At 36.2% G+C, this 70,638-nt stretch overlaps 7 protein-coding genes across 22 annotated transcripts in view; 4 read left to right on the forward strand and 3 right to left on the reverse strand.

Moving 5' to 3' along the window:
- Positions 1 to 2,076: 2,076 nt before the first annotated feature.
- On the forward strand, positions 2,077 to 23,638 carry LOC120631261. Its single transcript, XM_039900746.1, has 19 exons — positions 2,077 to 2,231; positions 2,853 to 2,959; positions 3,216 to 3,455; positions 4,265 to 4,427; positions 4,742 to 4,880; positions 6,159 to 6,371; positions 6,770 to 6,971; positions 7,855 to 8,029; positions 9,653 to 9,838; positions 13,073 to 13,232; positions 13,997 to 14,120; positions 15,342 to 15,467; positions 16,595 to 16,746; positions 18,780 to 18,868; positions 19,545 to 19,673; positions 22,107 to 22,244; positions 22,847 to 22,920; positions 22,998 to 23,081; positions 23,436 to 23,638. Exons 1-19 carry the CDS (start codon positions 2,093 to 2,095, stop codon positions 23,622 to 23,624), a joined length of 2,829 nt encoding a protein of 942 aa, XP_039756680.1. The 5' UTR covers positions 2,077 to 2,092; the 3' UTR covers positions 23,625 to 23,638.
- LOC120631118 (26S proteasome non-ATPase regulatory subunit 14) lies at positions 23,634 to 25,882 on the reverse strand. Its single transcript, XM_039900559.1, has 4 exons — positions 25,694 to 25,882; positions 25,414 to 25,608; positions 24,877 to 25,033; positions 23,634 to 24,388 (listed from the first exon to the last, which is right to left on the reverse strand). The coding sequence occupies exons 2-4, from the start codon at positions 25,589 to 25,591 to the stop codon at positions 23,788 to 23,790; spliced, it is 936 nt and encodes a 311-aa protein (XP_039756493.1). The 5' UTR covers positions 25,592 to 25,608; positions 25,694 to 25,882; the 3' UTR covers positions 23,634 to 23,787.
- Positions 25,883 to 27,170: 1,288 nt separating this feature from the next.
- On the forward strand, positions 27,171 to 27,793 carry LOC120630842 (COX assembly mitochondrial protein homolog). The gene is made up of 2 exons (XM_039900140.1): positions 27,171 to 27,371; positions 27,439 to 27,793. Exons 1-2 carry the CDS (start codon positions 27,317 to 27,319, stop codon positions 27,735 to 27,737), a joined length of 354 nt encoding a protein of 117 aa, XP_039756074.1. The 5' UTR covers positions 27,171 to 27,316; the 3' UTR covers positions 27,738 to 27,793.
- Positions 27,785 to 30,581, reverse strand: LOC120630841 (tRNA-splicing endonuclease subunit Sen2). Its single transcript, XM_039900139.1, has 4 exons — positions 30,200 to 30,581; positions 29,167 to 30,006; positions 28,426 to 28,550; positions 27,785 to 27,922 (listed from the first exon to the last, which is right to left on the reverse strand). The coding sequence occupies exons 2-4, from the start codon at positions 29,930 to 29,932 to the stop codon at positions 27,803 to 27,805; spliced, it is 1,011 nt and encodes a 336-aa protein (XP_039756073.1). The 5' UTR covers positions 29,933 to 30,006; positions 30,200 to 30,581; the 3' UTR covers positions 27,785 to 27,802.
- Positions 30,025 to 42,525, forward strand: LOC120630839 (V-type proton ATPase subunit H). Of its 4 annotated transcripts, XM_039900135.1 has the most exons (12): positions 30,025 to 30,152; positions 30,951 to 30,974; positions 31,288 to 31,369; positions 31,444 to 31,624; positions 32,783 to 32,992; positions 35,413 to 35,616; positions 36,790 to 36,924; positions 37,713 to 37,898; positions 38,360 to 38,547; positions 39,410 to 39,598; positions 40,333 to 40,446; positions 41,967 to 42,525. In XM_039900135.1, the coding sequence occupies exons 1-12, from the start codon at positions 30,107 to 30,109 to the stop codon at positions 42,043 to 42,045; spliced, it is 1,638 nt and encodes a 545-aa protein (XP_039756069.1). In that variant the 5' UTR covers positions 30,025 to 30,106; the 3' UTR covers positions 42,046 to 42,525. The 4 variants fall into 4 exon arrangements, with proteins under 4 accessions (XP_039756069.1, XP_039756071.1, XP_039756070.1 ...); XM_039900137.1 differs by lacking the exon at positions 35,413 to 35,616 and having other exon boundaries at positions 30,028 to 30,152; XM_039900136.1 differs by lacking the exons at positions 30,025 to 30,152; positions 30,951 to 30,974 and adding an exon at positions 31,007 to 31,201.
- Positions 42,526 to 43,309: 784 nt separating this feature from the next.
- LOC120631153 (actin-related protein 5) lies at positions 43,310 to 54,047 on the forward strand. Its single transcript, XM_039900606.1, has 12 exons — positions 43,310 to 43,521; positions 43,595 to 43,760; positions 44,078 to 44,244; positions 44,852 to 45,043; positions 46,143 to 46,373; positions 47,154 to 47,275; positions 48,408 to 48,488; positions 49,732 to 49,893; positions 50,752 to 50,915; positions 52,743 to 52,880; positions 53,077 to 53,231; positions 53,699 to 54,047. The coding sequence occupies exons 1-12, from the start codon at positions 43,416 to 43,418 to the stop codon at positions 54,001 to 54,003; spliced, it is 1,989 nt and encodes a 662-aa protein (XP_039756540.1). The 5' UTR covers positions 43,310 to 43,415; the 3' UTR covers positions 54,004 to 54,047.
- An 869-nt stretch (positions 54,048 to 54,916) lies between these two features.
- LOC120631305 (zinc finger protein 2 homolog) overlaps positions 54,917 to 70,638 on the reverse strand; it is a 26,507-nt gene continuing 10,785 nt past the window's right edge. For 2 of the 13 annotated variants that reach the window (XM_039900794.1, XM_039900792.1), the window contains exons 8-21: positions 69,412 to 69,522; positions 68,921 to 69,031; positions 68,680 to 68,790; positions 68,133 to 68,216; positions 67,385 to 67,468; positions 66,952 to 67,122; positions 66,701 to 66,871; positions 66,365 to 66,535; positions 65,312 to 65,381; positions 64,527 to 64,688; positions 63,334 to 63,462; positions 62,183 to 62,292; positions 60,976 to 61,050; positions 54,917 to 60,477 (exon numbers count right to left, since the gene is read on the reverse strand). In XM_039900794.1, coding sequence (XP_039756728.1) covers positions 60,986 to 61,050; positions 62,183 to 62,292; positions 63,334 to 63,462; positions 64,527 to 64,688; positions 65,312 to 65,381; positions 66,365 to 66,535; positions 66,701 to 66,871; positions 66,952 to 67,122; positions 67,385 to 67,468; positions 68,133 to 68,216; positions 68,680 to 68,790; positions 68,921 to 69,031; positions 69,412 to 69,522 — 1,550 coding nt within the window. In that variant the 3' untranslated portion in view covers positions 54,917 to 60,477; positions 60,976 to 60,985. The remainder of the gene's footprint in view (positions 60,478 to 60,975; positions 61,051 to 62,182; positions 62,293 to 63,333; positions 63,463 to 64,526; positions 64,689 to 65,311; positions 65,382 to 66,364; positions 66,536 to 66,700; positions 66,872 to 66,951; positions 67,123 to 67,384; positions 67,469 to 68,132; positions 68,217 to 68,679; positions 68,791 to 68,920; positions 69,032 to 69,411; positions 69,523 to 70,638) is intronic. The other 11 variants (XM_039900795.1, XM_039900799.1, XM_039900798.1 and 8 more) reach the window with 11 other exon arrangements.

The following is a 70,638-nucleotide window of genomic DNA, read 5'->3' on the forward strand; positions in this document are numbered from 1 at the left end:
GTATTAAAATGGCGGTTGTATGATTTCCAAAGAGATCGAAACATACTGGACAAATTTAAGACAAATGGATGTTTTTGTATAAATGTACATTACCGTATGTTTAGAAAAAGTGAGCCGCCATTGTGATTTCGGGTTTAGGTTGGTGGAATTTACCTTTTTGAAATAAGACATGTACGTCAATTGTACTAGAGAGAAAATAATATCAAAGTTATTTTAATTGTATAGACGCCGCGATACATAATAGATCCGTTAAATCATACACACGCTCGCAATGTGTCGTGTTAATAGGTTTGTTGATAATTATTTTTGAGCTACCCTTGCATCGATACCCCGTAGTATAAACGCCTGTACGCAGGTATTCTCAGTTTAAGTTGTGTAATCCTAACACAGTTAGTTAAAGCTATATAGTGGTTTCAGATATTTTAGAAAAACTAATTAACGATAAAACTAAATTATGCCAGCCGATTGGCGCAGTTTGCAGCGACCCTGCTTTCTGAGTCCAAGCCCGTGGGTTAGATTCCCACTACTGGAAAATGTTTGTGTGATGAGCATGAATGTTTTTCAGTGTCTGGGTGTTTATATGTATATTCTAAGTATTTATGTATATTATTTATAAAAAATATTAATCAGTCATCTTAGTACCAATAACACAAGCTACGCTTAAATTGGGGCTAGATGGCGATGTGTGGATTGTCGTAGAATATTTATTTATTATTTATTTTATCTTATATTTATTTTTTTGTTTTTACGGACAGAGTAATATATGATATTTTGTAGGTTTGGATTTATACCGATGCGGTGTTGTACAGAGTTGAGGCCTCTTCCAAAGTGACACGAAACAACTGAAATCAACCCATTCAAATAACTAAATTCAGCACTTATGTTTACATTACTATCAGTAAAATTAAGATTCTTTATTATTAGCAGGTACTCGTCAAATGTACTTTTTATATCAAAATACATCGTTGTTGCTTAAAAATATTGTAAGCATTGATTTATTATCATCATCCTTATCATAATAATCATCACCATCCTAGTAGTGTGCTACTACTACTGGGCACAAACCGGTCTCATAGGATAGGTATTTTAAGAAGCTATGCTGCTCGCTTAAGCTCATCTATCTCCACTGAAACTACCACGCTGCCTCAATGCTGATTGGTTAGCTTAAACTATTATTATCAGATTTTAAATTACTTCTAGTTATATTTTAATATTATTTATCGAAAGGTTAAGTCCATGACTTACGACGACTTTCAAAGAAAGATTACTTGTACGGAATATATATTATATTGTAGTAGTTATTCTTACTTCGTCGCAAGTTTACTTAAGCAAGGAAATAGCAGCGTGTGACATTTAATATATCACGTATGAAAGTGTTGGCTCGATGTTAAAGTAAGCTGTGGGTATTTATTTACAATTCGTGTCACGACTTTCTATACCTAAGTAAAGTTATCATATTACAAAAACAGAATAGAAAGAGGCTAGAAACATTTCGTAGCATATTGTAGCTAACAACTAGATAAAAACAAAGTTGCCAGTACCTACCCCTTCGAAAACTTTAGGCCACCATATTTTTGACGTTAGTGTAATTATATTCGGTCTTTCAACAAAAAAAAGTGGAGTCCATTATCAAATCATAGACCAGTCTAGGGTTATAATGACGGCACCTCTATCGTAGTGTTGGTCCTCATTGGTCAGTTTGGCAGTTTGTGTATGTTTAAGTGTGTGTGTGTGTTTCATTTAATGCGCTTATAAAAACTAATATAGACTTTTATTATTTGTTTCAAAATAAAAGTAATTAACAGTAAATATACTAAAAACTATTTACAACATACACAGTAATAAACAGTACATATACCAAAAACTATAACCATAATAAAATTAATAGATATTAAAAAAAATTGTCTTTGTCAGAAATAATTACCGAATTTGTCGTTCATAACGTCAAGATCAATCAATAAAATCATAAATCTGTCATAAACACGAAAGGAAAACGACAGTGAATTAATATCTGAAAAACATGGACGAAAATGAAACCAAAACGAAAGAGATTCGAATAGATTTCGACGAGGAAACTGAAGATTCAAATCTCATGCCCAAGCCGAGGAAATCCTTTGGTGTCTCGAACTCTATTTTCGGACCGCTGCGGTTTGGCAGTGTTCTGCAGACCTGGACCGACATATCAAGGATTAATTATGTATCTGCTTTGTCTTTCTCGGATTTTAAAAAAGGTGCTTTTAATTAAATATTTCTTATACTAATATTTTATAAATCTTATGATTATTTTATCTAACATAGATTAAAAAGTATACGTCACGGTTTTTCATGGGCGGCTTCTTTCTTTCCGATCATTTTCCTCATAAGCAACCTTGGATATCTTTACTGATTTTTTGAATACAACTTTTTTGTGATTGTCATGATTACGTGCTCCTGCTCCTTTTAAACTTCCACGCGGACTTCTAGAAAGATCTCGTATTAAGTAAGTATTAATTTGGTCCGCATTAACCCAAAATCTGTTTCTTTTAAATTTAACTTACCTGCGTGTGTAATGACAGTAAGTTAATATGCAAACCTATTTTTAGCTGCAAGCGAACTGCTAAACTGCAGTTTCGTTGTAATTGACATTGCTCATGGATACTGCCGATTGTGTGTATTTGATTGGCAATTAGAGGGCTTTCAGTCCTGAGTTACATCCATTAAGAACTTATTAGAATTACATCCAAACAAATTTCCCAATAGCAGAACTGGCTGATTTCAACCGGCTATCTTAACCAGAAATCATGCGTGAAAACATATCTTCTAAAATATAAATACTAAAATAATATATAAAACAATTCTTATTAAACTTACAGAGTCCACTCTTGCAAGTTTGAGTATGTTGCCAAAGAATTTTACAAATTTCGATTTTGATACTGGTACGTTAGAAAGCAAAAATTTTGACAGCACGATTTCTGAAAGGGTAAGTATCTTCCAGTTTTTTTCCCTGTTAGCCAAGAGCAAGTTTAGTTCATTGAAACTTTCTAACTTGGCAAACATCCTTATCGTTTCTTTAGTGTTTTTAATTTTTAAATGAAGTCGTTCTTTATATTTGACGAATCATGTTGCTTCTACTGACATCTAATAAAGATGTTAAGCTCAACTTCGTGCTGAATAACGATTACTTTAATAAAGATAAATGAATGGCAAGAAATCTCGATACTCGTGGTTAATTTCAGTTTCTGGTAAATGTTACGTCACTTTTGAATGAAGACCAATTATGGGGATGTTTTTACAACTTTCCGTACCTGTACGAAGATGCATACTCTCCAATCGTTCGTATCAAAAAGATAGAAGATGTTCCGGAGCTCGAAGCGGGAATACTCAGGAGAGACATGGTCACTGCATGCCTTAGTTATTTAAAAAGAACGCCTATTTTGGGAGACTACGTTTACATCAAACTAAATCTGTCATCGAAGGTAACATGCCTTTGTTTATTTTTTAATTTTGAAGTCTGGCATACTACAAACAATCTTGTTACCGACAAACAAATAATCTTAATACCGTTTGGTTACGGCAGATCATAATACACTTGTCACCAACCCTCCTCTTTCTGCGGGTGTCTTACGAGACGAGTAAGGGAATATAAGGAAGAATGGGCAGCAGCTTCTAGTAATACCATCTACTTTGATCACAAGCAAATGGGCAAACCCTCCCATATGCAAAAGGCCTTTAGTCCAGCAATGGTTTGTTATGGGCTGTTGACGATGATGATGAATCTTTTTACACGGGACTTAAAGTACATAAGAGCCCGTGAACGCGTAGATATGCCACCAGGCGGATAACGAACGAACAACGTTCCGAAAACATTTCTCAGTTATACATAAATCAAAATGATTTTGGAACTTTTCCTTTGTATACGAGTTCCGTGTTCTGGGCCCTAAATAAGGAGTATAAAAGTACCGGCGTGCTTTGCGGCTGAGGAAGTATATCTTGAGAGTAAAGCATTTCTCGAGAAAGGTTATACTTTCTTGAAACATTATTATCTATTATGTTATGAGTAAGATTATACAAGAGGCTATTTAACATTCCGAACCATAGGAGCCGAGCAAGTGAAATAAAAGTTTGTGTATTATATAGAAAAAACGGTGTATAAGTAAAATAAACTTATTGAAAATGTACACACTTGTAATTGTACCCACTAATCCTAATCGAGAACCTCTATAGTGTCTACACAGAAGTTATCATAACATTTTAATAACTTATTTTATTCATCTTTTTATTTCAGTATTTGACAAATATAGATGTATTGCAACATTATAAATACTTAGTATATTTAGACCTCTCCTCAAATTTATTGAATGATCTTAGCGTCCTCTCAAAACTGCTATATTTACAATATTTGTCTGTGAATTATAACAGACTAAAAACTGTTCTAGATTACAAAACACGTAAGTTATTCATTATTATTCTCATAGAAAAATCACCTTTTTTCATTCGGTTAAAAATAAACAAGTACATTTTCACAGTTTTTGTATAGTTATTTTTTTTTCTTTGCGACACTCTTATATTGACACCCTATTCACAAACAACGAATCAACTTCGGTAGCTCATTATGTACTTCCAAGTGAAACCTACAATGTGCGTTCGAAGACAATAAGGCAATAAGTGGTCGAAGACCCTTTGAGACTTCAAAGTAATACGTGCATGTGAACACGGGTGCGAACATCTCAGTAAGATTAAAAACATAAAATTACTCTTACAGCGCAATGGTTTCTAACTGAAGTACACTACAGATATAACTCAGTGTTAGCAATTCGTGACCTGAGCGCTCTATGGTCTATTACTGTACTGGATTTGTCGCACAATAATATAAAAGAGATAAGTGGACTACAAAGTTTAAGGTAAAATAATTTGGCAGTAATGTATCTTTGATCTTAAAATAATACACAGAATATGTTTGAGGAAAATTTACTATAAAAAAATTCAAAATTCATTTATTTCAAGAAGGCCTATTTTATAAGCATGTTTGAACAAATTAGTGATTTTGTAGTGACTCTACCACCGGTTCGGAAGGCAGCTTCTCCCGAGAAAAACCGGCAAGAAACTCGGCAGATTATTCTTTATTAACATCATTTCACAGTGCAATAAGCATTAATATTTTAAGAAACAAGATTTGCCTTGCCGGAGTTCGCACGCTCGAATTCATAGATAGGTAACATATACCTTTGGAATTGAATGATCCGGGAACGAAAATATTCGTTCTTATTTGCTGAGAGTTCCATAATCCATTTCGACATAAAGTTTCCATCGAGGTGCTATTGACTGTAGAGTCTACATTGACGGTCAAATCCTGTGAAACCAGGTATGCGTTTTACCACGTCAGATTGAACATTTTAATTGCACAGCGAGCTTGAATCCTGAAGTATACTATAATGTATAAATAGATAGATAGATTTATTGCTTAAAAAATGTTCACAGAAATTGTTGGGGAAAACAATAAACAATTAACTAAGTATAGTAATACTATAAAATGTTAAATATATTTAACTGATGGATTCTATAACAGCTCATCATTTGTTACCGAATTGCAGTCTAGTTTGAATTACTGGGGCCCATCTTAAAGTCAAGTCGCCTAATAATGTTTCACTCCAATAGGGCTATAGAAGCCAGTTTTAATACGTACATATATTTTTTTACATTTAAGTGATATGATGGGGGTCTATATTCTTAAAATTAAAGAACCTATGGTACAAGGGTTCCACACCCGCCCAGTTTTAGGTAAGAAGAAACCCACAAAAAGCCGGGTTTTACGTGTACTTACGCTTTCAAAAGATCCTTACCATAACATAGGTAAGTTTACTTTTAGGAGAGCAACCTTTTTGAAATTAAATGAAATATTTATTTTTCTAAAAATGGGTAGTTATTGGTGTTTAGGATATAAAGTTCTAAAATATTCTGGTGATCATGCAAAATTTTAATTTTAAATTATTTTAGTAATAATCTGAATTACTATAAATTATACAAAATAATGTTCAGAGAGTTATAGTGTCATATTTAATCATTGTATTGAATGACAGATGTACCCATATAATTCGTCGAGAGGTCATAACATCTCACTGCCTTTAACACAAATTATTTTCGTAAAAATATTATACTTATTATTTTTTTTGCTCCATTAGGTATTTGCGTCATCTCGACCTCTCGTTCAATCATATCCAACGATTGGAAAATCTGAATCACCTTCGTCTATTGTGGTTGGACGTCTCCTATAATAACTTATCGAGCTTCGAGTTTGGAACTGATACAGGCCTTTGGACATTGTTACATCTCGAATATCTTAATTTAAATGAGAACAACCTTATGTCCATGAAAATATTTTCAGGGTGTACAAGGTAGGTGCTACTTCATTATTTCTCTAACTTATAACGTAACCTAATAATCTACACTTACGTTTTAAATGTGAAAGTGTGTACGTTTGTTTGTTACCCTTAGTCTGCAATTTGGACGACCTCCCTGGCGCAGCGGTCAGCGCTGTGGATTTAAGAGGGAGGTTCCGGGACCTCCCACTTCTGGGTAATTTATAAGGCTAGTTACCGACCGAGAAGCACCGCTAAGCGATTTAGCGTTACGGTACGATGTTGCGTGGAAACCGACTATAGGTTTAATATAACTGCCATACCCTAACATTAGCATCTGAAACTGAATCATCACTTAGCAGCAGGTGAGATTGTAGTCACGGGCTAACTTGTAGTGGAATAAAAAAATATATATCTATGACATTTATATATAGAATACGAGAATTGCATGTAAAGAATAACCGGCTTAGTATGCTGATGGAACTAGCGGTATATATGCGGAAGTTGAGACGGCTAATGCTTTTGGACCTACGCTCCAACCCAGTATGCAATGTCCCGGGGTATAAGGACGTCGTTATTAATACTTTTCCCTCTTTGCTCAACATGGACGCTAGGGATTTGGATCCCGTTGAAAAGGTAATACGCCCAACTACGGTACAATATTCTTATCTACTACTATCTTAAATATTATAAAAAGCTTTTTAAAAGTATATTTCTTATAGTCATCATCAAATCAACCCATTACCGGCAAACTACAGTGAACGGGTCTCCACCAACAATGAAAAGGGTTCTAGGCCGTAGTCCACCACGCTGGCTCAGTGCGGATTGGTGCAGAGTGCCCAGAGCTGATTTGTTATAATAAAAAGCTTATTTATTTTACTCGGGCCAAGATTACAATTCCGCTTTGAAATATCAACAACGAATTCAGTTTAAAGAGATTTTACAGTACATTTGTAGAAATATTTCCAAATCACCAATGAAGCTTCTTGCTACTTGCTTCGAAATAATAATATCTCTACATACATTTAATCTGTTCTTTTTAATACAAAATGTTATAACATCAGCAATTCGCAATTCGCGATACGACTATAATAGAAATTTCTTCACAGTTAAAAATGCTAAAACGCTTTTTAAGTTAGTATGTAGTTTGGAAGCATGTATTTTGTGATTCTCATTATACCAACTATATACTAACTTAAAAAGTGTTGCTAAAACACACAATCTTTATTATTATGTACCAGTTCAGTTTACTTTAGAGATTGGTGGATCAAAGCATATTTTGGAGAATCAAAGGCGTGCGTGTATTTGTGGATCGTGGAAAGTGTATCCTAGAAAGTTTAGTTCCTTTCTGTTTATTATAATGTCTTAAAATACTATCGGGGCCTAAGCTGCTGACCGATTATTCTTTACTAATATTTTTATATAAACTCCGCAGCTTTAAGAAAAATATCAACATCACAATCAATTTTGGCAACTGGGTTCCTCTGATAACGATTATAAGTTTAGCCTTGGTTTACAGCGAACTTCGATGATGTACATGTCACCTGACGTGCTGATGTTCTCTAGAAGACGTCTTCTCCGCTTGCTCTACATCCAGCAGTTGACGAGGTCCAAGGTCTCGCCCTACGTACCCCCGGCCGATATTACTGATGTTCCAATCATTGTACTTGTCGGCTATGAAGCTATTGGTAAAGGTAAAAATACCTGGTAGTGCTTTTAAGTCATATTATTCTGAGTAGCGGAAGCCAATAACTTTAAGGTAGCGCAAGAAGCGGTCATAGCCTACGGGGGTAACCGAAACCACTATATTATCTCGCGATCGGACTTTGAAGCTCGCCATTCCCATTACCAAGGGACAGAAGCCAAAAGTCCAGTCTGAGGTACTCGACAGGGTGCCATCATCATCTCCATCTATCAATCAAAGGCGTAAGTTTTAAGCCCCATGAGCCTGTTATATAATGGTAACCACGCCTATCATATAGGAACACAGAAATGCTGCTTGGGGCCGAAATAAGCATTGCTCATGTACTTTCCCGTTCGAGCTTTGTCACAAAAAAATACTACTACCATTACATAAGTTTTATATTATTTAATTGACAGTCTCTCAATAGTTATCTACGTTTTCAACACGGAGTGATTTATAACAATTGCGAAAACTTAATTTAACATTAACTAACATTGAATCAAAATCAAATAACAAAGCAAACCGTTAGTTCGTATTAGTTCACGCTTGATCAAAACCATTCCGCGGTTCTTGTATCATAACAAGAACTAGGTAAATGGAATTAGGTACCTACGGAATTAGGTAAATGGTAGCACCAATAAGGTTCCTGCCGCCAATTATAAAAACAAGAGAGCTAAAGAGTTTTAAGAGCCAAAAGCTATTAGCAGCACCCTGTTACAGCAGAAAATTAAACAATTTCATGCACAAAACAGTTGTTTTAATTTGGCAATATGCCGAATAGTAACTGAAACTTTTAACATGTTGTTTGAGGTACAATGAAACATCTACTAAATATACGACAAATAATATAAAGGGTTTTTTTTCTCTACGGAACTCTTGGTATTTGAATGCAATCCGGAGTTTTACAGTTTTTTTTACTTACCGCTAAAAATCTCAGATTTTCAAAAATCGGGAAGTTATTGTTTTTTATCAGATCTCGACGTTTGAAGGTCACAGGAAGCTTCCCTGACTATCCCCGCGCGGTTGTCACTATGTCTGTATGTATGTGTTTGTGTGTGTCTGTGTGTATGTTTGTGTGTGTAAGTATGTGAATCGCTTATAACTTTTAAACGACTTAACCGATCGGAACCAACCAAACGGCGTTCTAAAGTGTTCTCTCAAACTTAGATTTCCTGAGAATTTGAACCGATTCGGACCGATGGATTTTAAGAAATTTTGAAAATCTTAAAAAAAAATAAGAAAAAAAAACATTTTTGAAATTGTTTTTTTTTTGAATAACTTTTAAACAGCTCGATCGATCAACTTCAAAAACTAATCCGCCCTTAAGCTTGAAAAACCACGTCGATCACCGCCAATCCGGTCAAAATCGGTTGATACATTCGAGAGATATCGTGAAAGAAAGAAAACCGAAAATAGTGTTTTATCCAACTTCTATCAGACATAGAGCATACAAAAGCTATTTCTTCGAGCTCTGAGAGCTCAAAAAACACACAAACTGTATTTTTAAGCTCGAAGAGCACAAAAACGTCATAAGTGCAATTTCAAGCGTTTCATACCGTTTCAAGGTATGAAATTGGCGGGAAGTTGCAGGGGTGGCCTTCAGGGTCAACCGTTTTCCTATTTTTTTTCCCAGGAAGCCTAGCCCGTCGCCTCGCAGTTGAATGCAGCTCAAGAATAGATCTTGCGTTGCAGCACACAACAGCCTTATACCATTACGCAAATCATTACAAAGTTATAACGAGGCGAAACTTTGACGACATGCTTCTCGCGGGCGACTTCCTCACTTATAGCGAAATGGATGGCGAATCATATGGACTGAGTAAAATTAAATATAATATAATATATAATAAGGCCGCTGGAAACAAGCGTGATGATGATACAAATATAATGGAGCGGTGATAGCCAAGTGGTTAGGACTTCGGCTTCACTCTCAGAGGGCGAGTTCAAATCCCAGCATGAACCTTTCACTTTTCTGAGTTATGTGCGTTTTAAGTAATTAAAATATCACTTGCTTCAACGGTGAAGGAAAACATCGTGAGGGAACCGGTATGCCTGAAAATTCTCCATAATGTTCTACAAGGAATGTAGAGTCCACCAATCCACACTGGGCCAGATGGACTACCGCCTAACCCCTTCTCATTGTGGAAGGAGACCCATGCCCTGTAGTTGGCCGTTAACGAGTTGATATGATGAAGATGATACTAATATCGATACTAATATACAGAGAAACATTTGTTGATTGTAATAGGCTCCAAAACTACTGGACCGATTTTAACCTGTTTTCAAACCAAAGTAAGCTAGATCATCAAGAAGTAACGTAGGCTATCAATTAAAAAAAATGAGATCCTTATGTAAATAATAATAAGCAATAAACCTAAATTAGCAAAACTTAGGTCATAAAATTCATTATTTTACGTGCGCTGAGAACGTACTAGTAACTATTATGTATTAACCGTTGTTAATACATAATAGTTACTAGTATGTACTACATAATTAAAGTTCTTATTATAGCCTTCCAAAAATCCCCGGATAAACCATGGGAGTTTGTGAAAAATCTCAATTATATCCGCAGACGAAGTCGCGGGCCACTGTCGGTTACATAAACAATTACAATTAACTATAATAAACTGTGGGCAGTAGGTATTTCGCCACAAGTAGGTATAAAAATAGCAAGCGAGAACAAACAGGGTTAAGGGTTGTTATTTTAAGAGCCGAAGAGTCAGGCCAAATCTTAAACTAGAGACGGCGAAGTGACGTCATCTAAATTTGGCTATTCACTGGCCACTCAAAGGATCACAGCGCTCGACACTGCGCTACAAAGGTTTGGCTATTTTTTTTAAGTAAACATAAAATGAGAATATCTTAAGACCAGATTTTCAAATTTCATGTTAACTTAGAAGAAATAGCCAAATTAAGATGACTTTACTTCGCCGTCTCCGCCGTCCGTGGTACGACCCCCTGCAGAGGTAATATAGGAATTTATAATTATTTATATTATTATTTTTTGCCACCCAGCAATTTAGCGTTCTCATACGATGCCGCATATAAACCGATTACGAAAATGGTTTTAATATAACTGCCGTATACCAAACAGTATAGCCCACTGCCATGTTAGCCTACATATTTACTTACCTCCAGGTTAGATTGCAAATGAGATAAACAAATGAACATTAATAATGGATGAAAATAATCAATCCACCCGTGGCCAATAAGCAAATGTTTTTTTTTTGTATTTTGAGAAAAACTGTCGTTCCATGAAAATAACTTAATACATATATATAATAACAATCTTATAACATAGACTAAACGTTGCCGAAAACGTACATTTAATTTACAATAGTAGAAAATTTTAAAAGCATTGAGCAGAGCAGTAAGGCAAGTGGTGGGAAAAAAAGAATAGGTACATGATTATTAAAAACAGCAAGGAAGAAAAATTTATAGTTGAATATAAAGATATATCAAAAGTATAAAAATACATTTAAAGTATATTTAGTAGATCTACACCAAACTAAATATCTGAGGTCATAATCAATCTAAATTAGTGGTGGCAAAAAAAGAAGCAGTTAATTTTGCACAGAAAAAAAAACCTTTTTTAATTACGCTTCTTCTATTCAAATATTATTTTGTAAAATGATTATTAATGGTGCATGCTATAGTACAGTACGAAGCAGACACGCTTGGTGAATAATTTACATATCCTAAGATAAATTCTTGTACCATGACTTTCTAAGATAGAAAAAGAAAAAATCACATAAGTATCGCAGGTACTTCACTACCTCCTTCCCTAGCGTTATTAAGGCTCTACGCAGACGTAGACACTTTACTTAAACAATGAATTTTTCAGTTTTAACATCATCTTCATCAACTTATCATCAGTCAACTGAAGGGCGTAGAGCTCTTCTCTCATAGGAGAGAAGTATTTAGAGCACAGACCTATCAACACTTCCCAATGCGGCCACTGAAGCACCTTGGGACCCGGACGTCTATTAGTTAAAGTTCTAAGTTATATGCGAGATATTTTTATTTCTTTCTTTCATGGATCTCCTCATATCTGTGAAGATACTCCACAGACCTACAGCACAGACCTATCAACACTTCCCAATGCGGCCACTGAAGCACCTTGGGACCCGGACGTCTATTAGTTAAAGTTCTAAGTTATATGCGAGATATTTTTATTTCTTTCTTTCATGGATCTCCTCATATCTGTGAAGATACTCCGTCATCGAACTTTCCGATCGCTGTATAACTCTTGAGTCTTCTTATGAAACCGATTCCCACTATCAGTCTATGATCAATGTGAAACAGTCAAACAAAAAAAACTGTCGAACGTCTAACCACTAGACCAACGTTGTTTCAGGGGTTATCTGGCTGTCAGTTTAGACGTTTATTTATTTTATTTTATTTATTAACTAAACCCACGAGACACAGAGCACGCCATTTTTGGAATGGTACTAAAATTGTCGTGTCAGAAACTAAGAATGTTGGGCCGTATTTTCCATATCATTAATTTGGAATCGATAGCTTTGTAGATCGTTATGATAGCACAGAGGACGCTTATGCCCATTCTCCGTTATATTCCCTTAATGCTCGGTGTACACAACAATAGGTTCCTCTCCAAAACAAGGTCATTACTTTTGACACCACCATTATCACCCAACCAAATTCCTTCTCAATAAAAGCACACTCTTGTGATCAGTCTTAAGAGGACTGCTCCTGCTACTCAATATATAAAACCTCAGACTTAAAATACCTTCGTGTAACAATAGACAGTAAGTACTCTCAGTTTGAAAAAATACATCAAGTTGCTTGTGTGTATAGAAAAAAACGTTTCCTCTACTCTTAGGTAATAACTTAGATTAGGCGTTACTTATTGTCTAGTTTGTCATTAGTAAAAACGGGCAAAAGTGTGCACGTTTGCGCGATGCCTAAAATGTATTTGTATAGCATGGTTTTCCGGGGTGCGAAGCAAACGGAGGGCTCAAGTATGTCTTGTACAATCACGCACCAAGTAACACTGACAAGGCATGCAAATGTAAAATTGCGTTTTCCGCAGGTCGGGAGGAAGCTTTCGTGAAAGATGGAAAAGTGAAGCTGGTTACTATGGACTTGTATGGAGCTCTAATGTTAAAAATGCGTGGCTATCGACCATTTCTTATATTAGCTAATTGTCTAGATAAACGAATCCTTGCTCAGAGGCAGAATGAACGCAAAGAGTAAGAAAGTTTTAATAAAACATATAAGTACTTCATCATCATCATCATCATATGAACCCATTACCAGCCCACTGCAGAGCACGGGTCTTCTCGCACAATGAGAAGGGGTTAAGCACCACGCTGGCCCAGATTTCTGACCCGAATTGGTGGACTATAAGTACGTACCTAACTTTTATTTTTAAAGTTCTTACGCTAAAAGGGCTGTGCAATGGTCTCGGTCTATAAAGGGTCTGCGTCTTAAACACTTGACAGTTTATCACTAAGCGGAGATAACCTCGTGGTTAAGGCTTCGCCCTTCCTTTCGCGGGTACGAGTTCAATCCCCAGCACGCACCTCTAACGTTTCGGAGTTATGTGCGTTTTAAGCTATTAAATACTTACTATAACGGCGATAAAAAACTTCATGGCGATAAACCTGCAGGCTTAGAAGTTCTACATAATGTTTTCAAAGGCTTCTGGGGTCAGTGTTGGCCAGAGAAATATTTAGACTATTTAACCGAACCGATCAGTTGCCATAATATGCCTAGTTTGATCACTAAAAAGACCGATAGACGTTGAGGTCTTAAGGAGCTGTTATGGCGACCCCGCACTGGCAAACGTAAATCAGCCACCACCGAGGTGGACGGACGACACCAGGCGGATCGCTGGAGCCGCTGGTAACAAGCAGCCTGGGACCGTTAATTTTGGAACTCCCTAAAAAATTATCACTAAAAAAACTATTTCACGCATAAATTTAATTGTTAATTATCTCATTTAATCAAACAGAGCAAGAAACATAGCCAACGAAAAACAATTACACACTATACAATCTCCCAAGGAGTCATCGGCATTACAAGTATTACTGTCCGGGCGTATCATTATTAACGGAATACTTAATGAGATTCTACAGGTTGGTATGGTGATAAATTAGTTTTTATACTTACCTTAGTATTTAGGCCGTAGTTATTATACTTACAACGCTAAAATAGGTCTTTATATATTACTAATTGCTACCCGCGTTCTTCGTCTGTATTCATTGCGGCATTTCTTTTTTATTCCCGTCAGAACCGTTTGTTTCCCCGGGGACAAAAAGTAGCCTATGTCACTCCCTGGCCTTTCAACTTACTCTTTACCAAAAACTAAATTGATTGGTTGCTTTTTTACGGCGTAAAGGAAGGTAAAACAAACAAACAAGCAAACAAACACAATTTCGCATTTATAAAATATGTGATTGTTAGAATATAACTTACACTAGCTCTAACGGTGAAAGAAAGCATCGTGAGGAAACCAGCATGCCTGAGAGTTCTTAATAATGTTGCCGAAGGCGTGTGATATATATATGTGAGATATATGTGATAGACTATCAATTCGCACTTGTGCAGCGTGGTGAACTACAGCCTAAACCCTTTCTGATACGAGACTGTTCTATTTTTTTTAATACGGGACTCTCCCCCGTGAACGCTTGTGTTATTTTATACCTGTGTGCCGTTTCAGAGCTTATTAGCAGTTATTATCTGGAACAAAATTAAATATATTCTTTTGTTATAGTATTTACCGTATACATTCATACATTATGAATGTATATTTACAATTATAAACTAACGGAACAAGCTCCAATTTATTTTATTTTTCAAGGTTAAATATAGATACTAGCAAGGCGGGATCGTACGTCTGCCCATCGTGTTTACTAGTTTACTTCAAATTTAACGCGATCATAATCATCATCTCAACCACAGTACGCCCAGTGCAGGTCATAAATCTTTTTCAAGGATTTCCCTTCGTTACGCTTTTGTGCCACTTGTATCCGGCGACTCCCTGCGGACGGATTATCCACTGCGATCGGGGTCTACCAACACTTTTCAGTGCGGCCAACCCAGCACAAAGCTATATGCCAGATATATTTATTGTTTCTTTCACGGATCTCCTCATTTCTGTAGAGATACTCCAGCATATCTCTTTCTATCGGTCGCTGTGTGACTCTTGAGTCTTCTTATGCAATCGATTCCCACTATCAGTCTACCATCAATATCAAACAGTCAAACAAAAAAAAACTGCCAGACATCTAACCCCTAGGTCAAAGTTGGTCCAACGGTTAGCTGGCTGGCAGTTTAGACGGTTATTTATTTTATAGCTCTTGCCAGATTATAAGCAGAAAAGTGAATTCACGATTGGTTCAGAATGTTCGCTAATGATGGACAGTGAAGTACGTCGAAATCAAGATTTTAAGAGTATCAACAGAATCGCAATGTCAATTTCGGTGGGTAATGTTGCCAATTTGGTCAAAATACAAACACAAATATTGGATACATACGACCGTAACAATACTTCGCAAGCTTTAGAAATACATTATGTACCGTCTCTGAGACTTATCTATGAAACCGAAAACCTAATAGTTGTTTAGTAAACCACCTATACTAAACTGCCATAGTTTTAACTGAAAGGTGTTATTTTATCTTCAATAGAGTTGTTATGACAACTTTATTGAATATAAACAATATTACAAGGTAAGGTTAAGGTAAACAACATTTTGAATTCGTTTGTATGGACAAATAAATATGTTTCTTTTGATTTACTATTTTCACAAGGTGATTTCTTATAAAATGTACTTAATATTATTTCGTTATTCGGTTACACGTTGTATAGGTAGGCTAGGTTTTAATAAGGCCATGGTGGAGGATAAAAAGGAAAACAAAAGAAGTACCCAAACAGGCGTTACGACTGACGATAAATTAAGGTGATTTTTTTAATTTTTTTTTAATGTACAGATCATCTGGTATTCATTGTTATAAACAAGCTGTTAGCCACGTGGTTTCACCCGCGTTTACTGAAGGTATTAAACCTTTATTTAATTTTAACCATTTAGACACGATTCGGTTGAAACAGATCGCAATCGTTTTCTTCTGGCTAGGTTTGCAAATGGGTAATTATGCGGATTTCTTCATTCCTGATTTGGTCACGTAGATATCCAAGCGTAGCTCTCTCCATCGCAGAGATACCCTGAAATCCATAGTTAGCGACCACGTCTCATAGCCTTACATCATCACTGGCAACACGAACTGCTCGACTTCAGTCACCTCATACCACATACCACACACCACACACCACATACCTTGAGGCATCATATAAAATGTTGGCCACATGAACAAAAAGGGATTCTTATCTTTTAAAAATACTTCTTCTTTCTTAATTCTTACATTCAATTTCTATTTACGACAGTAACCCCCGAAACGAGTCGGGCATATCGGAATCTGCCTTAATTATCATTTTTGTTTTCAATTCTTTTTCTTTCGTAAGAGGGTGAGGAGATACAGACAACATAAATTCATTAATTTATTTGAGTTTGAAGGCAATTGGATTTTTCGTACAATGATTTATGATTTACAGAGCTCGACATTACTGGAAGACAAGCGTGATCTGAATAAAAGTAGCGGAATCGATTCCGGGCTGTACTCTCTTTACAAAGACAATCAAGGCGTAGAGTATGTCAGTGATGTGTGTGGACTCGCATCTTATCAAGAGAGAAATGCTTCCAAAAAGTTAAGTATATTTTACCCTACTTGACGAAATATGACCTAATATAAAAAAAAATACATTGATTATAATTTGTATGTATGATTGTATATATAGTATTACGAGTATATGATTGTATATGGTATTTATACTCTATTTTAGATGTGCCTGTCTATGTAGTGTCTATCTGTATCTATCTATTTCTTCAAATAAGTAAGCGTTTACCCGTTAAAATTTTCTTACTTCTGGAAAAAATCAATGTGTCCTCCCGCACATCCTGTCCTTTTTCATGTTAATTTGAATACGTGGTACTAAATAAATAAATAAATAATTAAAAAAAAACAGAGAGTAATAAAAATACATGCAGAAGTTAAAATTCAAAACAATGATATAGCAAAAATAGAATCTGTCAGTCAATGCGAAATTACAAGATTTTATCCATCCATAAATTCAAACACGCATATATTCAGTGGCGTGCATAGAAGGTATGCACATGATATAAAATGAAGAAAATCTCCAGTACGAGTTATAAATACTTAAGGGTAGGCTTTTTATAACACCTACAATGCCTATCGTTTAGTTAACTCGTACTGGAGATTTTCTTAATTTCATATCATCTGCATACCCTGTGCATACCTCTATGCACGCCACTGCATATATTGTACTAACTACACATCAATACATTTTATATATTCCGCTGTATGAGCCGAGTAAATACAATATATTTTATGCGTATACATATACAAGCCGCTATACTAAGCACCGCTAGTCTGGCCTAACACGTCACGACCATGTCAAGGTTATCGGTGACGCGAACACATAAGTTCTCTTCACGCGGCTAAAGAAGTTTTCACTTAATAATGGGTAACGTTTTCTTAAAGGGTTTTATTTTTCATCTTTCTGTGTGTAATAAATACTATGTAGTACATCATTGTAATGCACCGTTGCACACCGTAGCGCATCGTTGCGCATTACTATTATATAATAGCATATTGACTGGAACAGCGATGAACGTGAAAAAAAAACAAAACTTCAACCAGTTCTTTTCGGTACTCAACGAAATTACGAATACTAACGAATAGCATTATTCATAGGTGTTTTATTACTCACTCACACGGTATTTAATAATTTAAAATCTGAATGCGAATTTCTTTCAAAAGTTTGAAAACAGAACAAGACCGAGCTCGGTAGAATTGGCACGAATGAAAATTAGTCGGTACCGCAGACTTTTTAATAACTTAAATTATAATGAAACCTTTGTTTTTGCACAGAAATTAGAAAAAGTATTAGCAACGCAAATCTTGCGCGGAATAACTTCAAAACTGACTTATGTGTTTTAAATTTGAATACATGAAAAGTTTAACTTATGAAAAGTTAAATCTAATATTACCTTCGGTAACATGTTTTAAAGGCGTATACCTCCAGCCTCACAAGGATTTTCTGTACCAAGTCTTCTCAGAGAAAATCTCCGTTTCTAGTTACTCAATTATGTCTCTCCACTATTTCTCATAAAGATTTACGTTTTTTTTTACAATTTACACTAATACAATTAAATGTGGAATTTAATATTTTTTTCATGAAGGGATTCTACGTTTAAATTTATAGGTGGAACAATTCTACCATTTCACTTCCTAAAAATGGCGATACTCTCCTCCATGGTGAACTCCAAGGTATCAATAACACGAGCTACGCTTACGCAAATCTTTCGCGACTGGGTGGATGATGGTTTTTTTGGGACTTGATGGCGATGTGTATTGGCGTAGTATATTTATTTATTATTTATTAATTATTTATACCCCGACAGTAATGTTGGTTACAATTTCCTAAAGTATGTTTTCCAAACAAACTTCCAGTCGCTTATCAAAATAGGTGGGCATACCCCGACCAGCCGAGATGAACTGCGCGCCGGCCTTATTCCATCCTTATATCATCCTTAAAATACCTCTTCAGCTTTATTATTAGTAAATAGATAGAAAAAAGGATTAAGGTTTGTTTTTCATAGTCTCGTAGAGAAGATATGGGCAATAATCCTAACCTAGAGGCATTTATTTTTTTGCAGAACGGATGCTCGCATGGTAATAAATAAAGATCAAACCAATGCACCTGGCCGAAAAAGTATTGACTTTAGCAAGTCCTCTACATGGAAAGGTACTTAAATATTTATAAAGTACGTTTTGTTTTAAGAGGTATTATTAGTTGCCACCCTAGCGCCAAGGACGTGAAGTCAAGCGATTTAGCGTTCTGGTACGATGCCGCGTCGCAATCGATTAGGGGTTTGGGTTTTAAATTAACTGCCATGACTTTAAAAGTTAGTCCGCTACCATTTTCGACTGTATCATAGCTATCTTTAGATCAATGGCTACCTTTAGATCGATAAAAAATAAATATATTTAAAACCGAAATATTACTTCACAGGCTTTAGAAGTACATTATTTACTGTATCTGAGACTTTTGTGTGATATCGAAACACTAATAGTTTTTAAGTTATATTTTTTACTGAGAGAAATCAGATACAGCCATAACATCACATCTTCTTCACATGAAATATTTAAATCAAGTAGGTAACTCCTGTCACTTTATTAGGTACGCGTCGCGTAGCATAGTAGGTACTATGGGCGTGTCGGTCTTTTTTTTTCAATAGGGTTGTCATAAGTAAACACTTAGAATGTTTTGAATTAGTTTGTATGGAAAAATAAATGTGGTTCTTTTGATTTAATATTTTTAAAGGTTTATTACGAAATATATTTATATTATGCATCGAGCAGTAATTCGGATACACGTTGTTTAACAGTACAAATTAGGTATAATGTGTGTATTCTTGCAGGTTTTGACACAGCCGATAGTAGGAAATCATCTAAGTCTGTCACTTTTACGTCTCCTGAAAACACCGTATTTGTAAAACATGTGCCTTCTACATCTGGAACGATGATCGAACCGCACACAGAGACTGAAAGTAAGACCTGGAATACTTTTAATAGCAGGTTCTTATGCCGTGTTCTGTCAGGGCCCATGGGTGTGGTACGAGGGACGTAGAGAATGTAATGGAAAGCGGGGCAACGTCCTATGTCTTACTACTACCGTCTACTGCGATCGCTAAAACGTCTGCCCGGCCAGGTGATTGTGGGCAAACCCTCTTGTTAAGCCTTCTTGGCCTTTAGATTTGCAGTGGACTTATAGTGGCTATTGATAGAATAGTAGGTACTAGATCTGTCTGACTATTATATAGATATAAATCAATTGCCGTACGATAGTTTTGCAAAACTCTAAAATGGCTTGGCCGATTTCTAATATATCTTTTTTTGTTTTCTTCGTTTCGCTTCGCTCAAAGGAACAACGTTGATATCGTGATTTTTATTTTGAAAAGTTTTTAGAACGAGCTCGGAGTTAAATTAGCTGGAGTTATGAGAGGCAAGGTCTGTGTGCTCAAGTAGTAGTAGATTCATCATATCAACCCATTACCGGTCCACTATAAGGCACGGGTCTCCTCCCACAATGAGAAGGGGTTAGGGCCCTAGTCCACCACGCTGACCCAGTGCGGATTGGTGGACTCCACACACCTTCGAAAACATTATAGAGAACTCTCAGGCATGCAGGTTTCCTCACGATGTTTTCCTTCACCATTGAAGCAAGTGATATTTTAATAAAACGAACATAACGTGAACTTAGAGGTGCGTGCTGGGATTCGAACTCGGTAAAAGTCCAAGTTCTAGCCACTGGGCTATCGCCGCTTCTCTGACAACCAAAACCCCCTTTGACCTAAAAGTGAAACAATTAGGGAAATCTAAAGCGCAATACTATTATTTAACTCGTCAAAGGACTAAAATGACTGAACAGATTTTATAATACCTAACTTTGAAAAAGTAACTCGGACCTTGGAATAAGCGGCACAAAGGTTTTTTTTTCAGTTATAATTGACTGACAAAGTAGATGGCCCGCCTGATGGTAAGTGGAAAACCAACCCTTATAAACCGAGCAACACTTAACGGGGCATGCAAGGCGCACGTCCTGCAACATGCCGCCCTGTGTCCATTAATTTGAGACTCCACATGAGCCTGTAGTTACACCGGCAACCACGCCCTTCAGACCGGAACACAGCACTGCAACAATGACGATTTCCCAGACGAGCATTGTCACAAAAAGCTCTATGATTACTAAAAAAAAAGATACTTTACATCAAGTACAAACTTGTAGTATCATAAATGCGAAAAGTACATTTCTTGGTTTGTTCTATTTTTACTTTCTTATTAAAGACAACAATTTGTAGGTAACTAGGTAACTGGAATACAGGCCAAACATTTTGTTCCAATAATTAAAATGTAAAGAAATACCATTCATATTTTATATAGAACTAATTCCTTGAGAAACCTTTATGTTTTCATATAATAGTATATTATTTCAGTTTTCATAAACGTTGGGTATAATAAAACCATTCACCATATAATTAAAAACATAGATACCTGTAGATGAAACCTCATTCAGCCATTAATGCATGCAGTGCATTGTATACAACAACAGGGAAAACGCTTTTTCTCATTTTCACATTTCATGTTAAACATTTAGAACATAAGAGGTAAAATAATTACTGCCAAGTGTTAAATGGAATAAAGTGACTGACCGTCCGTTTGAGAAGAGCTACTAACGTGGAGTGGTTTCAGAGACTTCAAAATTATCTCAATTTTCTGTGCCATTCACACGTGTACCGCCTGTTTGCATACTTTTTACACCGTTACTTCAGCCGGTTTTTTGACGACGCATAGACGCAAATCCTTAAACTCACTTGCTTGGTTATGTGTTTTCTTTAATGGTGATGTTTTGGTTCTCCCTCTTTTATTTAATTCCCTAAAAATAGTCCTTAGTAGCGTTTACCGTGGTTCGCGGTTTCGACTCCAGATCTCTACCCCCGGCCATCGGTTCTAGATACATCAGACAACCGCCCACTGCTAATTTAACTTGCTAATCAATTGAGCTATGCCGGTGAATTTGGTTCTCCTGCGGATTTTTTCTCTGACCATTTTATCCCACAGAGAGACTCCTAACATAACTCGCTCCATCGGTATGTCAATAGGTACAGATCAGTCTTGGACTTGTTAATAAGGGCGTATAGCCCGCGACGTAGGGCGGCATATTTCGGAGGAGCGTCTTCTTCTCTATGTAGGAGCAGATATAATAAACCAAAAACAAGGCACCATGAACTATATTATAAAAGATCTTTCTTTGGGGCGGCGCAAATAAAATGGCTCACACTCATAAAAATATAAATCCGGCATTACAGCCTACAGGTACGATACAGACTTAGGTATTTAGGCATTGGGCTATCAGCGACCTGAACCAGTTTTCTCTTTATTACGCCACAGGTTAAATAATGGTTATTCAAAATTGATTGCAGAGCAGAATTTGCTAATAAAGTCAATTAGCGCGAAGGTAGCGTGGCCGCAAACAGACGCGAAACCGCAGGACTCTGACCTATGGCTCGCGTTCCTAATTGAAAACGGCCTGCCTGTGAACAGCGATACTAGTGAAGTGTGTAAGTTTGGCTTTATATTTACACGAAATAGGTACCTAATACTATTTGGGACTTCCTAATAAGCGATTATATGCCACTTTTACAACGGAATAGATACCTAAGCATAAGTGTGGCAAAACGCTGCTTATTCCGCTGTTATGCCATCGGAGTCTTTTTCTAGTACGGAGTAAAATGGAACTTATTTACATTGCTTTAAAATTCAAGTTTGCCTACAATTCTTTAGCCCGAGATTTTGACAGAACGTCTTGTTGTCGAAGTGACTCTACCACGTACAAAGGGTTTTTGTCAGTATATAATATCTCCCTTAATTAATCAAATTGTGATGACGCCGCTATTCCTGGCTCTGGCAGCGATTAGCGTAATAGCAGGACAGAAATGTAGTCAGACGACATCAAAGAGTCGCAAGTCGCTTAATCGTGACATTTGGATAAGTCCATAGAACTGTGGAACAGTTGGTGTATCTAGTAGTACTACTGTTCACGCGTGTTTTACTCTTCTTAAGTTATCCTATTAGACCCTTTTTCTGAATTTAGCGGGACGAATTTTAAGTTAAATTATTCTGTATTACCTTAATAACATTTATTAATATTTTACTCTTTTAGACGACGAGAATCAAAGAGAAAACAAAATTGACGGTCCTGATTTTTTAGTTGATAAACTGGATAGTTACAAAAAAGTAAGAATATTTCTATTAGAAAGGGACAAACTTGATGATCCTAATACGTTAACCGAATAAACGTTAAATATTTTCAGATACCTTCAGAAAGCTTTACAACAAACCTAAAAGATGATTACGAGGAAATTCATCGAAATACACCTGGACTATTCTATGACACGGTAAATAATCTCTCCAGACCAACATACATGCAAAAGAAACACTTACTGAATACTGCAATTTTGCCTAATAAACAAGTGTTACTATCAACATCCTCAACATATTCCACACCTGGAAACTGTCAGACAGCTGGAAACAATAATTCTTCTCTCTGGATAAGAACGATTTAGATTTCTACACTATAAATCCTTTCGGCAATGCTCCTATTGCTCAAAACTGCAAGTTTCCAAATTTGAAGCTGATACTAATTTTTTTTTAATATTTAGCCCAAAATGGGAACTAGACCCAAATTCTAAAGGAACCAAACTGCCTCTTTGATCAAAGTATTCCTTCCATTAATAAAACTTAAATTGTAGGTCACTATGGATAATCCTGAAACCGCATTCTACAAAATGAAGACATTAATTAAACATATTGTGAACTCACAGCAAGACTTCAAACCAATGATAAATATAGACTTAACCAATATGAAGAACTGCCCCATAATTAAGAAAAAGCTTGCAAATATTTGTAAACAAATTGCTCCACAAAGGCTGTTTTACTAAAACAACAAATTTATATAAAAGGATTGTTTTATTGTTACCATAAATATATTTATGAGAAGCATTGTATGAACAACATTTTGCTGGGAGTTAAGAATTGAGACTCAACTCAATATATGCAATCATTCATTTTATTGACCTTAATACTTAAAAGTATCTTGAACAATCACTTAAAAACCATGGTGTCAAGCATTGCTCCGAGAGACTGCACAATGTTGTTTGCCATCAATACGTCAACTTTTTCTTCTAAATGCCTCTTGGGGTCCTGTTTACCAACATTCTTAATAGCTAACTGCTCAGGTGTCATCTTCTCTTCATCTTCAAGTGCTTTATTGTAATTCTTAGCCAAATCAAGCATTTCAGTAACAGTGGTTTCATTGATAGCACAATGCTCTTTATAGTCTGCTAAAGTAAGTCCATCCATCCAAGATTTCTTGTGCAGATTTAGCAACATCTTTTGCTCCAACTCATTCTTTCTGTAGTTTATACTGATGGAATAGTAGTGACGATTTAAGCCGTGGATGAGAGCCTGTACCGATGGCTTTTGTAAGTGGCCCAAATTGGATGTGGTTTGCCTAGGCTCCTGTCCGAGGACCATCATATTTGGGTTGATTAGGCGGAATGCGTCAATAACCACTTTGCCTTTCACTGATTGTATTGGATCGACTACAACGGCCACAGCTCTTTCAGATAAAGCCTCAAAAGATTGCTGGGTGTTAATATCAACCCCTGATAACCAACAACCAAAACCAGGATGTGAGTGGTACCTGAAAAAGATTATAAATATTGATACAGTTTAAATTTTAATTAAATGGCAAATAAAAAAATTGAGATGACAATTTGCACAAAATATATCCTTACTAATACATATTATAAATACAAATGTGTGTTTGTTTGTTTGTCCTTCCTTTACACCAAATCAACTTGATTTTTGGCATAGAACTAGTTGATAGGATCTAGAGTTACATAGGCTTTCATGTTAGGCAAACAAACAGTTTCCACATGATTTGTAAAAACTGTAATAAACACAGAAGTGAGCAATAGCTTATAGTACATCATAGATAACCTCATAACCACCTTCTACATGCAGCAGTTTACTTGAACTCATTTCTTAGTGTCTGTTGGTTCACCTAGTATGTATACCAAAGCTTTTTTAGGACCTTGTAAAACAGTTCTGAGAAGGACTGCCTTACTAGGCATGAGCACATTACATCTTTTACTGTTTGGAAAATGACAGAAACTTTATATTACTCACCATCCAACAACCATCTCAGGTCGTCCAGTTTGTTTCAACATATCCAACATTTTAGCCTGAAATACGGGATCAACAGCCTCCACAGACACTCCAGTTCCAGTTTGAGGCATCGCAAAGACATCAATAACACGAACTGTGTAATCATCAACAAATTCACCTGCAATACATATAAAATAAGTGGTAATCAGAACAACTTTGAAATAAGTGGGTCTCAAAAAACCCTCTCTGGTGAAGTGCTGAACTCAGAAGTTAAATTCATATTGATAGTATTCTTAGATTCAATTTTATAGTGAGACTTAAACTTGGTCTGGTCTGGTAGAATGCAGTGTTTATAAAGTTACTGTCATTACACAAAGCCATTACACAAAGTGGTTAATTATTCTGGTAAAATCTCACATTGGACTTTCAAGCATATAGGTTTACAAAACTTTCACATGCCTTCCAAATAGCTTTACTTACCACTTACCATCAGGAAAAATCGCTATATAAATTTTATCGAAGAACATAATTTTTATTAAATGTCACGATATTAATTACCTAACATAAGACCCATAACCTCCATTGGAACACCGGCTCGGCCGTGCTTCAGCATTTTCAAGAGTGCTAATGACGAAATGTAAACTTGCTCCGCTGTGTCTACGACGGGCGCATCGGTCGGCGGGGGCGCTTGGGATAATCCAGCCATACCTCCTCCGAGGCGTAAAAGACGATCCATGGTTCACAGGCACCGTTCTACAAACAAATAACATGAAGCATTACTGAGGATGACAAGAACATTTTGGACAAACTTACATGGCAGTAACTTATACAAACTAACCTGTAGAGATCTAGGTGTTTAAGACTGTATTAAGATCTTTCAGTAGTTATCAGACGGTATTTTGATGTTTTACCAAAGCCGACACAATTCTATCTCAGTATTCCTTAAAATGTTGCTAAATGCTGTCAAAAACTCAAAACTTAACAATGACGATTTGATTTTGACATCTAGCTGTCGAATATGCAATCTCATGAATGGTGTTACCACTACTAATTAATCCTGGTTAGCAGTTTCCAAACAATCTAATGTAACCTTCCCACTTGAATACTGCCTAATAGTGCAAGCCAACTTAAAAGAAGTTATCACAATGCCACATTTACTAAAACATTATGTCGTCATAATCCTACCTACGTACCTACCAAATTTATTTACTAAATACGGCAACCGTCCAACAAACTCAGAATACAGATTTCGTGCTTGGGACCTTTTAATAAAATGTAATACGTAATGCTATACATAACGACCGCATTTGCTTTTTGATCAAATCTACAAGGTAGGCTTCCAATTTTCAGAAAATAAAACGAAATAAATGAAATGCTAAAGAATTTGTGATTACAATATTTGCCACTCGTCAAAATTACATTATAGTCGTAAAAATGTAATAGGCCCGTTTTGACATTTGTCATCGCGACGTAACTAGTTATGGACCATAAGACTCGGGACTCGATACTCACGATAAATCAATTCAAGTTTTTATCAGTACTTGATTGATATTATTATGTATTGTAAAGTGTTCGTTCGTTCAAAGTATTCCTTTAACTTCACAACCAATACGCGTGACTGGCTGTTGATTATACGTCCACTTTTCAACATTTTGAAACAGAGTTAGTACTATATAACAACAAACACAAAAATCGAGTCAAATCACTATGTTTAAATTAATGTCCAAAATAGAAGAGCCATAGTTAACGTAATAGTAAACAATATATATCAAACTTAAACGAGCGCACAGTCAACTTTACAAGATGAGGAACGAAAAACTGCGCAGTGCGCGCGGGGACGCTTCAGTCATGTGCCGTTTGGTCAGATACATCAACCCAGACTCATTATTTAGAACCCATTTTGAGAACCAAGCTCATTCTTTGCAGTTAAGATTACTACACAATATTTAATTTCGATATTCAGTAAAAAAATGGTTACAGCTCTAGTATAAAAAAAAAAAAGACTAAGAAGTAAGAACGTAACTGTTTTCGGAACGTTTCGCAACAATTATAAATTGCATGCTACGATAAATTAAGCGCAAAAAGAATACTCGCGATATATTCTTTCATATTATTTAACGTCGCAAAAAAATTTACGTATTTTTTAAAACACTGTATGTAATTGATTTTTATTTTATTGTTTCTTTCAGTTTCATTCCAAGTTACATTCTATGGTCTTGCACAAATGTCAAAACGGGCCTATTATATTTTTACGACTATAGGTACTATAATATATATAGGTAGGCAATATTTTTGACAGTTGACATTGGATTTTGTTGTCACCCAAGATTGAAGAATCTGAGTACCTACCTAACGAAATCTAAATTTTGTTCTCTATTAATTTATTAAATACGTTAAATTCTTAAAAATTGAAACAATATATGTTGCGATACCTTCTGGTTAAATAGAATACTTTATTAAAATGCCTGACACATCGGTTTTACCAAAAAAGTTCTCAGAAGGCCCGCATGGTTTAGGTTGTTATTATTGTTGCATAATTTGCTGTTTATATTTATTCAAATAACCCAAACAAATCTTTTTTAGGCGATCCTGACGATAAGAGTTTAAGGAAAGTAGAAATTGAAGTAGTTATACCAAAGCTTGTGAGAGAGAAAGCAAGAGCAGAAAAATGCGTCAAAGAAGTTGAAGAGTTTAACAATTGTTGCAAAGCGTCATCTGTTTTTATGGTGGTAAAGTGTAGAGATGAAAATTCGACGCTAAAATCATGCCTTACAAGCTGGTATGAAAATCAGGAGTTTAGACAAATATGCACTGCTCAATATTTAAATGAAAGAAGTGAATTCAGAAGAACTGGGATAAAAAAGCCTATGAAGCGAGCATAGATAGCTAAGGATTAAAATTGTTAGTAGTATAAGTAAATAAAATCTGGTTTAGTTAACATCATTTTTTATTGTATTACAGGAAATTTTCTCGTTAATACCAATTCCCTTATAGTGTATTCCTGAAGATCCTGAGGTAATGTTATATTCTCTTTATTAGATCTTTTCACCTCTGCAATCAAAATTTCCTGAAAAGATATGATATTTATAATTGTTATTGTTTCTCTATCAGTTTCTTCATCATTTAATTTAATTAATAGTCAGAAGAATTTTAAATAAATTAAATTGACAAATTTAATTGATGATGTAATGAATATTGGTTCTCCTATTTCCTACACACTACTTTTTTTTTTGGTGAAATCCTCATAGGAAGATAAAAGGTTATAGAATTCTGCAGAATCTTAACTCACTGCCTGGGCTAATAGAAGACTTTTAAACATAGCTGCGTAGGTATATAAACACTTGTAGTCTAAAACATATCAAAATTGAAATTTGAACCAGAAAATAGTATTAAATAAATAAATAAATAACAGACAGAACATCAAAAATTGCAGCACATGCGATTGTATAATTGTACTGGATGAGCAATTGCTCAAGCAATTGTTTATTTTTGATCCTACAGAGTTAGTAGAGACAGAATTAGCACAAAAGTAAAGTTATTTGAATTGAAACTATACAAAAAGGTAAACACCTTGACTGTTGTTGTAGCCATTCTAACATGCCCAAGCAAAGAAGTCCACCGTATTTCTTTGTTGCCAGAATTAATAACAACAATGTAATCTGCATGATTTACACCTGGGCCCTCTTTATACAGCACTGGAACCAATAAAAAATATTTATAATTTGGAACAGTTTAAGTACAAAACAAGGCTAGCTAACCCAACCTAAACACCCAAAACTAGTGGTACAACCACCTGAATTAGAAATATGCATAATATAATGGTGGCCGACTCGCACAGTGGACAGCGACCCTGCTTTCTGAGTCCATGGCTGTGGGCTCTTTTTGTATATTATTCATAAAAATATTCATCAGTCATCTAAGTACCCAACACAAGCTATGCTTACTTTGGGGCTAGTTGGCTATGTGTGTATTTTTGTATATTTATTTATTTATATTGGATAGCCGGGTTCACAAATGATCTTGCTTTATCACCATAACAACTGACAAAACATCTGCTGAAGATTTAAGGCATTTTGCACTGTTCTTATCAGAGTATCTTGTCATCTATTACTTGTTTGGATGTTTTTCAAACCATTTAGCTTTGGATTTAAATATTTGAATTGCATGTACAAGATGAATTTATAACATAACAATATTTGACACAACTATCAAACTACATGTTTTCCAAATGTTTTCAGACATACAGAATGAAACAAAATTACAAAACATAAGCAACAATTATGCTTGTAAAATAGCTAAAATTCAACTTACAATAGTCACCACCAAATTTAATTCCTGGCTTTACAACATATCCTTTTGATCTAAAATAATGATAAACAACATATTTTTCAACAAAATTACTCTCACTTTCTGAGAACAGGTTCCAGCATTCTTGAACATTAAGTATATTATTTTTATTATTTACAATTTTTAAACATCCTAGACCGTATAATAAAAAGAATGCTTCTTGTAAGGTGAGCATAAGTTTTTCTTGCAATTGAACTCTATTAATAAAATACTTAGGTTTCAAATTTGCAAAATAATCATCCTCCTCAGAATCACTATTTGGCACAATAACAACTGCATTTTGTTGATAAGAATCATCAAACTCTGATTTTTCAGTTAGATTTGCAGTTTCTTCTTGATCTTCATCGTCAGTTGAAACTAAGTCAATGACATCTTTTCCAGATTGCTCTTTGGTGTCTTTTATAATTTTTGCAACTAAGTGATCCATGTCTTTGAAAAATGAATCTGGATCTATAGTTTTCTGTAATTTACCAAATCTCTTATACCAGTAGTCCCTTTTTAAAAACTGTCTTCTACGCATAAATTGTGGACTTTTTGTAACTGGCTTAGGCCTGGATCTAGATGTAGTTCCCTTGCCAAAGCAACCCATTTGATACAATAGTTCCATAATATGTGGTGGCCTAACCTCTACTCCTACACCATTGTAGTGTCCTGTAAACACTATGCACATTGGATTATGCAAAGATGACTCATCAGTCTCACTGTCCCCATTCGATTGCAAGCTGTTCATGACAAAAGAACTGGCCAGTACCCAAAATTTATTTTTAGCAGAATGTGTCACAAGTCCAAGCTCAAATTATTAATCTGTAACACAAAAAGTCAAATACATATACAAAAATAAACTATTATGATTCATAATACTAAATTTTAGCATTTTCAGGTATTATTGATAAATTATATAAAAATGGATGCAAAACCAAGACGAGACGTCGACCCGGATAAATACAACGGTGAGTACGTTAACATAATTCAATTTCTAAACTTTATTTAGTATTACCTTTTATTGAGGACTCGACAAAAGTGCTAGTTCGTTGCAAGTTTAAATTTTTACTTAGGTTTTAATTCACCCACAATAATTTTACTGTATTTAAATTTTTAGGCTTCTTTTTAACGAGGTGCATGTTTCGCTCATTTTATTTATGCCATAAATTGTATAGATTTAAGTTTAATGATCTGACTATACGTTTAAAAGAATATTTCTTCAATTTCCAATAGTGTACGAAATATAATTATGCTATATTTATGCAGCAAATTACAAATAGCCATTCATATTTTGAGACTTTAGAGGATATTTTTACTAGCATAGAGTCCATTTTTCAAGATTAAGTTCGTGTAACGACTAGCGTCATTGTTTACTTCACGCAACGAAAATCATTATGACGGCTGAGTGTTGCCAGTCGCTTTCTTATACCTTTCTCACAGCGCTGGATTCTTGCTTTTTTATTTATTATGTCTATGGTTTTCTCCCTATTCTATCCCAAACTTTCGCTTTTTTGTCACATAAGTCGAGTCTCGGTCGTTCTCTGCCCCTCTATTTTTCTCTCAATTATATTCGAAAAATTCTGATTTCTATACTTCTAAAAATATTTCCTCTTTCAGCAATTCTTGTTACTATTATTAGGCTATTGTTAATTATTTTGTCTATTGTTCAGTTTGATTGACACATATTTTTTTAACGTTGCCTGCTTGTTTTCCTTGAACAGTGTAGACAACCGTAAAGTTAATATTTCTATCTCTATTGATTCCAGCCCGAAAAGTGTACATCAGAGAAGGTAAGCAATATGTCCCATTATTCTAACTGAAGATAACTTCACGTTAAATAGTCACAAGACCTCTCAGCTGAGTTAGCTGTCTTGTAATTTTATGTTTTCGGGAGATTTTTTTTCCCAATAAACTCCCTATTGTGAGTGGTTTGTTTTTCTTCCAAAAATAGCCAAAATGGCTAACATCAGCGAGGAGAATGTTAGCAAACTTATCACGCTGGGTGATGATAAAATTGGTGAGTTCCTACGCAACTACAATAAAAATTATCTACTTATTCTATCTAAAGTAAAATGTAATTTCTATTATTTTTACGTTTTACAGATATGATTGCGGCAACGAGCGTTTTGCAAATAAGGGCGAGTGAAATCCGCCAAAGTCAAATAAACTGGCAGTCTTATTTGCAGTAAGTATTGATTTAATCTATGGGGCATTGAATTGTCTTATAAATACTTATAAATCATATTTTCGTGCTCGCAGATCGCAGATGATCACCCAGCGTGATCATGACTTCATTGTTAACTTAGACCAGCGTGGACAGAAAGACTTGCCAGATAAAAATCCAGATATATGTGCTGATGTGTTCCTGAACCTGCTAACGCATATCAGCAAAGATAATACCATCCAGTATGTTCTTGTCTTAATTGATGATATTCTTTCGGTAAGTTAAAATTATTCAATATTAATTTAATACAAAACTCCTTACCTACTGCCATTTCTAGTGATCATCATTATTGGGATTATAACTCTAGTTGGATGGATGTTCTCATAAAGGAAAACTTTATTTATTTTCTGCCTCAGTTAACATTACATTTAATTTGTTGTTGAGTTGATAATGGTGCTAGGTTGTTAACACTTCAACATAATATTTTGTAACTATTGACTAAGTCGTATATAATGTAGTAATTCTTACCTGTGCTCTCTACCTTTGCTCTTAGGAATTTTCTGCTCTTGATTTGATTTAGAATGCTCTGCTTAAAGATTTATTTCTTGTAAATTCTGAAAACTGAAGTTTTTTTGTTTGTTGTTAGATGCTTAATCACTTACATATCAATTTGCTTGTTTAATTATAAGGCAGACAGTGTTTTCGAACATTTCAACATTACAGCAAGTTTAATCCTGAATTCCGTTTTTTTAATTACCCATAAATGTGAGTCACTTAGTAGCTGCTGGAGGTAAGCGGCCCAGGACTGTGGATTGTGGAACTCCCTACAAGACCTATGTCCAGTAGTGGACGTAATTTTTTTGAATTGATGATGAGGAAAAATATTTAGGCATCAGAAGAAAATCCCACAACCAAGGCTGCCTCCTCCACAAGCAAGTAGTATTTTGTAGCAGTAGACTTGTCATGCCTTATAATTTAACATCACCTGATGGACCCAATCTCAACATTGTGACAACATAGCAGCAAGCCTTTGAAATAGTTGCCTGCCTTGATACCTTTACTTGTGAGGGGCTCAATGTAACTCTGCCTTTATTGCCATTAGAATTTTATTTTTTTATTTAAATTTTTGGGAAATATAGGTAGCTGATGTAACTAATTGCATCAATTAATTTAACTTATATCCCTGATTATTTAATATCTGTCATTCTTTAACATCTTTCTACTGTTGATTTGTCAACTTTTGACAAATCAACAGTAGAAAGTTAAGAAAGCCCTACTGTTGATTTGTCCTAAGTTAAGGTCAAGCTGGGTCAATTTATATCACCAAATGATTTTTATGCACAGACAAGATTTTATGAAGGTTTTTATATACATTATATACATGATTAAGGATTACAGCCCTGTTATCATGACTGATATATAAATTATTTTCAGGAAGATAAATCTAGGGTGAAAATATTCCGTAATGCCAAACATGGCAATGTATGGCAGCCATTCCTTAACTTGCTTAACCGTCAAGATGAGTTTGTGCAACACATGACAGCACGAATCATTGCCAAGCTAGCCTGCTGGTACCCGCAGCTTATGGAGAAAAGTGACCTGCATTTCTACCTTTCATGGCTCAAGGACCAACTTAAGACAAATGTAAGTTCTAAGTGGTAAAGTTTATAATTATTAAGCATATTGCTATGAATTCGGAGTTGATGCTTGATTTTTATATTATGAAATGGAATTTGATCATTTATGTTGCATGATTTTTATTTTAACACCATTAGGAAAATTTTAAGAACAAGAAACACTTTCCACTCTTTACTTTATGCTGTAACTATTTACAGTCAATACATTCAAAAATAATTATTTTGTGAGTTTAAGTTAGCTCATTTAATCTTTATTAAACTTATCAACATTAGTTCTACTTGAAAACCAAACATGAGTCAAGAATATCTTATATTACTAAATCTAAAATCTTAGTAAATTACCTAAACAAATATGTTTGGGAATTTAATAAAGGTAAACTTTTTCATTTAATATTTTTTAATAATTTCTACAAAATTACACATGATTTTTTTTCTGAATTTTGTGTCATATATGAACACAAATTCTTATCACATATGGATCACTATTTATCAGATTTTGATAGTGAAAATTTCTTGAGGAAGTTATAGTTCATTTATTTGAACAGCCAATTGTTTTAAATTTATCTGCATAATATACATATTTTTTTTTCAATTTGTTTTGGTTTTCAGTTACAAAGTAGTTATAATCTACAATCAATTAAGTTTATAGAATTTGAATACATAATAGTTTACTCTTCACATCATGTTATTTGGTAATTTATGAAAAATGTAGTGTCTAAGTTATACTTTAAGTTTTAATACTAAGCTGGAACAAAACTATGTACAGCCCTCACTCACACCTCTGCGGCCATTCGTCAGAAGATGCTTGACTGTTTTGCTCATAACTTAAAAGAGTCAAGAAACACAGCTAAATTACATTCTGTTAATCCCAAAGCTTCATCTTTGCATGGTCCTTAAGAGCAGATTTACTCAATTTAATTTGGTCATGGAACCCTTATTGATTACACTTTTTTGGGGGAACACTAGCTGCCTGTTTCGGTATCAAAGTGTTTAGCTTCAAAGAAAGAATGAATTATGAACAAAAAATAATTATTATAAGATGTATTGCAAAACATTTATAGTGACAATGCAATACAGTGATAAATATTGTTCGGAACCCCTGTGATCCTTACAGAGAAAATCAGGGTTCTGCGGACCACCATTAAGAAATCACTGCTCTTGAGGTACCTTCTTCTATTATTTATATACATGCCAATTCTAATAAACACAAATCTTTGAACTAAACTAAATTGATAATTCTATTGTAGTAACGTAATTTTTCATGTAGAACATTGTGAAAAGAACAGAACTACTTTAAGATTGGTCAATTTAGTCTGTTTTAGAGATTTGTGTACCACAAACTTGGCATCAGAGCCTGACGTAACTGCTATATTGGTTTTGTACCTAAATCTTTTGTCACTAAACTCACACACAGGTCTAATAAAAATGATATTGGTGCTGATTTTGTTTTACACAAATCTCTTATCTATACTAAATTGATAGATCTTAAAGTTGTCCTTTTGACAATGTTTGAGCGTAGAATTATATAGCACTATTTAATTTATTTGCAAAAGGTAATTAATTTAAAATATATATATATATATATGTCACAATCTTAAAATATAATAATGCTGTACATACATACAAAACAAAATAAAACGTAAACCTAAGAAGAAAACAATTTTCCGAATTGTCAATTTAGTGATATGCCTAAAAGTAGTGCTGTTGTTATCACTATGTGTTTGTTATCACTATGTGTCCTGTGGAAAGAAACAGAATTGGCACCGTTATATGTGTTATTCAATTTCTGTACATATTGTTTCATTTTTGTTTGAGAGAATACAATATTTTTATTTGTGTGCATGGTAATTTACTGTGACACTGAGTTTAGAGTTAACACATTTTAATTCTAGTTACATAATTACTTTTCTACATATAAAAAAAAACCGTTTGCATGAAACTGTTGGTATATGTGAAAGTGAAACTTCTTTGATTGTTTTTATAAGCTCGCTTGTTTGTGGTGTAAATTGAACATAACCTTAGGTTTGAGAGGATTGGGTAAAGGAGTTAATGTCAAATCCAGTCCTGCTGGTCAGTGTAAGTTGACACCTGTTAAACTCTGACTAAGTTTATTAACATTGAAAAGAAGTTTTATCATATTGGCGTTGACTAGGCTCAATTTTTATAAAGCCTAAAGAGGTTTTACTTTAACATAATAATTTTTACATATATATATGTAGATACAATGTATATATTTATATTATAAGAGCTTATGAAACATTAGTTTTAAATGCCAAACTTAGCGGTAAAAAGGCCTTCAAAACAAAATCACGTGACTAATTAAATGAAATCTAACACAAAGTTGTGAGCATCATCATTCGAGCATCACGCATCGTTGGGGCACTGAGGAGTCGGTTGCATTATCTGAGAGGTTTGTTTTCTGGTAAGGCGGAGAGAGTGTCTGCCGAGTTAGAGCATGCTGAGCAGGTTATGTTGGAGCACGAGAAACAAAATTTCTCCGATAAACCCACGAAACATCACAAAGACAAGGGCGGTGACAAGGTTGACAACGGTCAAGAGAAATATTCGAAGCTACATACATCTTTCGATGTTCTCAAATCGCATGAGGATTTGCCGCCTGGTCTTCACAAGGTATTGGAAAAAGACCTAAATCTTGGATGTCTTCAATAACACGTGTGGAAAATGTATCTAATATTTTTTTGTTTATACTTAAGTGAACTGTGTAAATAATACTGAATTAATGTAATAATAAACTGCATGCTTGTACTAACAAATACATAATATAGTGACCAAAAAGACAGAACTTTGGAAATTGCAATACATTTAATTATTGCATATTATATTTTTTCTTATTTGTCTTATAATGTAAAAAACCTTTTCTTTACTTTTTAGAGTAAAATATGTTTTAAAAACAAAGATAACCAATAATAAAATTTTATTTTAATAAGTTTGTTTTAATAAATAATACAATTTTATTTATTTAAACACACTTATTTTGTTTCTTTTTTACTTTAAAACATAATTAAATATAAGAAGTAATAAGAAGATTGTTTACACTCTTATGGCAAATAAGAAAAAAAAGAGTATACATGCTTTTATTATGAATAAAAATGTACATTTAAATAAAGCTGCTTATAAATATGTTTAGTATTGTAAATTATGTGCATATTGCTATTTATTATGTTTTATTTATAGCTCAAATAATGTTATGTATTAAAAGTGCGTGATTAGGCATATTGCAAAAAAGAGCTCTAGGTTACCTAATTGCTATAGGTTTTCAAAAATATTATTTAATTTATGTCTAATTATTATGTCCTATAATTTTTGTTTAAATAGTATCAATATCAATTTTTTTACTTTGATATTTTATGAATAATCATGTCAAATTGTACCGTTATATCCTTCAATAATCACAAAACAGAAAAATTCTAAAGATTGTTAAACTTTAAAATGATGTTGGAAAAGAGCAATCTGCTGAATTTCTTGCCGACTCTTCTCAGTGGAATCTGCCTTCCGAACCGGTGGTAGAGTCACTACAAACAGACTGACTTGACGTTTCAAAAGTGCTTATTAATTAGGCCTACTTGAAATAAATGAATTTTTGAATTTTGAATCGATATTAAAAAAAACCTGTAAAATTCTCAATACAAAAGGCCCCCACCAATAATGACCCCGTTCAGTAATGTCCCACTGCAAGGCACAAGCCTTCTCTCTTATAGGATTAAGGAATTTCGATTTTATACCAAGAGTTGGTGTCCGAAGTTAAATATCATGAGCCCTAAATTGCTTATATCGTTCCAACAGAACAATGACTATATCCAGTCTGTGGCTCGCTGCCTACAAATGATGCTGCGTACCGACGAGTACCGCTTCGCATTTCTGTCTGTCGACGGCATTTCAACTCTGCTGTCCATCCTCGCTTCTAGAGTCAACTTCCAGGTACGAATTGTAATAGTGTATTCGAACAATCCTAGGGTGATCAAACACAGGCGACTGCTCGAATTGAAGCCGCCCCACCCACTACAGGGCACAGGTCTCCTCTCAGTACGAGAAGGGCTTTGGCCGCAGTTCACGATGCTGGCCAAGTGCGTATTGGTAGACTACAAACACCTTTGAGAACTTAATAGAGAACTGTCAAAAATGCAGGTTTTCTTACGATGGTTTCCTTCAATGGTGATGAAGTAAGTGTCTGGTATCGCTGAAGTCCTACCTAGGCTCCGCTTTTTCATTTATCACCGCTTTTTAATTTATTGGAAAACACAAAACAGGTTGAGCAGACGCAACGCTCCGTAAGGTCAGCAGCATAGCGTATTTTCGACGCGAAGCAATTGCAAGACATCTCCTGATGTCTCAGGCAGCGCAGATAACCGCATAGTATACTATTCGTTGCCCAAATTGCAACTGCAGTTGAATTGTATTCTATCGAAAATTTGCAGAAAATGGCGGATGCTATATTTTTTCACAAAACCCTCAATATAAGTATGAAATGAAAGGGCTTGCTAAGTAGAACTTTGACAAATTTCAATTCCAAGTTGGTTGCCATAACAAAATTGAGCACGCCTGAGAGTTCTCCATATTTTTTTTTCACAACTCCTTCATTATATTATAATGTAAACTATATTAAAAGTCAAACTACATTTTATGCAATAAAAAATTTATACAAAATAAAAAAATATTAAAGCTCGACCATTGTACTTTATTTAGTTCTAATGAAATTTTTTTTCCAGGTCCAATATCAGTTGGTATTCTGTCTGTGGGTTCTGACATTCAACCCACTGCTGGCTGAGAAGATGAACAAGTTTAACGCCATCCCAATCCTGGCGGACATCCTCAGCGACTCCGTGAAGGAAAAGGTCACCCGTATCGTGCTTGCCGTATTCCGCAACCTAATTGAAAAGCCTGAAGATCAACAGGTAAATGATTAATAATTATATCCATTTTAATAAATGAGTGGTCAAAACTTTTTCGGATGTTATTTTTTATGTTTGTTAACAGATTTTTAGCCTATTGGCATGACTTTTTTGTTAATTGGCCAAAAATGTTTTTTTAATTAAAAATTTCGTCATTATATAGCAGTTTTAACTTTCTTCAATAATACCTATTATTGTGAACATGTTTACTTGTAAACCAACATAATAAAATTAGTCCTGTCTGTTATATTTATAAACGAAATGGACATTAACGCATGTTAGATGTGCTTTAAAAATTTTAAACTAGCGATTTTGTTTTTACCTTCATATCTACAATTTAAACTGCTAATTACTTAAAATAATTTAAAACGGTGTGTTTTTTAAATGTATTACTATGAGTCCCTTTCTTTGATGAAAATAAATTTTACCCGTAATTTTTTTTTGTTATTTTTGACATTTCATAGGTAGCGAAGGAGCATTGCATCGCCATGGTGCAGTGCAAAGTGCTTAAGCAACTGTCCATCCTCGAACAGAAGCGTTCCGACGACGAAGACATTATGAATGACGTTGACTTCCTCAACGAACGCCTGCAGACCTCCGTTCAAGACCTCAGCTCCTTCGATCAGTACGCCACTGAAGTAAAGAGTGGACGGTATGTATTCTATTTAGCTAATACAACCATTGCGGCAATAAGCTGAATTTTGTTTACACCCGCGCTTCTTTGTTCAGCTAGAATATAATAGTTAGCTAAATTTAACTGGACAAATGGACGTGGCTTGCACTTCATACATGCACAAAATCTTAACTGTAACCTTAAATACTTGTAAACTCATATGTAACATAACTTGTAAACATGTAACTCATAAGTGCATCTTCATAAAAAAGGAAGGTACATTTCTCACTGTGATGCTGTACCTAACTAGGTGGTTTAATGCACGAGACGCTGCTGGCACCATTTAACAATTGAAGCTTTTCATATTTTGTTAGTTCGATTCCCACAACTGGGAAATGTTTATGTGTTTAACATTAATGTTGTGGGTGTTTATTGTATATACATTAAAAGTATTTATGTTCACTATTCATGATATTCATCAGTTATTTTAGTACCGTTAACGAAAGCTACTTTGGGACTAGAAAGTGATATGTGTATTTAATAATAATAATAACATTCATTTCGGATAAAATTCTATTGCTCGTAAAATTATCTTATTAACTATTAAATGGAACAAACAAAACTTAATATCTCAAGTAAATATAAAATAAAAAAATAAATATCTCAAGAGGATATTCGACTCGTGTATGGGTGGTAATATTTTCAAAACACTGTTGGAGCTTCCGCGCATCTTGCTCATCATTTATGCAGATCTTTTTCAATTTATATTTGCATTATTAGCAATTTAAATTGTTAAAGGCCAAGTTTTATTTGCACTTGTCGTACCTTTCTGATTATTGCTCTGTCTCTCGCGAGAGGTATTTTATATCTTGTAGTCTCTAATTTGTATCTCTGTTTGCAGTCTGGAGTGGTCGCCCGTGCACAAATCCGCCAAGTTCTGGCGCGAGAACGCCGCGCGGCTAAATGAGCGTGGCCAGGAACTTTTGCGTACTCTGGTACACTTGCTGGAGAAGAGCCGCGATCCCGTCGTGCTGGCCGTGGCTTGCTACGACGTGGGCGAATACGTGCGCCACTACCCCAGAGGCAAACAGTACGTAAACAACACTTATCACTCGAACAAGGCTAAAAAAACTGATTTTTAGACGCCTTAAATTTTTTAATTTTTTTAATTCAAAATTCATTTATTTCAAGTAGGCCTAGTATGACGGCCGATTGGCGCAGTTTGCAGCAACCCTGCTTTCTAAGTCAAATGCGGTGGGTTCGATTCCCACTACTGTAAAACATTGGTGTGATGAGCATGAATATTTTTCAGTGTCTGGGTGTTTATATGTATATTGTAAGTATTTGTGTATATTATTCATTAAAATATTGATCAGTCATCTTAGTACCCATAACACAAGCTACGCTTACTTTGGGTCTAGATGGCGATGTGTGTACTGTCGTAGTATATTTATTTATTTATTTAAGGCCTAATATAAGCACTTTCGAAACGTCAAGTCTGTCTGTTTGTAGTGACTCTACGACCGGTTCGAAGGTAGATTCTACCGAGAAGAAGCCGGCAATAATCTTAGCAGTTGCTCTTTTCCAAAATTTTTATATCTTTTAAAAAAATTTGAATATCATTGCTTCGACAGTGAAGGTAAACATAATGAGAAAACTTGCTCTGAGAGTGCACTATAAGGGGGTATGACTTCTACCAAGATTTCAAAATTTGAGAGACCATGCCCTTAGTTTATTGAGCCGATAATAAGTTGATAATGAAGTAGTAGTTGCAACAACGTCGGCTATTTTCCTTTCGTAACACGTTAAAATTTGATTTCTCAGCATCATAGAACAGCTGGGCGGTAAGCAACGCGTCATGTACCTGCTAAGTCACGAGGACCCCAATGTACGCTACGAAGCCTTGCTCGCTGTACAGAAGCTTATGGTTCACAACTGGTATGACTTTAATATTCCATGTAACTAATTCTTTATTTATTTGTACACCACTACACAGTGAGGAAAATAAAGGACGAATAGAGAGAAACGCTAAGACTGGAGTGGAATACAAAACGCGGCCTTATCGCTTAGAAGCGATCTCTGCAAGACTCACTCATTGGACTCATGTAAATTGTCATTAACAATTCACTGGAGTAAGCCGAAATTGATAAGTTTAATAGTTTGAATAAAAAAAATTATGGTGTGGCAGGAAGAGACATACTTTACAGTAGTTTCTTAAAGTGGGTAAATAATTAAACTATTTGAATATTGGATAGAAGCAGGCGTTACTGTGCGGAATTCCATGAGATATTATGAAAATTAAGCTTAATTTGCTATACTCCGCGAGGAGAATCTGTAGGGTGTAAATTATAATTTCTCCAATCCTTATACTCCACACCAAACAGATCTTCAGCAATGTACCCTCTACGCACGTTTCGCTCCGAAACCGGAGCATCCTGAGATGTTGACTTTACAATGAATAATTGTTAACATTGTCTTAATATATAATAGAACTTGGAATCGATAGTTACATGGCAATGCTGTATGGTCAGATTATAATTTAAGATACAGAATATTTCATTTGTTTTTTGGTTAAATTATTCCCATTATGAACAGAACTGATTTTTATACTAAAATAATTTGTTATTCGGAGTAACAGTTTATTTTAACAAATAACTGTGTGATAAATAATGTCAAATAAGTTTAATGTTCATTAACTTTCTTAGTATAGTTAGCTTATAGTGTTATTTGAATGTTCTATTTATTTTATTTTGAAAATTAATTTTCGATAGTTGTTGTTTATCCGTAGTACGAAATTACCTGTAATGTAATTTACCGGAAAAATACGAAACTTGACGGATGTGCACCTGCCATAATAATTATTTATTATAATAATTTGGGAGGATAATTATTATCATCACAAATTAATAAAGCATAAATGTTAATAATGGCACATATTTTGTGTATGTTATCCAAATGGAACCTAGTTTGAAACCCAGCACGCACCTCATCTATCACCTGACGGTTAACAGCTGTTCTATTCCATGACGCATATAACGTAGAAGTTTGTTTTATTATGTACGGATTTCTATTCGTTGTGTACAGTTTGAGCGTAGCTGTATTTGACTTAAAGATATTTGGATAATCAGCATGCGACGACCTCCCTGGCGCAAGGGTGAGCGCCGTGAATTTAAGTAGGAGGTCCCGGGTTTGATTCCCTGCAGGGGCAATTTGGGAATTTACAATTTGTGAACTTTTTCTGTTCTGGTCTGGTGGGAGGCTTTGGTAGTTACCACCCTACCGACAATACCGTGCCGCTAAGCGATTTAGTGTTACGGTGCGATGTCGCGTAGACACCGGGTAGAGATTACGGTTATGACTACCATACTCCCTAACAGGTTAGCCCGCTACTACCATCTTAGACTGCATAATCACTTACAATTAAGTACACCTATATCAATTTTCTATAATTTTCGCAGGGAATACCTAGGCAAGCAGTTGGAGAAGGAACAGATCGACAAACAGTCTGGTGGCACAGCCGTTGGCGCTAAAGCCTAAAAAAAAGTAATAAAATTTAAATTGTTATTGTTGTGGTCAACGTTTAAGAAATTGCAATCAAGTAGCGTTATTTATATGCCATATGACCTTTAAGTATTACATTATTGTAAATAGAATAATTGTTATTCACGTTGTTGGACACATAATAGATATTTAAAATTTAAACGTAAATAGCAGTGTGTCCCAAATTAAATATGATTTTTAAATATGATGCAATCCGTGTAAATACTAAATCAAAATAATTATTTATGGTTTAAATGTTATTTATTTATAAAAGTTACGAGTTGCCAGCGTTTATGGAACAAAGTTTTACAAAATTTGCAATCACATTCCTATAATATATATTATTTGTTGCGTAAAGTGAAATATAATCATTCATAAACTCTATATTATATTTTGAAATGTAGAAATTATAGCTTACTATGAAGTGTGTAAATGTAAACTGGCACATCAGTGAATAAACTTCGAGTTATTAATTTATTTTGTTGTTTTATTGATATCCTACAAACTCTACCGACTAGCATCGCGAGCTGCGTGATATGCCCAAAAAAAGAACAAAATGATCGAGGGCCTAGATGAATGTTATCATTTTCCCGCGTTAATGAAAACACTTGAAGTTCCTACCCTGTCTGAAATATATCGTGTAGAATACCGAAAGGTAGGCAACCTTTCAACAGTGCTCCAAACTCTGAATAGCTTTTTTTGGCTATGTCACTGATGATTCTTCTAAAATGGTATTTCACCAAGCTGGTACTTAGCGGAGCTATCCTGTAAAAGGTGTACTCAATGCACGATCAAACCTGAGTCTGAAGAAAAAACCCCACGAACAGGCATTGAAGGAATGTGTTTAGTCTATGCTCTTAATCCGTTATCCTGAAAGCCTGTTCCCAGCAGCGAGGCTTTAATTTAGTTTTATCGTCATTTCACCATCATCCGCAGCTTATTAATTAAGATGTCTAAAAATTATAGTGCTATATTTTTCCACAGTAGCATCGTTTAATCGACAGCACTATTTTTATATCTGTCTTTTTAATAGTTGATAAATATTACAGAATCGACACTGATGAGTATCGGTACCAAGTTCTCTCATAATAGCGTTCAAGGAGATTGGCGTTCTAATAATCCCAATGGCAATGTTATTATCTGTTATTTACGTATTATCTTTGGTGATGGGAACCCTGAGCTCAACGAAAGTAAAACTGTGTTGTGGCTGCACGGTGATATACCTCTGCCTTTTCCCTACTGAAAACAAAAAAGTTAAAAAAAAAGAGTGTCAGTGTCAAAATCGGATAAACAAAGTTGCACATTTGTATTCGCCGAATTAAAGTTCCATTTTTATCAAAAGTAAATAATTACGGCACAAAATCATCATGGAGGATGTATTAGTATTAAAGGATTGTAAAACTGTACCAGACATTGTGCATGAATACGCACCGACATTAAAATTTGGCCATATTCCATTAGTGATTGATAATGGTTTGTATATGGAATGAAACTTGACTAAAAATGCTAATAATTTATAGTTGACTGTCTCAAATGTGTTTTTAAGGATCCTATCAATGCAGAGTCGGCTGGTCAATACACGACGAACCGTATTTGACATTTAAAAACCTAATTGCCAGGCCTCGTAAAGATCGCTGTAAAAAGGATGCGGAACCCCCTGTTACTCCACCAATACAAATAGGAAATGATATAATTAATATAGAAGCTGTCAGGTACGATAAATATTATATTGGAAGTTGCCTTTCATCAATTTATAAATGTCAACATTGTCTAGACAGCATCCCAAGACCCATGTTATGGAGGATAGTAGTTACTATCCCATCCTGCTTCCCAGCTCCTCACTATCCCGAAATTATAACACGATTTGTCTAGACCAGGGCTTCAGGGATTATTTTTAAAGAAGGTTTTTTTTATTAAATTAAAATCAAAAAAGTTTTTATTGTACAATGTTTTAATGTATGATGCAGCTTGCAGCAATTTGTATCTCTTTGATTATTTATTGTAAAGTTACTGTGTTTATTAATTGCAGATTTCAATTGAAAACTCAATTTGACAAGAATGTAGTGACACACTTTGAGGTACAGGAGCTTGTTTGTGACTATATATTCTCTCATTTAGGCATTGACAGTGATGGCAGTGTACCACATCCAATTGTTATGACGGAAGCATTTGTTACCCCAAATTATAGTCGGCAATGTGAGTATGCCGCTTTTTTTTTTTTGGTTGATGACAATCATGCCTGATGGAAAGCAATGATCAGACATGTTAATACTGTATTAAATAGCATTCCATTATAATACTTAATAGATGTTCTTGAAGTATGAAGGTAAAAAAGCACTGTTTCTTTATTTAAAAATCACAATTTATTGGGATTAAGTTAGTTGTTTGGAAAACTTATCTATACTAAATAGTTTGGATCTGAATATAAAATACTTATAGTGTGGCTTGACAAATAAATAATACACATTATATTATTTCACATAATAAATTAACATGAAACCATAAAAATACTTCTTTTCATTAAATAACATAATTTAAATTTGAAGTGCATTAAAACATAACCTTAGGAAGTTGCCAACACAATAAAATAATGCTAATGCCCTCTCTTGGCATAAAGCTACCTTCAATCTGGGAAAAATAGGCTCCTGCGAAAAATTTGAAGTAATTATTAATTTGTGGTTTAGAACACCTAAATAATGTGGGCCAAAGTTATGAATGATATTGACAACATAGATAAAACCAGTTGTTTTCTACTTTTGTCTCTACATGTGCATATGGTTAATAGTTTCTTATTTTCTTTCAGTAATGTCAGAGCTGCTTTTTGAGGGATACAGTGTGCCAGGAGTGAGTTACGGAGTGGACTCATTATTTAGTATGTACAAGAATGATATTGGGAACACAGCTCTCATTGTCAATTGTGGCTACCACACTATTCACATTATCCCAGTCATAAGGGGCAAAATAATTGAAGAACATGCTAGGAGAATTAATTTAGGTATGTATTATTATATTTCTAGGAATGTATACAATCTTACAGAAATGTATCAGTGGTATTTTTGATACCCTTATATTGCACACAATATCTGACTGCAGTTTTACATACATTAACTACTAGCTGTTGCCCGCGACTTTGTTTGCGTTTGATTTTGTTTCTTGATGTGGCATTAAATTTAGTTGTAGATCTAAAAAAAATTAAAGTATTTAGTATTGCTAAGCCTTAAATGAGGAGTTTGCTGCTGTCCGCTGAGGAGTTCTGTCCTCTATCTCCAACCACAGTTTGGGCAAAATTAAACACATATTATAACCTCAATAGTACAAAAATAATTTTTTAAAAAGTATCCTATATTACTTCTTACACTTCCAAGAACATGTGTACAAAGTGTCATGAGGATTTAGTCGTTTTTGTGTGAAAGCGTAACAAACAAACTTACATTGACATTTATAATATTATTAGGGAAGTTTCCTAATAACATGCTGTAAATATCAAGAATTATCTAAATAAGCTGATCTTAGTAAATGACTCAAACTAAATTTACAAAAAAAAATTCAATCCTTACAAACTACTTGTGTCATTTCCTGCTTAGTGTGATTTTTAAATAAGTTTTTAATTTAGTGCTAGTCTGTTAGTCCTTATGTCAGATGGAGCCCATGGGAAGTGGTGAAAGCACTATAATAATATTATCTGTTGCTCGATTGATTCCTTCTTCTACATCCTGCCCCTAACACAAGCTAAGTCGGAATACCGCACCATGTGTCTTCTTCTTCCACTCACTTGTACTAGCCTTCAACTTATTATGCACTCCTCTTACGTGCATAGGTATCCTCTTTAAACAAATAATTCAATTCTTGTTTAAAATAGTGCCTTCGTCTTCACTTTAGCGGGGCAGGTTTATATCCTGGCACATCTTTAACTTTTGTTAGTTATTTGCATTTGAATTAAATATCACTTGCTTTATCGGTGAAGGAAAACCTGCATGCCGAGGTCTCCATAACGTTTCCAATGACATGTGAAGTTTAATGTACACATCAAAAGTTCCACCTATGGGCCTAGATTATTTTGACTTTAATATTGACGTTGACTTTGTTTATTGCAGGTGGTAGTGAAATCATATGCTACATGCATAAGTTACTGCAGCTAAAGTATCCTGTACATGTGAACGCTATCACAATGTCTAGAATAGAGGAGGTGCTCCGAGAACACAGTACAATAGCTTTAGATTATCAGGAAGAAATTAGGAAATGGGCCAACCCTGATTACTATGAAGCTAATGTAAAAAGAGTTCAGCTACCTTTCGTCCAACCTACTAGCTCCTCTGGTTTAACAGGTGAGTCACTGTTTGTACTGTAAATTAAAGGATAAGAGCAAGTTGTTCTTGGAGCTCTATTGATTTGAATGGAGCACGGAAGATACTGGAGAGTCTGCCTTAATTTCTATACAATAGCAGGAAATGGACAAACTATTACTTATTTATTTATACACCACAAAAAGAAAATAATGGAACATTTAAAAGTAGGATACAAAAGGTGTCCTTATCTCTTAGTAGCAATCTCTTCCAGGGAAACAGTCAGTGTTCTTTAGATATATGATATACAAGGATCAAAGAAATTATAAAATTAATTAGATTTGCTTGGTTTTTGCAAAATAGAGTAGGTTAACTGAGCTTAATGTTAATGTATCTTTGTGTCATTCCCTACAGTGTTTTGTTGCAATAAAGTTTTTTCTATTCTATTCTATTATATGTATGTCATGGAATTCCGCAAAGTAATATTTTCTATCCATCGATTATTTAGCTTTGTCCCAATTTTATATTTAATGTCTTTTTTTTAGACGGCCGATTCGCTCAGTGGTCAACAACCCTGCTTCCTGAGTCAAAGGCCGTGGGTTCAATTCCCAAAACTGGAAAATGTTTGTGCGATGAACATGAATGATTTTCAGTATCTGGGTGTTTATATGTATATTCTAAGTATTTATGTATATTATTCATAAAAATATTCATCAGTCATCTTAGTACCCATAACACAAGGTACGCTTATTTTGGGGCTAGATGGGGATGTTTGTATTGTAGTAGTATATCTATTTATATTTATTTATTTATTTTAATTAGCGGAACAGCAAAAAGAACGCAAGAAGGAAATGGCGCGGCGTCTTCTAGAAATAAACGCAAGGAAGCGGGAAGAGAGGCTTGCTGAAGATGAAGAACAATTAAATCAGCTTCTGGCATTACAGGTATGGTAAACTATAAACTTATTAGACGTACCTACATTCTTTGATATGTTGGACTTTACATCATGTGGATGAATACAGTTGTCACCATGACCTTTTCTGAACCCTTGACATTGTGTATGCTAAATTTAATGATTTGTTATTTATATATTATTATTAATTAGAACGGCCGGAAGCCAATTACACTAATAAAAAAAAACAACAAAAAGGTTAGCAATTAAGCAATATTAAAAAAAACAAAACCTAATTAAAAGGATTATTATTATTGATCTACATTAACACAGACATAATATATAAAGTTGTATATGTAAGTAGTTTATTATAATTATTTTTTATTAATGTATATACTTATATATTTTAAACTTAAATTGCTGCACCAACCCGTTCCTTCGATTTTCCTTACGTCAAAGGTTGTCTGGAAGAGCCTGGAGAATTCCCAAAATCCCTCTACCGGGATTCGAACCCGGGACCTCCTACTGAATTTCAAAGCGCTCACCGTTGTGCCAGTTAGGTTATAGGCTATTGACTTCTTTGTAATTTTTTTTTTATTATTTGACGGCCAACTGGCACAGTGAGAAGCGACCCTGCTTTCAGAGTCCAAGGCCGTGGGTTCGATTCCCACAACTGAAAAATGTTTGTGTGATGAACATGAACGTTTGTCGGTACCTGGGTGTTTATCTGTATAAGTATTTATGTATATCTATATATATAGTCGTGTTAGTTACACTACTTATAACTCAAGAACGGCTTTACCGAAATGGCTGAAAATTGGTAGGTGGGTAGCTTAGAGCCAGGAGGCGGACATAGGATACTGTTTATCCCGTTCGACAGCGTTCCCGTCTGAGTTGACATAAAAAGTCAGTTACACCATTTATTACTCAAGAACGGCTGGACTAATTTTTACGATATTTGATTTTTTGGATTCCTCTTAGACCGGAATAGGATAATAAGTATTAAAATTATAACATTCATCAAAAAAAATATGATGCGCGGTACGAAGTTCGCCGGGACAGCTAGTTATTTATAAAAATATTCTTCAGTCATCTTAGTACCCATATCACAAGCTACGCTTACTTTGGGGCTAGATGGCGATGTGTGTATTTGTTATTATGAAAATAAATTTACATAATTTCAGGATCTGATTGAAGAGGGCGACACCGAAGAATTCGATGAAGCAATTAAAAGTTTTGAGATAAAGAACTATGGCGATTTGCAGGTAACTTATTTATTCCACCTTTTCATTCCCTCCAATCGTGTGTTAATAATAGATTAAATAAGCATTGGTAAAAAGCTATTTGTGACAGAGCTCGTCCGCGAAGTACTACCACCATTGTTACTGTCGGAATACTTTGTTCCGATCTGAAGAGCGTGGTTGCCGGTGTAATGAGGCTTAACATCCAGTAGCGTGCACTTCATATAAGCACAAAAGCACTGCCTACCCTGAAATTGATATATTACTCGTATAAAAGGAGAATTTTTGCCCTTTTTATGCAATTGACCTGTTGAATGCATACCCTGGTAAGGAACCCGGTACACGCCACTGTTTAAATGTACACCATGTAAACAGTGTACTTGTCATGTTGATAGACACGGGTCAACACGTTGCAGGACGTGTTCCTTACATGCCCTGCGAAGTGTTTGTTGCTCTGTTTATAGGCGATGAGTTAATTCCATGAAACTTTGTATTTTAGGTTTTCGATCAAAAATAAAGGAATACGTGTTTTACATATTTTAAAAATTCCAACTCCAAGGGCATCAAATAGGGGATGAAAATTTATATGAAAGATTCTGATTTTTGAAGTAATTTACGTTCATATTTTTCTTTTAGCAGCAATTTTTTTAAACCTTTTTACTTAAAATTTACCAAATCAATATTTGAACTTAACGTGAACAAAGCCGCGGGCAATAACTACTTTATTGATATATTTAGATACCCAAGTGACCTTACATATTTTAATATATCGCCAAACTGTACAGACACTTTGATGGAAAGATTTATTTTAATTTTTATCGGTAATAGACGGGCGATTGACCGCAATTGCATTTATTTTTAAGGGCTTATTCATTGCCCTTTTGAATTAGGATTTTGAGTTGGATTTGGCTGTTCACCTCTTTCTCATGCATTCATCATCATATCATCCCATTAACGGCCTACTATGGCCGGGTCTCGTCCAACAAAGAGAAGCGTTTAGGCCATAGCCCACCACGCTGGCTCAGTACGGATTTGTGGACTCCACACGCCTTTGAGAACATCATGGAAAACTCTCAGGCATGCAGGTTTCCTCACGACGTTTTCCTTCACCGTTGAAGCAAGTGATATTTTAATTGCCTAAAACGCATATAACTGCGTGCGCGTGCTAGGATTCGAACTCAAAGCCCCCCCGAAAAAAAGCCGAAGTCCTTACAACTGAGCTATCACCACTATTGTCATGTATTACATAAGTTTATTTTAATTACAGAGGCAAATTGCGAATCTTAACATGCGTATAGAGAAGAATAAGCAACGCATCGCAACTGCGGCGAACGCAGAAGAGCCGATTGAGCCACGGCCGACCGGGCGCAACCAGCCGCCCACAGACCCTGAGGCTTTCCAGATATGGCTCAACGATACACGTGCTAAGGTATTATACCTATATAATTATACGTTTATTAATTTAACTCCTTTTATATTTAAACCGGAGGTCCCTCGCGACTTCGTCCGCGTATAAGTCAACCTTAAAAGATAGACATATGCCGTCGCAGACTTTTTTTTTAATTTTTAGAGGGGAAAATCTTTGTCTTACCTACGTGATTTTTTTTGCTTCGGCAGTTTACGCAGCGGAAGCTCTCAAAAGGAAAAGAAATCCCTAATTTTAAAATATTCTTAATTTGTACTATGCTCCTATTTGTCTTAGCGTGATGACATATTGTACTCTCCAAAATTGTAAATATCTCTGTAACTACTTTTTTTCTTTCGTGTACAATAAAAGTGTATTCAATCATTCATTCATTCATATATAGCCCCATAGCCTGTCCTTGATAATTAGGCTATATAACAATAAAAAAATTGTTCAAATCGAACCAATAGTTTCTGAGATCATCGCGCCCAACATTAACAAGCTCCACAACTTTTCTAAAGAAATAAATCGAATATCTCTCACCTTTACCAACGCTGCCTATTCGAACTTACTTAGGTACTGCATATCCGATGACCAAGAAAAGTTATTTTCAGTTCCAGTTTAATATGACACTCACAAATAATGTAGCTGTATATTGGTGAAAGAATTTTCATAATCGGTTCAGTAGATCCAGAGATTAACCCTTACAACGTCACAAACTACACACAAGAATATTAGTAAAGATATGTAAATAAAGAATAGATATAAAGGAGTCTATAAATGGACTGAAGCGTTTAACAAAACTCGACATTAGAGTAGAGTTTTACAATTTTTGAAGACACTATACAGTCATTATGCTATGGTTCTGCCTCCGGTGCTCAGTATCGCGAGGTGCTAGTCCGTCGGGAGGCCCGTCGTGCTCGCCGCGCGGCCATGGTGAAACGTCGCACGGCCGCGGCGGCTGAACGTATGCGCGCCATATCACGCCTCGCGGCCGCTGGGGACGACTTTGGCTACCGGGACTCCGATTGGGATGTATACAAAAGGTGAATATCCTTTACACACCACTCGCTTGACAATAAATATAATAATAAATAAATATACTACGACACTACACACATCGTCATCTAGTCCCAAAGTAAGCGTAGCTTGTGTTATGGGTACTAAGATAACTGATGAATATTTTTTATGAATAATATACATAAATACTTATCTTTATATATATATTTCTTGTGTGCGTGTGTATGTCACTGAACTCCTCCTAAACGGCTGGACCAATTTGAATGAATTTTTTGGTATGCGTTTGGGTGGCACCCTGCATGGTTTAGATTCACAAATCAGCCCGACAGATGGCGCTGGGTTCCGCTAGTAATATATAAATAAACACCCAGACACTGAAAAACATTCATGTTCATCACACAAATATTGTCCAGTTGTGGGAATCGAACCCACGGCCTTGGACTCAGAAAGCAGGGTCGCTGCCCACTGCGCCATTCGGCCGTCGAACAATGACTTGCAACACAATAATTTTACACCACCTGTCCGCGCTCGCTCATCTTTTCCTAATCTAAAAGGATGCCTGGCAGAGATCGCTACTAAGCGATAAGGCCGCCTTTTGTATTCTACTTCTGTCTTTGTATTTCTATCGTTCTTTTATTTTCCTAACTTCATAGTAGTGTACAAATAAACATAATTAACATTAAGTTAAATATCCATTAGCACTTCATAATTGCAAAAAAGTGCTTACTGAGTGGATGCACAAATTAAACTTTTATGAAACGGAGGATTTGATGCCACAAATGTACACATAAATTTTGCAAACCCATACATTGTCACGCAAAGACACACAAGCACACGTTCATAACACACTTATGCATACATTCACTTACACGTACACTCATACGCACACACACGCACACGCACACATCCACCCACACACTCACACGCACACATCCACCCACACACTCACACACACACATCCATACGTAGACACACATATTGTAATTATCTTTGGTACACCTTTATAACTTTAAATTATACGTTAATGATCTTCCTATTTATTTCAAATTTTATATGATTTTATAGAAGAGCGGGGCCGCCTGCTACAAGTACTAGTAGTAATACTAGTAACTTACTAGAATGACCCCAGTTTAAATGTATTATTTTACTGTACGAAACAAAATAAATATTTTTTTTTATTACATAGCCTAGTGCCTATTGAAACCCTTTATTGAGCTTTAAATTTAAGTTGGCGAACGAAGTTATCACCATCCCCTTACAATTATGTAAACATATATGTATGAACGCATCACAAGTGCCTGTGATAGGCCTACATGAATAAAGAATTTTTTAATTTGAATGGTTAAGTTCGTCGGTACATCCTGTAGGCTAAGCGGGTAAGTCATGTTGTAGGGGCTCTTATTATTTGAATATAAAACATCGCGCACGGCGGCATTTAAATAAAATCTTTTCTTTCTAATTTTGCTATCTTGCTCTAACGCATGATGGCGTCACTGTCACGCACCAGAGCCAGTTTCAGGTGTCTGTGTACACGCACACGGTGTGTTTGTGCCATTGTATTTCCCGAACGGATGAACGGATTTAATTTTTTTATTTTTTTTTTATTAGGCTGACGTATTCTTAGCTATGCTTGATGAAAATTGGAACAAAATGGCGAATCCACTTTTATTTTACAACTCCTTCAAAATGGGCATTAACTGAATGGGCTAACAGAAGACTATATAACAGTAGGCTAGTAGTAGACTCTACACTATGACAAATTTCAAGATGGCTGCTGCTTCAAAATGGTGAATTATATACACTATATTGAAAGTCGGGGTTTTTTTAATATTTAATTTATATATTGTTCACAGTATTAGCCGCGAGGCCGATTCTGACTCAGAGGCGGACGGCGAAAGGCTCGTGGAGTTGGAAGAGGCACTTCGGGAGCACGAACCGGCCCAGCCCAGTCACCACCAACACCAGTTGCATCTCGCCATCGAACCTTACCGGTAACTTTAATTCATCATATATACCAATGCTTTAGCATGGAGTCCGCCTTATGTTAAGACTTTTTGTTTTGCCCTCTCACTCAAGTACTATATCTTAGTACCTTTGAATATTTTTATGAATAATATACAATATAAATTTTATGAAAATATAATTTAAATATAATTTTATGATTTTTTTTAACACGTATCTTTTCAGGGCCCCCGAATTAATTTTCCAACCTTCAATGATGGGAAACTTGGAGGCCGGTTTGGCAGAAACCATGGAATACGTGTTTAAACATTTTAGCCCAGAAGATCAGCTATTGTTAGCCAACAACGTATTCCTTACCGGTGGTTGCTCTCAATTTCCAGGTGAGAACAGGAGCCTTACTAACATCGCTTAAAACATTATTGTTAAAATATTGTACGTTTTGTTACAGAATAATAGACCAAATTTTAAGCAATCGAGGTATGTAAAATAGAACTTATTGAAGCGATGGCCTGGTAAGGACTCAGTAAAATGCAATATATTGCCATCCTTTCTCATGCAAAATCACATAATTATTTTACCCTTATTTTGCATTCTATTACCTCAGTTGCCAATTGAGATACAAGCCATGGAGATACCTAATATTGGTAAATAATGGACAAGAATAATGTGCTAGTAACTTTCCATATTTTCTAATATCTACAGATACAGAAACAATGGGCCAGACTTAAAAGAGTATTTGTTTCATGTTTCCGTTATCTACATGTTTCAAATTTTCCCCGCCATCTTAGGACAACGGAACTATCTTTGTGGTTAAATTCGTTTCACTCAAAACAAGTGTCTTTTTCAGGTCTCAAAGAAAGATTAGAAAAGGAACTCCTTGAAATGCGACCATTCCAATCGACGCACAAAGTGGTAATGGCCAAAAACCCAAGCCTAGACGCGTGGTACGGGGCCCGTGATTTTGCTGGAAGCAATGACTTTGAAAAATTTTGCATTTCAAAAGAAGATTATTACGAAATGGGAGGAGAGTATTTCAAGGAGCATCACGCTAGTAACAAATACTACAAAAGTCCTGCGCCTATCATAGACAATACCTTGGCTCCAGCGGGGGACGCTAACGTGATTAAAGAAGAAATTGTCGTTGACTGTTAAGAATATGCAACTTGTCGTAATAAAAATAATCAAGTTGAGTAATAGAGCTTTTTATCAATCTTTTCTGTATTACAATTAATATATTCTACTGCATAACTTTTCTGTAAGAGTTCAGCCCTAAAGTAATGGTCTCCGTCAGTCATAGAAAAAAGGGATTTTAATGTCTTACGATTTCCAATGTTTCCTACGGGGAGCATAGATTACGGGGATGACAGGGCTACTCTTTTTTAAATACCACTGTACTACTATAACGAGGTACATACGACATAATTTCAATAAGATTTTTTTACAGTAATAATTGGTGGTACGCTTAATGGTCAGTGACAAATAATCGCTTATAAACAGAGCAAAACTTCGCAGAACATGCAAGGAGCACGACCTACAATTTGCCGCTCTGTCCATCATCAACCAGAGGCGCAGATGTTAGTCTTATGTGCCTGTCATGACACCAGCAACAAGCATTACTTGCTTTACTATTACTTGTTAACTAGTACAAAAATTAATACAATAGTCTGTTTTTGTCCGTGCTGCCATTGCACTGGAGGGCTAGCACGGCAGGAGACAAATGATATCCCCCTGACAATAGATTTTATTAATGTGACCACCGGCTAGCATGGGCAAGAGACAATTATCTCCCCGGGGAAAGGATAAAAATGTATCTTCTACCACAGCTTTGTCAACTCTTGCGCACTGGCACACAAGTGGAAATTATTACCAAGTAATATATGTGTAATAATAAACGGGGATAAACTTCTCCTATTTCATGTTTCCATGCTTTAGCAGGTGGCGTTAATTATATCCCTTGTCAGGGGATATAAATTTTGTCTCCTTCGCACATAGGCTATACTGACAACCCGGGGTTAATCGACGTTAATTCTAAAGAAAACGGGTGGTATAAATCAAACAAGAGGAATAGCCACAAATATCATGGCACGTTTATTTTTCTCCACTACATGGCGACCTCTAAAAGAATCGTGACTTGTTATTTTGCATTCATATAGTTTTCTTTTTAATAGAGCCCTTACAAAAAGAGCACTAATAATTTTACAATGTATATTTTCCATAAAATTAAATAAACTCTGTATTTATTTTGATCTCAATATAAATCACTATGAACTTAAAAAAAATTTTAAAAATCGCTTTGTTAGTTCGCTAATTATATTGATAGATGATACTATTATAATAAAGAGTACATTTAAAAAATCACATTAAAGCATATACATAATGCTGACTACATAATTTCCCTTACAGCCTCTTTACTAAGTTATACAAGTTGCATACTCGAGTAGGAGTTATTGATAAACAATAATATCAAAGTATATTATAGAAGGCTTTCAGTTTAAGGTGATGATAACACCTAGAGCGGTTTTATACCTACTTGTAGCGTTGTGGTCAGTCTCAAGAAATTATATAATATAATCAATTTTTCTTTAACAGAAATAAACGTATACATTCATTAGGATAAAATATAACATAATAAAGGACTGATCCAACGGTATTTGATTAGATCATCGCTTAGTATCTATAACTAGCTGGTGCGTAAGTGTTATCAGCCGCTTAATATATAACTAATAATAATTTATCACAATCTATTCAGACTAAAGAAACAATATCCGATGTAAAGGAGGCTGTAAAGGTGATATTTATTCACGTGCAATGTAATACACCACAGTTAACAAATCTAACTTATTTGATATAAAATATAAACTAGCCTAAAAATTTTAACAATAAAAGAGAAACAGTTGTAGTTTAAAAATATTGGTCAATAAAAACTCTGCAGAGCTATAACTAAATGACCGTAGTTTAAAAAGAATCATGCCATGATTTTTGCTCGTCGACTTTTAATTAAATAGGAATTAAAAGTGTAATATAATCATAATATGTAAAATACTCCAAAACGCGTCGAGACTGGCTAAAAGCCTTAATTTGTTGGTAACAATACATGTTCATCTACAAATTGTAAAAAATCAGCGACTTAGAAATAGCTCTCAGTATATAAAAAAAAAGTTAAAATCCTTAGGCTGTACTCTCGTATGATTATGATGTAAGCAACGCAATTATGTTGGCAAAGCGGAAGTATGCGTAAATCTAACGATAAGATAGAACTAAATAATTATGTAGCTTAGACGTACGATTATGGCCTTCCCACACAATCTCGACTCAACATCGACTCGACTCAAATTGACGCATTGGAATGTGAGCTTTATTTTTATGTAACATAAAGCGAACTTTTTAAAAATGTTTGTGTTTATTGCATTCCGGAAGGATTGTCACCGGGGCCCTCATCCTGGGAGTCGCACTAGCTCGGAGTTGATCCCCAGGACTCGATAACATCTGGGACGTTCGGCCCTTGAGTTAGACTGACTTTTGGACTGTAAGGGTTTTCAGAGTTTAGCCCGAACTGTTGAAGGAGAGCCACGTTCGGACGAACGACGTCTAAGATCGGGGACTTCGTCTTAGCGACCTCTTACTATGCCGGCGTTGTATCTATGTGTCCCACTTAGTATGCATTGTAGGTCGTCGTTTGTATGAAAGCTGCCAAGCGTCATACATTTCAAACGACACTTGCAATGCTCAAATTTCTATGCCTTAATTTGAGTAGAGTTAGTGTTGAGTCGATATGATGTGCCAAGGTCATTACTGTGACGAGTGACAAGACACTGCATCTCGGCCCGGACTAGCGTTGCTCCGCCTCCGCGACGCATATACATTATATTCAGGATAAAGATATGTACGATTTCTTCAACCGAAGTTATGAGTTACGTGAACTGGTTGGTCCGACACCACAACCGCTCCGAACATTTTATATGTATACAGAAATAAATACGACTTAAACAGTTTGACAATTTTCGCGAGTACACATAAAAAGTTGTGGATCATTTTATTGATTCAGTCTTTTCTACGGTCGAAAAAAAAACTGGAGAAAGGAAGTATGTGTAACATATCGCTCCGGCGGATACTCAATCAAATACATAGTTTAATATTACCCTCTAAATGTATAGTAACTAACATCGGTATGTAAAATAGTTGGGGCAGAGAAGACCCACAAATTCATGAACCACTAAGGACTAGCCCTAAAAAACCTTTTAAAGATGGTTACTTCACTAATTTATGCGTCTTAACTGTTTACTCGTGATCCTGATCAGTTACGAATCGTGCTCCTTACCCTACTCGATGCGTAAATAAGGGTTGTAAACCGGGAACACCTTTCGCAACGTACCGGGATCACTTCTTTTTAGGCCCCCATCCAGACTAGATGAGAATTCGACAACGATAGATGCAATCATATAATATAATAAAGAAAACAATCGATAAAGACGGAACAGATAACAACAAAAAACACATTATAGTAATTCAATTAATTCCGCAAAGAATATACAATTCCCACCGAGTCTGACGGGCGGCGATAAACATTTATATACTTTATATTATGTACCTAGTTCACTATGTTGGTGTTTCTATTCCCATAATATCTATGGATAATACAACGGTACCAACACTGAAAAACACCAATCACGTGGCACTTGACAATGTTGCTACAAACTATTGGTAAATAACGTTTTTTTTTCAATGGCTGTTCCTTTCTGGTAATTGAAGATTTACACTACGCTTTAAACCAAACTTCTAGTTTCTCTAAATAATACTGTTCTCAATGGCTTGGTAAGAAACTTAATAAAAAAAGATTTTATAAACATGAAAAATATATTTTGACGCTACTCCTAATTTTATACTTTCAATTTCTGGGGAACTAAATGCATCCGTCATGTTACTTTATCTTAAAGTATTGTGTACATACATATTATTCATTTCGTATGTAAATGATAAATGAGATATTGGCCTATTTTCTCGTGTTTCAAATACAGAACTATCAAAATATAAAAAAATATTGAGGACTATCAAACAACATCCATATGTATATTTATTATTATCATTATGTAAGTATATCTACAAGGAAATTTTGATTTTAATACCCAAAAGTATACTTCTGTGCTAAATACTCTATGATTAATTCCAATTTTTTTTTTTCTTCAGTTCGATATACTCTATGATTGTAGAAGAAAAACAGTTCTACAAATCATATTACGCTCTTACCTTAATTTTGAATCGTATTACTCCATATCATTCGAATAAATAAACCCTACCAATATTTACAATTTCGACCCTCGGCTCAATGGACACACACCACATTGTGGAAATAAAATAATGTATATAAAACAATGTGAACAGAAAACAAAACAATATACTCAATAAGAAGTTAAACACAAAAAAAAAAAACAGTGGCTCAGAAGTCGGTACATAACACTACGAGAAGTCGAGTTCTCTACAATATTTTATTTCCATCTACCCTGACCTGCAAACTTAACTTAACTTACGCTACCATATCATTTATATAGAAATGGCACCAATCTATCTTTGATATCAATAATGGCAAACCTAAGGAACCCCCCGCAGCTGACACGGAACTTGCACTATGCGTGCAAAAACAACATTGTCTCAAGGTTTTGGAAGACTACTGCACTATACACTAGACGTTATTACTATTATTCGAATAAAAAGCATCGGTAATTAAGTCTTAAACATCAGCCAAAAATACAGTACAGTATAACAATTTTGAAAGTATCCTAAGTGAAAAAACAACATGAATATGTGAAACGTAACGTAACTACGCAAATGAGGTCGAGACGAGTGAACAAAACGAAGCGTCTTCAATGATGTTATATGATTGATATTTTTCGCTTCAAATAAGAATACGACTGGACCCGTGACTAACTTCATACTGACAGCAAAGTAAAAATAGCGCTAGCATAAATACTAACCAAAAAAATGTTAAAAGAACTATTATTTAAATACAAAAAATTAAGTTTGACGCCCTTATTCGATTCTGATAATGTTTCCGTCGTCACGTTAACTCATGTCACTAACACATGAGACGCCATTTTGTATTTGTGTGCCTGTTTTTTAGATTGGTACGCTAGCCATCGAGAAGTCATTTACGAGTACCGAATCTCTGAAGCGTCAAGGACAAATGGAACTTTTCCTTATTACTTTAAGCTTAAATACGTCTACAGTGCTTTTTGTATAGCGTTTGTATAATTAAAATCAGTAATACAGAATTTGTGAATCTATTTCCACTTAGATTAGGCCCACTTTGCTATGACGGTACGGTGTTTTGATACACGGAAATGTTTTCACGTTGGCGAACGTGCAAATCCAGGAATTCACGTTCCTGCCCCGCCGTTGCCTTTAGGCAATGCTTGTAAACATACAATCGAGTTCTGAGTTTCCTGTTTTGTACACTTTTTTTTTTTGCACATCACACGCATAGATATTCAGTTGTACATATGCGCAGGCGCATAATTGATCGTATTCTTATTTGAAACGCATTAAACATACTGCCTAACATCGCTATCTGCTAGAAGGCACACAAAGTTCCAGAAGCTTCACAACTGATACGCGGTGGATGCTGCGCCAACAAACGCGCGACACCCGCGCCACTCGCGGCGAACACACATTTAGAACACCAAACGTAATTTCATTATGAACGAAATACGATTAAAAAATATTGCCAAATTTATGTTGCAACAGGCACTTCTCTGGATTACTCCAATAAACATCATATTAAATTTAATCTGTGAAGCTTATTTATTATTGCCTCCGAGGACTCCGCGACATTTTTTTTTTATTTGTACTTGTCATTTATTATTATGAGACATGAACCACACATTATTAAAGCGTTTCTACGGATCGGTGGAAGTATCATCCTAAAGAGTCCCTTAAATTTCTCACCGTTCAAAATACTTCACATTATATCGGTAACACAGTTCTATAAAATTATCGAACTCCTCTACACTGAGACGATCTAAGTTAAAGCATCGCAATAAGATATCGTTACATTCACTACGACTAATGAAGACGGGGACGACAAGCGATTGAACGTTAAAAATTTAGAATTTTAAAGTCGGTGATTCACCATTCACGATACCGAAAGTTATCACTAAGCAAATTAGAATATGAGATCAAAAATTTAGGCCTACAATCTATACGATGAGAGTTAAGTAACGATTTATATATTCCACCACGAATTAATATAATCGTGTGATGGTAGAGATAAATCACAGTTGTGGATAAAAAATCACAATAGGCGGTACCGCTACGTGACTACTGGCTGCGTCCTCGACTCGGTGTCGTGTGCTGCTCGAGGGTTGCTGCCTTCCACCTGTCCTCCGCTCCGCTCCACTTCACTCCACTCCACTCCACTCCAATGCGCTCGCGTCACGGCCGACGAAACCAAACGGATAAATAAATAATATATAAAATAAATTCTGATCTGTATAAAAGTCCACGCTGGACGTTTAAAGAGCTCCAGCTCTCTGCTTCGCGCTTTCTGGGAACAACTAGCTGCCATCGGTGGCTGCCTCACTTTTAATATTGCACTCGGGTTGTTCGCTGATCAGTCGACGGATATAAAAAGTTCTGAAACAAAATAAATAATTCTAAAAAGATTGTATACTTTGCTACTACTACTACTTTGGTTGCGTGCGTTCTTCATCCGCGTTTTTTACTAATCCCGTAGGTTTCCTGTTTTCCTGTTTTCTGTTGTTTCTCTCCGTAATTTCAATTAACTCTTTGCCAAAAAATAAGCTTGCTTAGTAGAGCGTGACGGAAAGCTCCTCTCTGATAGGATAGACGGAATTAGAGCATTGACCCACCACATTGTTCAATGCGGGCTGGCGGCCTTATTATATTATGTTAGTCATGTTAACCTGGACCGACAGCTTAACGTGCTCTCTGAGGCACGGGGATGAACGTATTAACTTCTTTACTCCAAAATGTAGCTGAAAGTTTCTAGACAGCGAGCTTCAATCCTACCTGACCTGGCCTGGGTATTTGAACCCGAAGATCTCGTAATCTTATAATTTCGAGGGCTTAGTCGTTGTTGGTAAGAACAAAAAATATATTTAAAAAACTTACGAAGTGCGGATCATTCAGCGTGGCGCATTGACATCGACGGCTGCGGTGTGGGCGTGTGCGGTGGCGGCGGGGACGCTGCAAAATCAACACTTTAGTACAACAAGGAATTAAATTAAAATTAAAAAAAAAAACCGACTCAGTGAATTGCTAAATACCCATTTTGAGGAAGTTGTGAAAAAAAATGTAATTCGCCATTTTGTCATCCATCCATCTTGTCATAGAGTATAGTATTCTTCTTGTCAAGCCCATTCATTTGATACCCATATATGAGTTGTGAGTTGTTGCAGAGAAAAAATATGTAATCCGCCACTTTACCGCCATTACTATAGCTAAGTAAACTCCCGACTAATACACCTTTCAAACAAAAAAAACAAAACTCAAATCGGTTAATCCGTTCGGGAGCTACGATGCTACGGACAGACACAAGCAAACAATCACACACACACACATACACACACACACATACAACTTTATAACACCCAGTAGTTTTTGCATCAAAAACTATATATAATATAGATAGAATAGAACAGAAGGTTTTAATTTACTCTAGAAACAATAATATGATGACGTAAGATCCTATCATTTAGCCATGCAAATAATATGTATATTGAATAATATAATAAATGCTAAATTTTGGATGGATATTTGTATTGAGTAACGCTAGAACAGCTGAACTGATCTGGATGTTGGTTTTTAGCACATAGATATATTAAAGTCTGGAAAAGCACACGCTACTTTTTATCACGGAAAAATATACGGTTCCCGTAGGAATGAGTTGCGAAGTCAACTGTGCGTTTTAGAGTTAAAAGCCTACGCACAGTGCACTCGTAAATAATTGTGTATAAGATTCTACTGCTTTACAATAATTTGCAATGCTGATAATGAAGTTTCTGTATTGCTTTTTTAAGTTATGTGCGTTTTAAGCAAATAAATATCACTTGCTAGGACTGTGAAGGAAAACATCTTGAGGAAACCTTCTTGCCTAAGTTCTATAATGTTCTCCAACGAGTGTAAAGTCCATCATTCCGCACTTGACAAGCGTGGTGGTCTGCGGCCATCATCGCGGAAGGAGTACACCCATGCCCTTTAGTGGGTCCGGTAGTGAGTTGATACGACGACGATGATTAAGGAATGTGCTTGATTCCAGACAAGTTTCGATAGTCAATAGCATGATCTTGTGCTATTTTTCCAACGTTACAAAACTCACACATCGAGGCAATCGACTGCGGTGACATCGCGGACATCTTACTTTGTGTGTCCTGCATCGACACCTGCGTGCCCTGAGACGTCATGTAGCGATTCACCATCGGAACAAAACTGGAAATAAAGAATTTATTACATTATCTGATAAGTAAACGTGTCCACCTGCACAGCAACTGGTAATAGGAGAAGTTGAACTTATTATTACAAGTATAATATTTTGAAGACATCCCTGGCGCAAAGGTGAGCGCTGTGAATTTAAGTAGGAGGTCCCAGGTTCCCGGCAGGAACAATTTGTGAATTTATAATGTCTCAATTTTCTCTGGTCTGTTCGGTCTGGTCTGGCTTTGGTCGTGGCTAGTTACCACCCTACCGGAAAAGACGTGTCGCTAAACGATTTAGTGTTCCGGTGCGATGATGCAGTCTAAGCATGCAACTGCATCATCACTTACTACCAAGTGAGATTGCAGTCAATGGCTAACTTGTAGTGAAAACAAAAAGAGTTTGTGTACCTACTAATGTACACGTGTTAGAAGGTATACTTCTTTGGCGTATGGAAAAAAATAACTAAAATGCAGTAGTGATTAAATATAAAAATTAATCAAAAAGATTTTATTTAAATAACAAAGGTTTTATTAACGTATTCATATTTATTTATTCACACTGTTTGTACTGATACGAAACACGTGTTCTAAATATAAAAATACTAGAATATACAACTTGAATATAGTTATCGATTTTCATGCCACCTAGAACTAACTTTACAATGTAGAATTCAGGTGTCGATGCGCGCGCGCACCGACCGTAAAAATTCACTCTCAACATTTTCCATCGCACCAAAAGAAGTATAACTTCAAAATATATATATTATTTCCATCTGGCCGTCAATGTTATCGGAGTATCAACTCTGCAAGCTGTTGGAGAAGATAATATTTTGTCTTTTCCTCTGGAAGAAAAATGTCTCCTGCCCATGCTAGCTGTACAGGTAAGGTCTGTCCTCAAAGCCTCTGCTGCGCCCGATTTGTTTCGGCCTTCCCCGTTTGGTTCCAGTATAGTCAGTTTCCTCTGGTTCACTTCCACTATCCCGTATAACGTAATATGTTCGTGGCACAGTCTCCATTGCCGAAAACCTATTGGTAATACTTGTAAGATTAGTACCTGAGATCGCATACGCCGGGCGAGTCGTAGTTGCCATTGTTGGAGTTGTTGGCGTTGACACTGTTGATGGTGCCGATGCTGTTCGCGGACATGTTGCTGTGGTTCTCGCGGTGCACGCGGTTGTGATGTCTGCAACAAGCGAAACAATTATATACCTTTATTAGCGCGTTTCTGAGACATCGTGAATTTGTTTTCCTGAGATAAAAAGTATCTGGTTCACTCTATGGATCTTGAATATTTATACAAATTAGCTCAACCAGGTGAACGATTGCTAGTCGAAAGAAAGACAATCCGACTCACATTTTAGCATTTATACCTACTATCATAAAGATTGCCATAGAAGTTTCAGTGTCATTCATTTTTTAAGGTAGATTCCACACAATATATCCTAAAACCCTTCCATATGTCTCGCTCGGATAGCAGACAATACTCAGGAGATGTCGACTTTTTAAGAGTTTAATTTAATGGCTTGATCTCTAAACATTGTTATCGATACACTAATAACTTTGGGTAAATATAAAATGGTCTGCCCTGTCGTTTCCTTAGTTAGCTTCCTTTAGTTCCTGTCGTTAGCTTTACAGCAAATTAAGCTTGTTCACTGTATACTATGATATTTCGCAAAGTAACGTTTGTTTCTATGCAATACTGACCCATTAAGTATAAAGTAGCGTAGGTCCGACCGCACACGCTGCATTACCAGGCACGCTGAAATACGTGCGGACGTGCGTAGAGGTGAACTTCACCGATCGCCGCTCGCAGTTTTAGTGACTTGTCGCTATGCTTTGGAGATTAGGTGAAGCATTTGTCTGTTCCGGTTATTATCACTAACTAGTGATAAATAATAGACGTCTTCCACCAACCAGCATTGGAGCATCAATTCACGTGAACGCCACCCTTTAAACGATAACTAACTCACCGTATGAGGTAACTGTCGCGCACGAAGGGCCGGCCGCACACGTCGCGTGTGCGGACTCTTAGCACAGCCGCTGGAGTGCATGCGGATTTTAAAAGTCGACGTCACCGATCGCCGCTCGCAGGTTTAGTTGCTTGTCCGAAATCTTTTAGATTAAGTTAAGCATTTATCTGTTCCGGTTATTATCACTAACTGGTGATAAATAATAACCGTCGGCCACCAACCCGCATTAGAGCCTCTATTCATGTGGGCACCACCTTAAAAATGATATCTAACTCACCGTATGAGGTAGCTGTCGCGCACGAAGGTCCGGCCGCACACGCTACACTCGTAGCACGGCCCGCTAGAGTGGGTGCGGATGTGGAGCGCGAACTGCGCCTTAGATGTAAACGTCATCGAGCACCGCTCGCAGTTCAGCGGCTTGTCCGCCACGTGCGACCACCTGTTGTGCACAGGTCATTGTTAGCAGTTCGTCCATACAGTTAGTGCTAGTAGAAAATAGTGATTCTAAATCAGTAGAACGGAATAATATAAGACTTTAAAAGTCAACTTGACTACAGTTGTTTTAACATCGTGATCGAAACGAAAGAGACCGTTGCGGCGACGTACTAAGTAGCGTTGCGTTGCGTTGCGTTGCGTTGCGTTGTGCGTAAATCCAACGAAACGCTACGGCACCCAAAATCTCGGATTAATAGCTTTGCGGTGCTGTACCGTAAAAGTAACGCATCGCAAAGCTTCGCTCAATCCTCAATTCCTGCCTATTTCATTATGTAAACAATCTTCTCATTACTTTTGATTGAAAAGTATTTTTTTAAATAATAAAAACTTACATCAATACAGAAAATCCCTCTTTGTATGGATTGATGTAAGTTTTATAATTTTAAAACATACTTTGCACAGAACAATAGAGAAACGGTTTAGATACCAGACAACGCAGAAAAATGTGACAATAAATTTTTGTCCTCGCATTCCAAAAACAACAGAAATACTGACTTCAGATTCTAAGTAATATTGTATCAAAATAACAAAAGGAAACTTCGAATAACGAAGTTATTGGCGTCTCACCTGTGCGCTGTTACATAGCTCTTCACCGCGAACCGTTTTTGGCAAATATCACATGCATATGGACGTTCCCCTGAAAAATAACTGCTATTTTATTACTGTACTTAAATGTTTTGAGTTTAAGTACGCCAAGCAATAGTAACAAAAACGAAAAGCCACAAAGGAAAAAATATGAAGCATAATTAAAGCAAATATAGTTAAAAAGACGGCAATATGCAATTAGACAGTATGATGAAGTCTGAAATTAATGAATTCAAGCTAAATTATAATAAATGATAGATGACTGATACTTAAACTATGATGCAGCGCATGATAAAATGAAATAGAAATAAGTTGTCGGTGCCACATCATTAAGTCCAGAATCAGTAGATACCTGTTATCGCAATTTGCCGTCTTCAATGCATCTTCCAAAAACGCAGTGGATATATTCACACAAAAATAAAAACAAAATGCCAAACACTAACAATCCACCCAGTGTGAACAGTCACCCATTAAATACAAGCGAAATGACGAATAGCATTAATGTGAACTGTAATAAAACTTAATATCAAGTTTTACATCATTTATTATTTTACTATTAACATTGCTTGCGCACTATAAATGCCGATCGTCATTTTTTCTAAGCTACAATCATGTTGCAGAAGGCATCGAAAAGGAAACTAGCGACATCTGTAGCCTTAGTACAATATTTGCTCGCTCGCAATCGAGGAGTCGTTTTCAAGTATGGAAATACTAGAACATCCGCGTAAAATGAACCTTATAGTCATCGTTTTAAAGCTCAATATTGCCTACAATTCTTTTGCTTGGGTTTTTCACGAAACGTTTGTAACGCAAAACTCAGAAGTTCATAATTCACGACTCTAAAACCACTGACATTAGGTCCATCTTACTATGAGGATACAGAGTTTGTCATGCAAAAATGGCTCCTCGATTGCGAACGAGCAAATCTTGTACTAAGGCTCATGTTTGAGAAACGCTAGTTTCTTTCACCTACCAACTGCATACAATCTTGATAAAAATCCACGATAGAGGTATCGCAGAGAACGCGCGTCATACCGGTATGAATTCGCTTGTGAATGTTCAGTGTAGATTTCTGCGTGAAGCGTTTGTAACAGACATCGCACTCGAAGGGCCGCTCGCCTGTGTGCGTGCGCATGTGTATTTCCAGGTACGGCTTGCAAGTGAACGCCGCCGGGCACTCCATGCACTGATACGGCCGCCCTTGCACTGACCATCATATCACACATTAGTTACTCCGCCCGACAATCGGACGCTAACGCACACTGCGAGCTGAGACGTAAGTCTCTAAATGTGGCACCGACAACATAAATATCATGAAATAAATCAAGAATCGCAATATTTTCAATGGCGTGTGAACCGCAAGAGACTGACCTGTGTGCGTTCGTTTGTGTATGTTTAATGTAGACTTTTGCGCGAATCTCTTGAGGCAGACGTCACACTGGTAGGGCCGCTCGCCGGTGTGGGTGCGGTTGTGTATCTCGAGGTACTGCTTGCACGTGAAGGCGGCCGGGCACTGCAGGCACTGGAAGGGCCGGCCCTGCACTGTAAGCACACGGATGAGTTGCCGCGGGCGAAGCTGGCCCCGCGCTCCGCCGCCCGCGCGCGCCTACCGCCCCACATACCTGAGTGCGTCCGCTTGTGGATGTTCAGGCTGGACTTCTGCGTGAAGCGTTTGAGGCAGATGTCACACTGATAAGGCCGCTCGCCGGTGTGAGTGCGCGTATGTATCTCCAGGTATTGCTTGCAGGTGAAGGCGGCGGGACACGACAGGCACTGGAACGGTCTGCCCTGGACTGGTGCCCAATACATATATTATAGAAGCGGCGAGTCCGCAAGGACGCTAGCCGCCCTCGCCCTACGGAGGTCGCGGCGCAGACTGGTCGCCGCACGCCGTTAACTCCGTCCCAAATCATTACATTAATCCAAGATGGTATCAAAAATGATACAAAACTGAGTGATGTCTTGAGTATTATATCAATCGGAGAGATTTGGTGGAGTCTTGGACGGAGTGGTGGGGCGGGCGGGGGCAGTCCGGCCGCGAGTCGCTTCACCCACCTGTGTGTGTCCGTTTATGTATATTGAGGCTGGACTTCTGCGTGAAGCGCTTGAGACACGCGTCGCACTGATAGGGCCGCTCGCCTGTATGCGTGCGCATGTGAATGTCCAGGTAGGGGCGGCGGGCGAACGCCGCGGGGCATTGCCCGCACGTGTAAGGTCGCCCTTGCACTGCGCCCAGTGCACACACAAAAGCGAGTAACGCACGTCGCCGACGCAAGCGACAATGCCTTTGGCCCCGCCCGCGCCCAGCCAATCCCATCGATACGATAATTCGCGCCCCCCGTCACTTTCGCGACATCGATATATCACCCAATTTTGATACGTAGTGTCAAAATACGACACAGAGGCGCCAAGATTGCGTCATTGCGGCGATTGCTTTACCGCTTTTGTGAAAGAATTAATAATCATGAAGATATGATGATAACAACAATGAAAAAAAAAAACTAATCTGAGGTGACTAAAATGCGATGAGGGAGCGACCGGCCGATCTAATAGAGGCGGAAGGATCGTCGGCGAGTGCAGAAGTACAAAAAGCGCGCACGTAATGAGTTAAGAGGTCGAGATGTTAGTCGGAAGCAACGAGATGGAAGCTTTCGGGGAATACAACTCAACGGGTCAGGCGGGCAACGGAAAAGTGGGAAAGAAGCATGACGCTAAATGAAATGTGTGAGCATGTGGCGAGTCGTAAGTTACTTATCGTACCGAGAGGAAAACTGCTTTTAAAATGTATATGTGGGCTACTAACCCGTATGTATCTTTTCGTGCAAATTGAGCGCGCACTTCTGCGTGAAGGACTTGAGGCAGACGGTGCACTGGAAGGGCCGCTCGCCTGCGCCGCCGCGGGGGGACAGAGAAACAAAACAAAACCACGATGGACAAATAATTCTACTCATTGCTCGATGTCAATCATCGAGCCGAGATATACCACTACCATGAGGGAATTACCCACTTATTTGTCCATCAGATATTCTGTCGCCTACTATAAATACTTAACAAAATTTCACAACGTACACATGCTTTTACTCTTAAGTGTTTGTGAATAGTTTTTGAGCGCGTTCGACCTGAGGCAACGATCCGTAATGCTTTCGGACATAATATTGTCTTACTATATTTTTTTACTAAAACACTTCCAAATCGCTAATCTCAATCGATAAAAGAACTGGTTACTCGGGAGCCCTTAAACTATTCACAAATAAGGTGTCAAAGTCACAACTGCCATTGAAAGAGACAAATACACATATCGGTTGTGACTTAGAGACCGTAGCGATGTAATGAAATATCAAGGGACCCACCGGTGTGTATACGTTTATGAGTGCCAAGGCTGGACTTCTGCGTGAACCGCTTGTCACAGATGTCACATTGATAGGGGCGCACTTTGTTGATCAGCGATTGGATGTGCTCCTCTAGAAATATCAACAAAATTCAGCTACAAAAATGGTTCTGCTGATTCCACCAACGATATTGCCTAATTTACGTGAGCTCTATAATTACATAATTGAAAGTCTACTTAAGGATTTTAGGGCAAATGCCTACCGGTGTGTATCTTTCCGTGTCGGCCCAGGCTGGACTTCTGAGTGAAGCGCATAAAACAGATGTGGCACTGGTACGGCCGCACTTTCTCTAACAGGGCTCGTCTGTGCTCCTCTATAAGTTACACGAGTTTCGATATAGCGTCACTGCACTCTCTCAAACATATATATATAGCATTTAGACCTAACGAGACTAACTGCACACGCATCCACACAGACGCAGGGGGAGGTTGGCTACGCGGTACACTGTGCCTTCTGCCTCAAGTGGGGAAGTCTGGCGTACATACATTAAGAACGGAAATTAAGAAAAAAGGGGTGCGCCACCATTGTTACTAAGAATCAAAATTTCTCATAGGAATATCAAGGCCTTAAGAGAAGAGGCTGAGTTTGTCACAATTAAAGTCTCATTCCGCAAATACTAAGTAATATAGAAGGATAAAGACAACAGCATTAAGTTAAATCAAAATAGAGATGATAGGAAGGGCAAAGACCCACCCGTATGTATTTTCTTGTGTCTGTTGAGGCTGGAGCTCTGCGTGAAGCGCATCTGACAGAGCTCACACTTGTAGGGCCGCTCCTTCACCATCAAAGCGCGCATGTGCTCATCTAAAAGCGAGCTACGTTTTGATCGAAGCCACTTTGCAGAACGCACTACGGACTCGTACTTATGTTTCTTTTATGGAAGGAGCCCGAAGTGTGTTCCACACCTCCCCCTGTTAACCTCTCATCGACGAAGTCTTCCTCGCGCCCTGATCTTGTATGAGACATTATTTAACTACGAGACACAACTCAAAAACTATTCACATCTTAATGTTAAGCATATGTGTTGTCGGTACAGCCGCGAGCGAACTGTGAGTCGCACCAGTGTCGTAACTTCGTTATGATAATTTGTATAATTTGATTCATTGTGCATAACAAACAAATAAAGGCCAGTTTGATCATTAGGTATACTGAGAATGCTTTGTCCAGAGGTCATTTACAAGAGTTAAATTAAATCAAGGCAAAATATAAAAATACCATCTACGTTATTTATACTTAAATTAAGTTTAATATTTGATTAATATCGATTGACTGGTAATATAAAATTATAAAAGTATGTATACAGGATGTTTAAAAAATAAAAAAATATGACCTTGCATAATAGGCCGAGCGTAAGCGTTTTTTGCGTATATCCTTATTTATTATTGTGCAGACGTTGCGTATAAATTTAATATATAGTCATAATTACGTTCTAAGCATTTTTGGCTATTTTATCCTGCAATTTAGGATCGTCCATACAATATTGTTTTTGTATTTAATATACGAAATTACTGCCTTTTTATATACTCTATAAACTTTCACACTCGGCAGATATGACTTATTCGGTTTTATTATGTTTTTTTTATAATATTTACTATCCCGTTAGTTAAGTTATAAAAATAATAAAGAAATAAAAATGAAAAATCAGGGCGGTCAAAACTAATTAATAAAGGAAATTAAAATAATCAACATAAGAAAAAAAACAATTTATAAAACATCGGTATCCAGGAGGAGGTTGACTTGATCGAAAATATAAAAATGTAATTATTTATTTCATAATTTTTTACAATCCCATCATGGTAAAAAATATCATGGGAATTGCTGATGCAATGAAATGTGCAGTTCTCTATCTGTATATTAGTTGGACAAATTTATGTAACTTCCATAAAACCGCCTGCTAAGAAATATTATTAAAATTTTACC

This window comes from Pararge aegeria, chromosome 17 (genome assembly GCF_905163445.1).
Source record: "Pararge aegeria chromosome 17, ilParAegt1.1, whole genome shotgun sequence".
Classification (NCBI taxonomy): domain Eukaryota; kingdom Metazoa; phylum Arthropoda; class Insecta; order Lepidoptera; family Nymphalidae; genus Pararge; species Pararge aegeria.

What these genes read in the sequence shown, in the direction of transcription:
- LOC120631261 (XM_039900746.1), top strand. Translation starts at nt 2,093, where the DNA reads ATGCCCAAGCCGAGGAAATCCTTTGGTGTCTCGAACTCTATTTTCGGA. An exon ending in TGGCGAATCATATGGACTGA is followed by an intron (nt 9,839 to 13,072) that starts GTAAAATTAAAT and finishes CGTTTTCCGCAG; the next exon opens with GTCGGGAGGAAGCTTTCGTG. An exon ending in AGGCAGAATGAACGCAAAGA is followed by an intron (nt 13,233 to 13,996) that starts GTAAGAAAGTTT and finishes TTAATCAAACAG; the next exon opens with AGCAAGAAACATAGCCAACG.
- LOC120630841 (XM_039900139.1), bottom strand. Translation starts at nt 29,932, where the DNA reads ATGAACAGCTTGCAATCGAATGGGGACAGTGAGACTGATGAGTCATCT. An exon ending in TAAATTTGGTGGTGACTATT is followed by an intron (nt 28,551 to 29,166) that starts GTAAGTTGAATT and finishes TATTGGTTCCAG; the next exon opens with TGCTGTATAAAGAGGGCCCA. An exon ending in TGGCTACAACAACAGTCAAG is followed by an intron (nt 27,923 to 28,425) that starts GTGTTTACCTTT and finishes ATATCTTTTCAG; the next exon opens with GAAATTTTGATTGCAGAGGT.
- LOC120630839 (XM_039900135.1), top strand. Translation starts at nt 30,107, where the DNA reads ATGGATGCAAAACCAAGACGAGACGTCGACCCGGATAAATACAACG. An exon ending in TAATTGATGATATTCTTTCG is followed by an intron (nt 31,625 to 32,782) that starts GTAAGTTAAAAT and finishes AATTATTTTCAG; the next exon opens with GAAGATAAATCTAGGGTGAA. An exon ending in AGGACCAACTTAAGACAAAT is followed by an intron (nt 32,993 to 35,412) that starts GTAAGTTCTAAG and finishes TTTTCTGGTAAG; the next exon opens with GCGGAGAGAGTGTCTGCCGA.
- LOC120630842 (XM_039900140.1), top strand. Translation starts at nt 27,317, where the DNA reads ATGCCTGACACATCGGTTTTACCAAAAAAGTTCTCAGAAGGCCCGCAT. An exon ending in AGAAGGCCCGCATGGTTTAG is followed by an intron (nt 27,372 to 27,438) that starts GTTGTTATTATT and finishes AATCTTTTTTAG; the next exon opens with GCGATCCTGACGATAAGAGT.
- LOC120631153 (XM_039900606.1), top strand. Translation starts at nt 43,416, where the DNA reads ATGGAGGATGTATTAGTATTAAAGGATTGTAAAACTGTACCAGACATT. An exon ending in GATTGGGATGTATACAAAAG is followed by an intron (nt 50,916 to 52,742) that starts GTGAATATCCTT and finishes TATTGTTCACAG; the next exon opens with TATTAGCCGCGAGGCCGATT. An exon ending in TGGTTGCTCTCAATTTCCAG is followed by an intron (nt 53,232 to 53,698) that starts GTGAGAACAGGA and finishes TGTCTTTTTCAG; the next exon opens with GTCTCAAAGAAAGATTAGAA.
- LOC120631118 (XM_039900559.1), bottom strand. Translation starts at nt 25,591, where the DNA reads ATGGATCGTCTTTTACGCCTCGGAGGAGGTATGGCTGGATTATCCCAA. An exon ending in GGTTATGGGTCTTATGTTAG is followed by an intron (nt 25,034 to 25,413) that starts GTAATTAATATC and finishes TATGTATTGCAG; the next exon opens with GTGAATTTGTTGATGATTAC. An exon ending in CCTGAGATGGTTGTTGGATG is followed by an intron (nt 24,389 to 24,876) that starts GTGAGTAATATA and finishes AATCTTTTTCAG; the next exon opens with GTACCACTCACATCCTGGTT.